Source organism: Nesoenas mayeri, assembly GCF_963082525.1.
Source record: "Nesoenas mayeri genome assembly, chromosome: 29".
NCBI lineage: Eukaryota > Metazoa > Chordata > Aves > Columbiformes > Columbidae > Nesoenas > Nesoenas mayeri.
This window is the reverse complement of record NC_137561.1, coordinates 853,782-924,042: the sequence shown is the minus strand read 5'-3', so window position 1 is coordinate 924,042 and position 70,261 is coordinate 853,782. Positions and strand designations below refer to the sequence as shown.

Below are 70,261 nucleotides of genomic sequence, written 5' to 3'. Positions count from 1 at the left end.
ATCCGTCTCCACCAGAAAATTCTCCAGCCACTCTTCCCCGAGCCTGTAGCGCTGCCTGGGGCTGTTGTGACACAAGTGCAGGACCTGGCACTTGCTCTGGTTAAACCTCAGACAACTGGCCTCAGCCCAATGATCCAGTTGGTCCTGATCCCTCTGCATGGCCGTCCCACCCTCCAGCAGATCTACACTCCCACCCAACGTAGTGTCATCTGCAAACTTACTAAGGGTGCCCTCGATCACCTCACCCAGGTTATTGATAGAGATTAAACAGAACTGGCCCTGATACTGAGTCCTGGGGACACCACTCATGACCGGCCACCAATTGGGTTTGGCTCCATTCACCATGAATCTTTGGGCCCGTCCCTCCAGCCAGTTCTTGATCCATCACAGATACACCATCCAGGCCATGAGCTGCAGCTTCTCCAGGAGATGCTGTGGGACACGGCGTCAAAGGCTTTACTGCAGTCTAAGTGCACAACATCCACAGCCTTTCCCTCATCTACTAGGGGGGTCACCTTGTCATAGAAGGAGACCACATTGGTTAAAAAACACCTGTCTTTCATAAACTCATGTTAACTGAGCCTGATCCCATGGTTCTCTTGTAAGTGCAATGTGATGTTACTCAAGATCATCTGCTCCATGACCTTGCCCAGCACAGAACTTAGACTGACAGTAGTTCCCCAGATCCTCCTTTTTGGCCATTCCTGTAGATGGGCATCACATTTGCCAACTGTGGAAAAGCTGTAACAACCAGGCACAAACTTCAGTGGAGAATCTGATGTAAAGAAAAGTGATGTAACTCCCAAGGGGAGTTTGCTTGGTTTGCTTTCTGAAGCAGAAAGGAGGAGCCATGAGCTCCAGGCAATGGGAAGGGGGATCCTGTCCCTCACACACGGCTCAGGGCTCTTCCTGGGACCGTGGGATGTGGGTGTGCAAGGCCCAGGGAAGGACAACACTGAGACAACAACCTCCAGCTTCCCCATGGGGCTGCAAGGAGGCAGCGAGGCCCCAGTGCCATGAGGACAACATGTCTGCTCCTGGGGTCAGTGGCAGAGACAACTGCCCTGGCCAAGGGGACACAGACCTGGGTTCTGTGGGTCCCTTCCAGCCTTACAGCGCCCTTTGCCATCTCCACCACAGGCTGTTCCACACGGTGCTGCCCCTGCCCCTCTTTCCCTGCAGGCTGCAGACACCCATCTCGCTTCCCCACCTGCTCTCACCCAGCATTTCTGCACCTTCACTGCTGTGTCTGCACCCTCACCGGCTGCTCTTTGGAACACAAACCATGGGCTGATCCAGCTCCTCTGGGTCACCTCTTGCACCACAGCACTGCCCTTCAGTGACATTTCTTCCTCCCAATATTCATTCCTCAACTTCAAGGTATACTCCTTTTTTCTCTTTCCTGCTTGTTCCCACTATCAAGAAAAGCTCGACCATCTCATAAACTGCCCTTCATGCAGGGAACCCAACCCGTTAGGCTTCTTGTGGTCTTTTACCTGACCAGAGAGAAGTCACCTCACCATGATCTTCTAAATCCCATGAGTGCTGCTGGCCTTTCAGCTTCTCTGACAGACACGACCATGTCCCTGCCCATGTCCCGTCATGTTCTCAGGTGGGATGGACATGACAACCCGTCTCTCTTCCTGGGCAAGACCTGTGGGCCCTTGGGCAGAGGTTCTTTCCCAGCCATGTCCCTGCTGCTGGGCTGTCACCTCCAGACACAGAACTGACCCCACTGTCCCCTTCACAGCCACATGATTTCGCCTGGATTATGAGTGTCTGAGACTCAGCTGACCTCATAATACCGAACCCATCCATTCACCTCCCCATAGCCCAGGGCCTGACCAGATATTATTATGCTTGTTGTATCAAATTAAATAAATGTATTTCCCTCTAAATGTTTGAGTGCAAAAACTTTCTTTGCAGCAACTGTTGTTTTTATGTTGACATCATTTCTATCTCCTCTTCTGCCTCTTTTTTTTTTTTTTTTTTCTTTTCTGCAGATATTCTATATTCAAAAACATGTCCAGGGGAAAGATTCATTGAATCATAGAGTCAGTCACGTTTGAAGAGAGCCCTGAACATCTTCTTGCTTAAATCTCCGTCCCAAAGCAGGTGACCAGCTGAGGTTCTTCAAGGTCTTCGCTGAGCTTTGCATCATCTCCATCACAGCACAGAAGGGAGAATAAAGACCTTCATCACTTTTGGCCCAAGTGCTGGTCACTGGGGGATGACACACTAACTGCACAGAGGACACTGCATCGCAGATGATATTTGGGCTTGATGTTTCAGCGAACTTCCCACCAAGCATCCACTTCTTCAGCCCACACAGCACCAATCCGTATATGGACACCACAAGAGACCATGTCCAAGGCCTGACACAATTTCATACACACCACGTTCCTGTCTTTCCCCTGCCCATTTTGGTTAACAAGTCTCTTTCTTGTCCTCCAAGTGCCTGCAGATGGCTGCAGGAGGACTTGTCCCATCACCTTCCCAGGGACAGAGACACGCTGAGCAGCCTGTGATTTCCCCATTCTCCTTCCAGCCTTTCTTGAAGATGGGTTTGACGGATGCCAGGACCTCCTCGATTGCACTGTCATTTTGAAAACACAATCCAGAATCACAGGGCAACTGAGGTGAATCTCACTGGGTCAGTGGGGTTTGTTCCCAGAGTCACGCACACAAATGTCAGGGTTGTGCCAGGTGTCCATAAATGAGTTGGCTCTGTGGACTCTCATCTGAGGCAGAATCATAGAATCATAGAATCCTCTTATTGGAAGAGAGTCTTGGGATCATTGAGTCCAACCACAGCCCAGCTCTCTCACTAAACCATGTCCCTGAGAACCTCGTCTAAACACCTTTAAACCCCTCCAGGAATGGTTACTCCCCCACTGCCCTGGGCAGCCTGTTCCAATGCCTGACAACCCTTTCCAGGAAATACTTTTTGCCTAATATCCAATCTAAACCTCCCCTGGTGCAAATTAGGGCCATTTCCTCCAGTCCTATCACTTGCTACGTGTGAGAAGAGACCAAGACTCGCCGTATTGCAACCTCCTGTCAGGCAGTTGTGGACAGTGAGAAGGTCTCCCCTCAATCTCCTGTTCTCCAGGCTAAACAGCCCCAGCTCCCTCAACCGCTCCTCATCACACTTGTGCTCCGGACACTCAGCAGCTTTGTCGCCTCCTCTGCACTCTTACTGGTACCTCAATGTCCTTCTTGAGATGAGGGGCCCAAAACTGAACACAGGATTCAAGGTGCGGCCTCACCAGTGCCGAGCACAGTGGCACAATCGCTCCTCTAGTCCTGCTGGCCACACTATTCCTGATACAAGCCAGGATGCTGGTGGCCTTTTTGGCCACCTGGAAACATTCTGGCTCATATTCAGCCAGCTATCGATGAACACCCGCACATCCCTTTCCTCCAGGCAGCTTTACAGCCACTCCTCCCTGAGCCTCTAGCGCTGCCTGGGGTTGTTGTGACCCAAGTGTAGGACCCAGCACTTGGCTTTGTTAAGCCTCAGACAATAGGCCTCAGCCCCATGGTCCAGCATGTCCAGATCCTTAGGCATGGCCATCCTCATGTCCCACGTCATGAGGAATGGACAGGGGACCTCAGTTCAAGGCAGCACATCCTAGGGCTGCATTCAGGCCTTCATGGAACCTGCAGGAACAGCTGATGGTGTTTGTACTGAGTCGGGTTCATCTTATGTCCATGATATGCATGCTCATATCTCATCCATACAGTGGAAACGTTGGCTTCTGACTTACTCATTCAGTGTCCTTGTGTTGAGGGATGAACAACCTCTCTCAGCTGGGGTGAAGGGCCAGTGCTGGAAATGGTGGTTTTGAGGGGCTGGTCTGTGGTGACTGTGCTGGGCCAGTTTCCCCAGATTGTCCCATGAACATGGGCACACAGCAGCCCCTGCTCTGCTGGTGCTTCAGGGCTCTCCCAGGAGGCCTGGCTGGGAGAGGACCCTGCTGTGTGCCAGCCCTGCACACTCACACACTTCAGCCCTTCACGGGTATTTTCTTCTCTGGGGCATTTGCCAGTTCAGCCCTCCCACCCCCTCCTGAATTGTGCCACCCCCTGCCCTCTCCCCAGTCGAGCCCGCAGAGCAGCCACACTGGGACTGGAACTGGTCCCACAGCAGTGGGGACCAGTGAGAATGAAGGACAGTGAGAATGTCCATCCAGCCGGCAAGCTGAGTGGGTCTCCAGCACAGGCAGCTTGCAGACCCAGGTTCAGACTGGCTGCCCAGGACAGCATGAGGATTTGCCCTAGGGGATCCTCAGGAAGGTCCTGTGGCCACAGTGCCAGGGCCACCTGCCCCAAGCTGCCACCTGCAGCAAAGGGTTTCTCTTTCCATGTCTTTCCTGCACACATACAGTGCCCCACTCTTCTCCTGGAACATCCCGTCTCCCCATAGAGCCCTTTCCCAAGAGAGCTGAGCTATGCTGACCTGGCCAGCTGTTCCTGCCCCTCTTCCCACGCTCCATACAGCTCCGATGTGGCGGTGCTGCTCTGCAGAGCAAGTGGGCTGTGGTGCCCAGGGCCATGGGGTGAGTCCGCAGGCTCATGCTGGTCAGGGTGGGAGGAAGACCCAGCTCAGGGTGGCTCCTGCTCACTCCCCCTCAGCACACAGACATGGCTCCAGCAGTCCCAGAGATCCCAGAGAGAGGATTCTGGGCAAACAAGTCAGTGAAGGGCCCTTTATTTCATTAATACACACAGAGAGTACAGCTCCTTATTTACACAAAGACTATGGGACACACCAGACAGGGAGATATGGACACAGCCATAAGAAGACAAATAATTTTGCTTGTCGATTAATATAACCAAGAAAAGCAAACACCGAACAGAAAAAATAAATCAACAACAACAAAAAAAACCACCACAAACAAACAAACAAACAAAAAATAAACACCACAAAAGCTACAGAACTCAGGTTGAACTAGTAATGCATTACATTATGAGTGACATGCAGAAGCAGGAGGTCACTTCATGACAGCTTTTGAAAAGAGAACAATCATCACTTTCCTTATGGACTCCATGAGTTCCCTGTTCCTCATGCTGTAGATGAGGGGGTTCACTGCTGGAGGCACCACTGAGTAAAGAACAGACACCAACATATCCAGCCATGGGGAGGAAATGGACGGGGGCTTCAGATTGGCAAACATGATAGTCCTGACAAACAGGGAGACCACGGCCAGGTGAGGGAGGCAGGTGGAAAAGGCTTTGTGCCGTCCCTGCTCAGAGGGAATCCTCAGCACGGCCCTCAAGATCTCCAAATAGGATACCACGATGAACACAAAACGTCCCTCAAAAAAAAAAGCACTAAACATGAGAAGTCCAAGTTCCCTGAGGTAGGAGTGTGAGCAGGAGAGCTTGAGGACCTGGGGGATTTCACAGAAGAACTGGCCCAGGGCATTGCCCTTGCACAGGGGCAGTGAAAATGTATTGGCCGTGAGCAGCAGAGCAGTGAGAAACCCAGCGGCCCAGGCAGCTGCTGCCATGTGGACACAAGCTCTGCTGCCCAGGAGGGTCCCGTAGTGCAGGGGTTTGCAGATGGCAACGTAGCAGTCGTACGACATGACTGTGAGCATAGAATACTCTGCTTCTATCAAGAATGCAAATGAAAAGTGCTGTGCAGTACAACCCAAGTATGATATGGCCCTGGTGTTGCAGAGGGAGTTGGCCATGGACTTGGGAACCGTTGTGGAGATGAAGCCCATGTCGAAGAGGGCGAGGTTGAGCAGTAAGAAGTACATGGGGGTGTGCAGTTGCTGGTCCCAGGCTATGGTGGTGATAATGAGGCCGTTGCCCAGGAGAGCAGCCAGGTAGATGCCCAGGAAGAGCCAGAAGTGCAAGAGCTGCAGCTCCCGAGTGTCTGTGAACGGCAGGAGGAGGAAACGGGTGATGGAGCTGATGTTGGACATTTGCTGAATGTGGGCATGAGGATCTGTGCAAGGAGGAAAAGGCAGTGACAAATTAGGGGAAAATACCATGTTGTTTCTCATGGAAACCCCCCTCCCTGATGGAGGGATGTTTCAACTCATTCTCTCTTTCTACCAAGTGAGAAAAATCTGTTCATCACAGCTTAAAAGACAGCTTGGGCATCTGGTTTCCATGAACACATCTTCGGGGCAAGACTCCTTGAGTTGATGTCAGAACAAGAAGTGACTGACACTCGCACCCCAGCCCCAGAGAGCAAGAGTACCAGGGACAGGTGAAGAAACAGGGAAAGACACTGTAGTGCTACCAGAAAATAAAGCAAGGACAGAAAGGCAGACGGGTATGCTCTGGAACCTTCTCCTGACCCGGCTGTGCGGCTGCCACTCATATAATGACACTGTAGAGCAAGTACTTTTAAAACATTATTTGTGTACCACGATGCAGGAACCCTTCACCTGGAGGTCCAGCTGCTGAGGTGGAGACTCGTGACCTGGACCCCATGGCTTTGGGGCAGAGGGTCTGCTGGGGAGGAGAGGAGACCAGGGGTTGCACTGGGAAATGTGTCTGCACTGCAGGGGATTGCAGGGGGGTCCTAAATCCCATCCCTGGCATATCTGGTAGGAGCTCCCTCTCCCTGCCCATGTCTGTGCTGCCTGCAGCTGTGTGTCTGTCCCTGGTCTGCTCCCTGTCAGTGTCACAGACCCCGTCCCACCCGCTGTGTGCTCAGCTCTGTCCTGCTCACACCTCCTGGCACTGCCCAGGGGCAGCTCTGTGTGTGCAGGGGCTCAGGAGCAGCTCACACAAGTCCTAACGAGAACTGAGGTCTCAGTGTCTTGTCCAAAGAGAGAAATAAATCCCCATTTCCCACTGCACACCCTGACGAGCAAGAGTGGGAAACTGAAAGCACAGACTCCTTCCCTGGCAGCTGTTGCTGTCTTGTTGTCTGCACTGCAGGGGGTCACAGGGAATTTTCTCTCTTCTCCCTCCCATAACAATTCCGGGTTCAGTTTCTTCTCATTTCTGATCATTTCCCTGCTGCCTGGAGATTCTCCCCTGGGAGGTGTTTCCCTCTCCATGTCTGTTCCCTGTCAGTGCTCACAGACCATCCCACCCTCTGTGCCCTCCCCCTGGCCCTACAGATCCTGCCTGTTCACAGGCACTGCCTGGGGGCATCTTCCTGTTTGCAGGCTGGAAAACAGGACAGGCGAGACTAAGGCTGACAGATCCAGCCAAGGTGATGCAGGTGCTGTGCACAGGCAGAGGGGTGGGGAAGGGATGTCATGAACCTTCTGACAGATGTACTGATCACTCACAGTTACAGTTCAGCAGTGTCAGTGACTTGTTAAAGCATGAGAGCTCATTTTGCATTTATCCTTTCACACATGCCCCTCTCCCCACCAAAAACTCCAGTCTTGGAATAGGAAACTGAAGGGACAGTCTCAGGTAACGTTCTTATCTTTAAAGTAATGCCTGTACAGAAGCAGCAGAAGGACCCTTCCCTGCTGGGGGTCACTCCGTCCCCACAGTTTCTCCCCTCCTTGTTGTTGGGATCTCCCAGGCAGGCTGAGAGCTGACCCTGGCAGGCCGCAGAGTCCCTGCCCGGCACAGCCCTGGGGTGCAGGGACCCTGCTCTGCAGGACAGCCCTGGGCACCCCTGGGTGCTCACCCTGCAATCACCCTCAGCAGAAGCTGCCATCATGCCCTGTCCCTCTGACAGTGCAGCAGGGAAGCGCTGGTCTGGACCAAGTTCTTGTCCTTTACATGAGAAATACTTTGAGAGAGACCTGACAGCTCCTGTAAATTGTGGGATGTATCATCTTCAGGAGATCCCTCCAGGAAATGCAGCTGCATTGTCCTACAGCCAGGGACTTACCGTGTTAGAACTGTGAAGATTTGTCTCTCAATGAGCCCTCAGCAACCAACCTCCTACATTGCCTTTCCCCTCTCTGTGCCTGTGTCCTGTGCCCTCGGTGCTGCAGGCAGAGCCCTCAGCCCTGCTGCGTGTGCAGAGGAGCTGCTCCTGGGCAGAGCTGTCTCTCTGCAGCGCTGCCGCTGCCATGAGCTCCCTGTGTCCCAGGAGCCCAGCCCAGCTCAGCAGCACAGGAGCAGCCCATGATGTCCCTTGCTCTGTCCCCTCTGGGCTCCTCCAGGTGTCCCTGGGGCTCCAGGGGCACAACTTTGAAGCTGAAGTAATCAGTGATGTTGATTCTCTCTCCTCTTCAGAGACACTTCTTTCCAGCATTGTATTTTTCATTCTAAAAAATGAATCGGTATGAGAATCATCTTTTCCCATCATTAGCAAGAACACCAGGAATGTTACAGCAAACATTGTGGGGAGAACAACGAAGGCCCGTTACCTGGAAGTCAGCAAGGCATTCAGCATCATCCCCCACAACATTCTTGTGCCCAAGACAATAAATTCTGGTCTGTGTCAGTGTGTAAGTAGATGGGTAAAAACAATCTGGATGGTTGGGCTTGGAAAGGTGCTGTAGAAAGGGAGAAACTTTCCAGTCCTGAGGACAGTACAGCACTGGAAGCTGTTTCCCAGGAGTGCGCACTCACTCGTCCCAGAAAGTGACCAAGATGTGTTTGGATAAAGCCCTGAGCAATCTGGTCTGACCCTGCTGTGAGCAGGAGGTTGGTCAAGACACCTCCTGAGGTCCCATCCAGCCTGAATGATGCTATCCTTCCTTCTCCTTTATGTTTTCAATTTAGGAACAGCTCTCAGGTGCTCCCTGAGCACAGGAATAATTCACATGAGGTGCAGGGCTGCTTTACAAGTGCCCCTAAACAGCCCTGACACACATTTATTGCATCCCTTTTCATTTGACCCCACCCAGGTTCTTCTTTTTCGCTCAGTTCATTCCCATCTTTTAGAACAGGTTACTGAAGAGGTGTCAGCATCCATGTACAGTGTCTGCACATCAGCCAGGCAGCAAAGTCACCGTTACAGAAATGGAGACGAGGCTCTTGACCAGCTCCTTGCACCCAGATATCAGCGTGACATGTCTCCTGAGATGCCAGGGAACACCTAAAATCTACGTGAAGCGTATGTGAATCCTGGTTGGGTATCCTGGCTTGTCTCCTGACCCATGTGGTGCTTCAGGCTCTGAAGAGAATCAAAACCAGCCATTGGACTGGGGTAGTTCCATTTTACACGTGTAACACAGGGCAGATGAGGGAGCTCAGAACTCCAGACTCTGCGGCACTGTTGGGACTGCAGAGACTGGAAATGCAGGTGACAGTGTGTGTCAGTGCACACACATAAAGATTCTGGCTTCCTTTGGGCCTTTGCACTGACCTGGGATCTGTTCCTTGGCCTTCTTTGTCTCAAAAAGAAACTATTCTCCTATGCAAACTCCACATCACAACACATAAGAAATAATTAAAAGGCAGAAAAATAATGAAAGAAGCACAGTTTAGGGGTAATTCTGTCCAAGAGGTTTTAAATGATTAAAACAAAAAAGAAGTGAGAGAAAAAGCATTGTTCTAAGAATTCTTTCAAGACACAACTGCTGAGGTGTAGGAGATGCTTGGAAAAGCAAGAATGACTGTTAGGACTGAAATTAAAGAGATTTAAATCATCATGATCATCAGTGAGAATGAGAAGTTCCCTGTTACTGTTACTAGTGACAGCACCACTGTTGACAAACATTCTTCAGAGCATCTCCATTTTTCCTGGGCTCCAAAGCTCATCCTGCTCAGAGTTTGACAGGATTGCTGCAAACCCCTGTGACCCAAATCTCTGCAACTGTCTCTGCTCAACAGCCTTTTACCCCAGGAAGGGGAAAACTGCCAATGCAGACACCAACCCAGTGCCCAACCTGCCTGGAGAGCCAGGACAGTTGTGCCACACAACAGCCGCCTCTGAGGGAAGCTGGAGGTGATGGAACTGAAATGGTTTCAACCCATATCATAGAATCAGAGAATCATGGAATCATTGAGGCTGGAAAAGACCCTTAAGAACATGGAGTCCAACCGTAAATCAAACACTGCCCAATCCACCACTAAGCCATGTACCATAGCGCCACATCTCCACATCTTTTAAACACCTCCAGTAATGGAAGCTCCAATCCTGAGCTGGCAGGACACCATTGGCTGCAGTTGGACATAAGATACTGGTCATGGCTGTGAGTTCAGCCCTGGCTGGCAGAATGTCTCACACCCTCACTGAGGAGGGCAGGGGGCTGGGAGATGGGAGCACGTTTCAGTTTCCAGATCCCAGCACAGAGCCCAAACCATCCTGCCCTTGGATTCAGGACCCCATTTCCTGAGATAATCATGTTAAAAGGCATCAATAATCCTTCAAGTGTTTGTGTAATTTGTCTAGGAATGTCAATTTTATATGCTTATATTTAAATATCTGTAAAATTGTATTGTGCATCTGTGGTAGCCCCTCTGGCAATGACAATTAAATAGGTATTTGCACCATAAGGCTCCATACCCCATCCACAAGCACACATGTAAGTGGTTCAGATGACGGGTGGTCTGGCAAACGTCACCCTTTGTGTCCCCAGATGATGGACACTGCTCATGTGCCTCTGCAGAGAGTGGCAGGAGCTGGATCCCCTTCTCGGGACAGACTCCTTCCAGGAGAGACACAGACACAGGGGAACTCATCGGGGCTTTACGGCATTTCACTCGGCATCAGTTTTGACATATTGGGTGCTGTCCTGTGACTGCCCTTTCTGCACAAATGATCATACAAACACAACCATTTAGTGAGACATGGTCATAAAGGGCTGTTATGGACAAGAAATGTAACCGTGAACTCTGGAGAGAGCGAGGAAGTTCATAATAAGCACCAGGAAGAACCAAGAAGCTCGAGGCCTCTTCTGAAGAGCGGGAGGCCTGAGCAGCCGTGATTGGCCATTGTAGGTGTGGGGGAGGGTCATGTCAGGGAGAAGCAATGAGATGGCTGATGGCTTCAGTGAACCCTTCCAGCCATGTCTGAGCCCAGCAATGGAAAGCAGTTGATGTCTGCAGGTAGAGGAGGAACAGAGGAAGATTTTCCTGGGAATATGGAAGGAAGAAAGGCCTCTCTTGCGCTAATCATGTATGGCAGTGCCATTTGCATGCTGTGGGCATGGCTGTGCCTGGGAGATGGGGAACGGCTGCTGCTGGGGTGGCTGTGCTCAGTCATGGCCCATGAGCTGACCCTGCTCTGCTCCTCTCTTACACTGCCCACACTTGGATGGTCCTCAGGAATCATCCATGAGCCTGGTGGATCCATGAATCTCATGGAGTGATGGGTGTGGATCCAAATAGGGGATTCGAGCAAGTTTTGGAGTGGGACATTGAGGTGAGTGGTGACCATTGCCAGGTGTATGAAAAAAGCTGGATGAGTTGTGAGGAGCTCACAGGCATTTCCAACTCCACAGAAAACCAGAGCCTTGCAGTTAAAGCAACAGCACTTGACATAAACACCAACCCCCAAAACACGAAACACTCTCACTGACCACAGGATAAGCCTTGAAAAACAGTTCAGAAAGATCTCCCAGGTCCCAGGGGTCAGGGCTCAGCCATTCTGGTGATGAACAAGCATCAAGGGCTGTCATGGCATCAGAGCCACCTCCACATGGCCCTCACCACCTGGAACCAGTGTCTGCAAGTCTTTCCTTCACCAGCCTCCAGGGACAGGGACCTGCACTGGTTGTTTCCTTCACAGCTGTGTCAGTGATGGCCCTTCATGGGGTCCAAACACCCTCAGAAACTTGGGATTTGCTTCTGCCTTTCACTTCATTAGAGGTTTGTTCATTCTTTCAGTAGCTGCAATTCAGGATCACAGCAGCAGAGGGCTCATTGACATACAAAATGCTCTTACAAGCCAAGGCTCTGTGCATCATTTTCCTAAAAGCCTCAAGTCTGGTGTGTATGATTTTAGGAATAGGCAGAAACCATTTCCATCATAAATATCAATAAAGCCAAATTTCTTCTATTTCCTTCCCTGCTCGCCCTTCCCTGCCTTTCCAGAACAGGTGGCATCAGCAGCCTCCAGTTCATATTGATGTGGAATGTCTCCTAGTAGAGACTGAAGATGTCAGAAAAGTGGGTACCTAAATCCCCATGTGAGTGAGGAGACAGGTCAGGACACCTCAAGAGGAGTCACACTCCTGTGGACCAAGAGGTGGGTGTCCCTGGCAATCTCAGGTGCCACAGCACAGTGATACTTGCGTTCAGGGAGCTGGTCAAGTGACCCATCTCCTGTTCTGTAACGGTGTCTGAGTTTGTTCAGGTCACCCCTGACTTGAGCCCCATCCACTGCTGGGTGTTCTCCAGACTCCTGCCTTCAGGAACCAAGTCCCAGGAGACCTTGCTGGTGAAGATGGAGGCAAAGAAGCCATGAGGTATCTCAGTCCTGTCTGATTCTACTCTAAAAAAGTTCAGCACCAGGCCCACATTCACCCTGTCTATTCTTTCACTGCAACTGAAGCTACGTCAGATCATCTTGCTGCCTTCAGCCTCCACTGCATGTATCAATGCAGGAAAGCTTTGTCATCATCCCCACATCCATGGACAATGTTTCTAAACTCCTCCTTTGCAGCTTCCCCTGCTCCCACCTCCTGTGTGCTGCCTTTGTGCCCTGCAGCTCCATCAGTGCAGAGGAGCAGCCTCATGAGATAAATGCTTCTGTTCATGGGTACTTGGAGAGATCGTTCTTGTACTTGGAGCAGTCTGTCCTGTAAGGATTATAATATTTCCTGAGCTCCTTCACCCTTCAGATCTACTTTCATTTCACTGTCTTATTGGCTGCCACCTTCCAGTATGTCAGAGTCTTCCCCTCTGGATTCCACCAGCCTGTGCTCTGCTGCTGGCCTTCCTCCCTCCCTTCTGGTACCTGGAACCCTACTGTGTCCTGGTCACAACAAACAAGGTGGACACTGATGATCACATCCCTCACCAGGGTTCCATTTTTTTCCAGTTCCAGATCCAGGTGAGCATCAGCCTTGTTGGCCAAACAGTCAGACATGTTAAGCAGTTGTCCCAAGATCCTCTGGAATGTTGGTACCTCCAGCTTTGCCTGGCCAGTGAATGTCAGGGCAATTACATTTCCCCATAGGAACGTACTCATTCACTGGAGACTTCCTCAGGTTACTGACAGAAGATCTTTTTCATTTCTTCTCCATGATCAAGTAGTTTGTAACAGTCAACATGTTGTCACCCTGTACTGGGCTTACAGGACAGTCTTGGGACTGGGGGTGAGTGTGGGTGTGCTACAGTTGTCACCTCTCTGACAATACAACAGGAGTTTGACCAATGTCAGACAGAGCCGATTTCAGCTGCTCCAGGATGGACCCACTCCTTGCCCAATCTGAGCCACTCAGTGATGCTGGCAGCACCTCTGGGATATTGTATTTGAGAAAGGGTAAAAAACGCTGCACAACAGCAGGTGGGAGAGAGGAGGGAGGAGATGGGAGAGAAAAGCTCTGCAGACACCAAGGTCATATCCCATAGGACCCAAGCAGGTCCCTCAGCAGGCCAAATCCTGCTCTCCTGAAATCCTGCTCTTGGCCTTGTTCTCATCTCCCAGGAGCCTCAGCTCCACTTTCCCATCCCTGACTGTTCCATCCTGACCAACTCTTTCTGGTTTGTAAGTGTGAAGTCCCACAGGGCACCTCACCCCACTGACTCCTCAGTCACCTGTGTCAGAAAAATGTTGTCAATGGGCTCCAACACCCTCCTTGTCCCCAGCCAGGAACCTGTGAGATGTGGGACCATAGTCCTGCCCTTGGCCTTGCACAGTCCCACATCACACTGTCCCAGGAAGGGCCCTGGGCAACGTGGGAGGGACAGGATCTGCCTTTCCAGGGCTGGGGGTCAGGACTGGGCCCTTTGGTTATTGAAATACATCCAGGTTTACTCAGCATCAGAGCCACCTTTACTGTGCTTTTCCTGAACTTTCATCACTGTCTCCAATTTTTTTCTATACCTGACCCTGGGGTCAGCTCCTCATAGTGTTCCTCAGTGGACCCATTAACATTACAAAAAACTTTGGAGTTTGCATCTGACTGCTTGAGAGGTTTCATCACTTTCCTCCAGGGTCTGAGGTCCATGGACTCAGCACCAAACCCACCAGAGCGGTCATTAAAGCGCCTTAGGCTGCTCCTGTGTTGCTGAGCTGGGCTGGGCTCCTGGGACACAGGGAGCTCATGGCAGCGGCAGCGCTGCAGAGAGACAGCTCTGCCCAGGAGCAGCTCCTCTGCACACGCAGCAGGGCTGAGGGCTCTACCTGCAGCACCAAGGGCACAGGAGCCAGACACAGAGAGATTAAAGGCAATGTGGGGTGGGAGGATGCTGAGAGGTCACTGGAAATGAAATCATCTCAGATATGAAGCCTGTGGCTGCAGGACATTGCATGTTGAAATCTTCGTAATATCTCAGAAAGCTGTCACACTGCAGAGCCTGCGAGAGATGTAAGTACAGCTCTCAGAGGTTCTCTGATCAGATGGGAGGATGTGCTGCAGAGCAGGGATTGCCTTCTGCACTGTCAGTGACAAGACGTGAATGCTGCGTTCTCCCCAGGGTGGCTGTGGGGTGTAAAGGTCAATGTGCAGGCAGGGGTGCCCAGGGCTGTCCTGCAGAGCAGGGTCCCTGCACCCCAGGGCTGTGCCGGGCAGGGACTCTGCCGCCTGCCAGGATCAGTGCTCAGCCTGCCCGGGAGATCCCAGCAACACTGAGGGGAGAATATGTGGGGGGAAGGAGCAAACCCTATTGTGCAGGAAAGGTGCTTCTGCTGTGGAGAGGGTGTTGTGTGGGTCAGTGCTGCTCACACATCCAGATCACCCCTAGCATTTTTCCAAGGGGATGCCTCAAGGAGAAGATCAATGCAAGGATTATCAAACAGATAAGGAGCTTTCCTGAGCCTGTCTTTTTAGTTTCCTCTCCCAAGGGGTGGGGGGTGCAGGAAAGGATAAAATCAAAATGAGCTCTCATGCTGAAACAAGTCACTGAGACTCCTAAACTGCAACTCTGAGTGATCAGTACATCTGCCAGAAGGCTCATGACACCCCTTCCCCACCCCTCTGCCTGTGCACAGCACCTGCATCACCTTGGCTGGATCCGTCAGCCTTAGTCTGACCTGTCCTGTTTTCCAGCCTGCAAACAGGAAGATGCCCCCAGGCAGTGTCTGTGAACAGGCAGGATCTGTAGGGCCAGGGGGAGGGCACAGAGGGTGGGATGGTCTGTGAGCACTGACAGGGAACAGACATGGACAGGGAAACACCTCCCAGGGGAGAATCTCCAGGCAGCAGGGAAATGATCAGAAATGAGAGGAAACTGAACCCGGAATTGTTATGGGAGGGAGATCAGAGAAGAGTTCCTGTGACCCCCTGCAGGTCAGATCCCTCCTGTGAGCAGCCCCCTGGCCTCCTGTCCCACCCAGCAAAGCCTCTGCCCTCAGGGCCGGGGGCTCCAAGGCATGAAGCAGCTCCTGTGCAGCCAGAGCTCCAGTTCCTCTGCAGAGCACAGGGGCTGAGAGCAGCTGCAGTGAATATGGGGTAGATGTAAAAATATCTCGAACTCTTAAATTGCCTTCACCATCTCTTGTTCGTTATCACCGGGAAAGCAAGTGCTGACAGCCCTTCTGTGTTAGCAGAACCAGGACAGTCCCCACTGTTCCTGTGGCCCCACTTCTGCCGAGCTGGGCTGACTTATCGACAGCCCATGGGCAGAGCCCCTGCTCTTGGTTGCACATTTTCCAGCACTCAACAGAGCTCCAAGCACAGTGCTGAAGAATTTTGTCCTAGAAAAACAAAAAGGTGTCTGTGTGTGACAGGAGAGGGTCTATGGGAGTTGGTTTGATTTTTGTCAGAGAACTCTGCCCTGGATTCTCACTGTCTTTTTTTTTTTTTTTTTCTCATGACAGCGCCCCGTGCTCAGGAAAAGCAAATGTCCAACAGCAGCTCCATTAACCAGTTCCTCCTCCTGCCGTTCACAGACACACGGGAGCTGCAGCTCTTGCACTTCTGGCTCTTCCTGGGCATCTACCTGGCTGCCCTCCTGGGCAACGGCCTCATCATCACCACCATAGCCTGGGACCAGCATCTCCACAGCCCCATGTACTTCTTCCTGCTCAACCTCGCCCTCCTTGACCTGGGCACCATCTCCACCATTCTCCCCAAGTCCATGGCCAATTCCGTCTGGGACACCAGGGCCATCTCATACTCAGGATGTGCTACCCAGGTCTTTCTTTTGTTTTTCTGTGCTACAGCAGAGTATTGTCTCCTTACCATCATGTCCTACGACCGCTACGTTGCCATCTGCAAACCCCTGCACTACGGGACCCTCCTGGGCAGCAGAGCTTGTGTCCACATGGCAGCAGCTGCCTGGGCCACTGGGTTTCTCAATGCTCTGCTGCACACGGCCAATACGTTTTCACTGCCCCTGTGCAAGGGCAATGCCCTGGGCCAGTTCTTCTGTGAAATCCCCCACATCCTCAAGCTCTCCTGCTCACACTCCTACCTCAGGGAACTTGGGCTTCTTGTAGTCAGTGCCTGTTTAACTTTTGGCTGTTTTGTGTTCATTGTTGTGTCCTATGTGCAGATCTTGAGGGCCGTGCTGAGGATCCCCTCTGAGCAGGGACGGCACAAAGCCTTTTCCACCTGCCTCCCTCACCTGGCCGTGGTCTCCCTGTTCCTCAGCACTGCCTTGTTTGCCCATCTGAAGCCTTCCTCCATCTCTTCTCCATCCCTGCACCTGGTGGTGTCTGTTCTGTACTCGGTGGTTCCTCCAGCAGTGAATCCCCTCATCTACAGCATGAGGAACCAGGAGCTCGAGGATGCCCTGTGGAAACTCATATCTCAGTGTGTTCGGAAAAAATAAACTGTCCATCTGCTTCTACATGGCAGTTTTAAGGTATCTAGTTACAGATCCAGCCTCTCATCTCTATTTTCTGTTGTTATTGGCATTTTTTAAATCGTGATAATATTGTCATGCCCTTTCTAAATCACTGTCTGCTTTTCTTTTATAACCACTGGTTGTGTCAATGAGGAGCCATGATCTTTCTGTATTTAAACAAAATAAATTGTCCTGTAGAGACTTGATTTTCACTATACCCTTCCTGCAAGCCCCTTTTAGAGCTGCAGGGACAGTTCCTGTTCATGGGAGGAAGGTAAAACAGTCCATCGTGGCAGCCCTGCCAGGGAGCAGCAGCGCTTGTTCTTCCAGAGCTGTTCTGGTTCCACTCCACACTCTCCTTCTCATCCCTGGTGTTGGTGCAAGGCCTGAGTGCTCTGGCAGCTTGGTCACCGTCCTGCTGTGTGTCAGTGCTGTGGGCGCAGGCAGGGACAGGCAATGGGCACTTGTGTCACAAAGCTGGGCTCACAACAGCCTTTCCACAGAGAAAGGTGACCTCCTCAGAGCAATATATGATGGTTTATATCTTCAAGCAAATGTTTACGATAGTGTCCCACAGATGAAACATCAGTGTGCAGCTGAACAGTGTGTGTGTGCAGGGCTGGCACACAGCAGTGTCCTCTCACAGCCAGGCTCCTGCCAGAGACCTGCAGGACCAGCAGAGCAGGGCTGGGCTGTGCCCCTGTGCACTGGACACCCCGTGGAAGGAGCCCCAGGTCAATCACCATGGACTGGCCCCTCACAACCACCATTTCCAGCACTGGCCTCTCACCCACAGAGGTTGTTCTTCCCTCTGTGGATGGACACTCAATGAATAGTTCAGCAGTCCATGTTTGCTTTGTACAGATGAGATGTGAGCACGCACATCATGGATGTGAGGTGACTTGAACATGAGCGTGCACAAACACCATCAACTGTTCCTTGGGGTTCCATGAAGAACTGTGGCACACACAAGGTCCTGAGGTCACTTCCTGTTGAAAGTAACACCCCATGGGAAACTGCCTGAATGCAGCACTGGGTTGTGCTTCCTCAACTGAGCTCCCCGTGTCCATTCCTCATGATGTGGGACATCTCAGATGAGTGCAGAGCAGGTGACACACCATAGCTGAGGTGTCTCCCACCTCTTTGGAGTGGCACCAGGAGGCCAGAGGGACACTGAGACTCCTGCCTCTGTGTGTTAAAGGGACAGACTGTCTCTGAGCATCCCTGGGTGCAGGAGTCCTGAGACCAACTCAGATATGGATGCCTGATGGAACCCTGGCATTTCTGTGTGTGACTCCAGGAACAAACCTCAGTGTCCCAGTGAGATTCATCTCAGCTGCTGGGACAGGGTCATTGCAAGTGCTCCTGTCTGCTCTGTCACCCTCACCTGTGATTCTGGTTTGTGCCCGCAAAAGTGAGACAAAGTGGTAAGAGGGTTTCCAAGGTCTTTGGAAAAGGCAGATATCGAACCCATCTGCATGAAAAGCATGAAGGAGAAATAACAGTTGGTCAACCTGGAATTTTGCAGGGTCACAGACATGGTGTTCCTTGGCGTCCTAGTAGTCAGATCAGTGATCTCTGGACTGGAGAATCGGCAGCTGGGTGGGAAGTTGGCTGGATAATCAAGCCAGATGTCATCAGCGGTACAAAGCCCTCTGTGCAGCCAGTTACTAGTAGCATCCCTCAGTGACCAGCGCTTGGACCAACACTGTTAAACGTCTTTATTCTCCCTCTGTATGCTGTGACGAGTGCACTTTCTGCTTCTCTGTGGATGATGCATAGTTGTGAGGAACCCATGGACAACCTCGCCTGGTTCACCCTGCCTGGAGCAGGACAGTGACACAAGTGGGACAAGGGCTCTCTTCAAACCTGAAGTTATTCTGCGATTCAATGAATCTTTCCCTTGGAGAGGATTTTGAAGGCAGAATAGGCAGAAAAAGAATGAAAAGAATAAAAAACAGAAAAGGAGTTCTAAATGTTGTCAATAAAAATACAGCAGTTCCTCTGAAGAGTGTTTTTCAACTCAAATCTCTAGTAGGGAATATATTTGATAAATTTGATAAAACAAGTATACCTTTATCTGATTGGGTCCTGGGCCATAAAAAAGGTGATGGATAGTTATGGTATTATGAGTACAGTTGTGTCTCAGACACTCACAATCCAGTCAGAATCCTGTGGCTGTGAAGGGGACAGTGAGGCCAGTTCTGTCTCTAGAGGTGACAGCCCAGCAGCAGGGACATGGCTGGGAAAGAACCTCAGCCTAAGTCTGACAGATCCTACCCAGGAAGAGGCCTTGGAGACAGGTTGTCACATCCATCCCACCTGAGAACATGACGGGACAGCAGCAGGGACATGGTCGTGTCTGTCAGAGAAGCTGAAAGGCCAGTGGCACTCATGGGATTTAGGAGATCATGGTGAGGTGACTTCTCTCTGGTCAAGTGCAAGATGACTAGAAGAATAACAGGTTGGAGCTCTGCTTGATGGGCAGTTTCTGAGGTGGTAAAGCTTCCAAAGTAGTGGGAAAAAGCAGCAGAGAAAAAAAAGCAAAGCCACCAAGTGCAGATGAGGAAGTGGAGAATGGATATCAGGAGTAAGAAATGTCACTGGAAGGACAGTGCTGTGGGGCAAGAGGTGACCCAGAGGGAGCTGGATCAGCCCATGGTTTGTGTTCCAAAGAGCAGCCGGTGAGGGTGCAGACACAGCAGTGAAGGTGCAGAAATGCTGGGTGAGAGCAGGTGGGAAGCGAGATGGGTGTCTGCAGCCTGCAGGGAAAGAGGGGCAGGGGCAGCACCGTGTGGAACAGCCTGTGGTGGACATGGCCAAGGGCACTGGCAAGGCTGGACGTCCCTGAAAGAGCCACGGTCTTTGTCCCCTTGGCTATGGCTGATGTCCCTGACAAAGAGGTCTAAGAGGAGACACATGGTTGTCATCGCCATGGCACCCATTGCCTCCTTGCACCCCCAGGGAGTGTCACACCATTGTCCTGCACTGGGCATCGCACTCCCCACAGCCCCAGGAAGAGCCCTGAGCCACACGTGAGGGACAGGATCTCCCTTCCAGGGGCAGGGGCTCAAGGCTTGGCCATTGTCCTTCATCAGACAAACCAAGGGCTTTCTCAGCATCAGAGCTGCTGCACTTTGCCTTTGCCTGATGCAATCACTGCCTCCAATTATCTGCTCTAACGAGTCCCTGGGAGGCTTTGTCAGTAACAGCCCTCAGTGGGGCCCATTAAAGCTTCAAGGTACTTTGGTGTTTGCTTCTGCCTTGGACTTATTATATTATTATATTCTTATTATATTCTGTATTCAAAAACATGTCCAGGGGAAAGATTCGTTGAATCACAGAGTCAGTCAGGTTTGAAGACAGCCCTGAACATCTTACTTCAGTCTCCTTCCCTAAGTAGGGTGACCAGGTGAGGTTCTTCAAGGTCTTTGCTCAGCTTTGCATCATCTCCATCACAGCACAGAAGGGAGAATAAAGACCTTCAGCAGTTTTGGCCCAAGTGCTGGTCACTGGGGGATGACACACTAACTGCACAGAGGACACTGCATCGCAGATGATATTTGGGCTTGATGTTTCAGTGAACTTCCCACCAAGCATCCACTTCTTCAGCCCAAATAGCATCAATCGGGCTATAAGGACACAACAAGAGACCATGTCCAAGGCCTGACACAATTTCATACACACAACATGCCTGTCTTTCCCCTGCCCATTTTGGTTCACAAGTCTCTTTCTTGTCCTCCAAGTGCCTGCAGATGGCTGCAGGAGGACTTGTCCCATCACCTTCCCAGGGACAGAGACACGCTGAGCAGCCTGAGATTCTCCCCATTCTCCTTCCTGCCTTTCTTGAAGATGGGTTTGACAGATGCCAGGACCTCCTTGATTGCACTGTCATTTTGAAAACACAATCCAGAATCACAGGGCAACTGAGGTGAATCTCACTGGGTCAGTGGGGTTTGTTCCCAGAGTCACACACACAAACGTCAGGGTTGTGCCAGGTGTCCATAACTGAGTTGGCTCTGTGGACTCTCGAATGAGACAGAATCATAGAATCATAGAATACTCTGATTGGAACAGAGCCTTGGGATCATTGAGTCCAACTGCAGCCCAGCTCTCGCACTAAACCATGTCCCTGAGAACCTCGTCTAAGCTCCGTTAAAGCCCTCTAGGGTGCTGACTCGCCCACTGCCCTGGGCAGCCTGTTCCAATGCCTGACAACCCTTTCTGGGAAATACTTTTTTCCTAATATCCAATCTAAACCTCCCCTGGTGCAAATTGCAGCCAATTTCACTTGTCCTATCACTTGCTACTTGGGAGAGGACACCAAGACTCGCAAAATTGCAACCTCCTGTCAGGCAGTTGTGGACAGTGAGAAGGTCTCCACTCAATCTCCTGTTCTCCAGGCTGAACAGCCCCAGCTCCCTCAACCGCTCCTCATCACACTTGCGCTCTGGACACTCAGCAGCTTTGTCGCCTGCTCTGCACTCTCTCTACTACCTCAATGTCCTTCTTGAGATGAGGGGCCCAAAACTGAACACAGGATTCAAGGTGTGGCCTCACCAGTGCCGAGCACAGTGGCACAGTCACTTCTCTAGTCCTGCTGGCCACACCATTCCTGATACAAGCCAGGATGCTGGTGGCCTTTTTGGCCACCTGGAAACATTCTGGCTCATATTCAGCCAGCTATTGATCAACACTCGCACGTCCCTTTCCACCAGGCAGCTTTACAGCCACTCCTCCCTGAGCCTCTAGTGCTGCCTGGGGTTGTTGTGACCCAAGTGCAGGACCCAGCACTTGGCTTTGTTAAGCCTCAGACGATAGGCCTCAGCCCCATGGTCCAGCATGTCCAGATCCTTAGGCATGGCCATCCTCATGTCCCACATCATGAGGAATGGACATAGGGACCTCAGTTCAAGGCAGCACATCCTAGTGCTGTATTCAGGGCTTCATAGAACATGCAAGAATAGCTGATGGGGTTTGTACTTAGTCGAGTTCATCTCATTTCATGTCCATGATGTCCATACCCATATCCTATCCATACAGTGGAAACATTGACTTCTGACCTACTCATTCAGTGTCCTTGTGTTGAGGGATGAACAACCTCTCTCAGCTGGGGTGAAGGGCCAGTGCTGGAAATGGTGGTTTTGAGGGGCTGGTCTGTGGTGACTGTGCTGGGTCAGTTTCCCCAGGTTGTCCCATGAACATGGGCACACAGCAGCCCCTGCTCTGCTGGTGCTTCAGGGCTCTCCCAGGAGGCCTGGCTGGGAGAGGACCCTGCTGTGTGCCAGCCCTGCACACTCACACACTTCAGCCCTTCACTGGTATTTTCTTCTCTGGGGCATTTGCCAGTTCAGCCCTCCCACCCCCTCCTGAATTGTGCCACCCGCTGCCCTCTCCCCAGCCCAGCCCGACAGAGCAGCCACACTGGAACTGGAACTGGTCCCACAGCAGTGGGGACCAGTGAGAATGAAGGACAGTGAGAATGTCCATCCAGCCGGCAAGCTGAGTGGGTCTCCAGCACAGGCAGCTGACAGAGCCAGGTCCAGACTGGCTCCCCAGGACAGCATGAGGCATTTGGCCTAGGGGATCCTCAGGAAGGTCCTGTGGCCACAGTGCCAGGGCCACCTGCCCCAAGCTGACATCTGCAGCAAAGGGTTTCTCTTTACATGTCTTTCCTGTACACATACAGTGCCCCACTCTTCTCCTGGAACATCCCGTCTCCCCACAGAGCCCTTTCCCAAGAGAGCTGAGCTATGCTGACCTGCCCAGCTGTTCCTGCCCCCCTTCCCACGCTCCATACAGCTGCGACCTGGCGGTGCTGCTCTGCAGAGCAAGTGGGCTGTGGTGCCCTGGGCCATGGGGTGAGTCCACAGGCTCCTGCTGGTCAGGGTGGGAGGAAGACCCAGCTCAGGGTGGCTCCTGCTCACTCCCCCTCAGCACACAGCCATGGCTCCAGCAGCCCCAGAGATCCCAGAGAGAGGATTCTGGGCAAACAAGGCAGTGCAGGGTCCTTCATTTCATTTAAACACACAGGGAGTTCAGCTCTGCATTTACACAAAGATTATGGGACACATAAGACAGGTAGATATGGACACAGACATAAGATGATAAATGATTTTGCTTGTGGACAGCATTAATAAAACCAAGAAAAGCGAAAACCAAAGGAAACAAAAAAAAATTACAAAATTCAGGCTGAGCTGTTTATGAGTTATATTAGAAGTAACATGCAGAAGAAAGAGGTCAGCTCATGACTGCTTTTGGAAAGCAAACAGTCATCAGTTTCCACAGGGCATCCTTGAGCTCCTGGTTCCTCATGCTGTAGATGAGGGGGTTCACTGCTGGAGGCATCACCGAGTACAGAACAGACACCACCAAGTCCAGCCATGGGGAGGAGATGGAGGGGGGCTTCAGGTAGGCAAACATGGCGGTGCTGAGGAACAGGGAGAGCACGGCCAGGTGAGGGAGGCAGGTGGAAAAGGCTTTGTGCCGTCCCTGCTCAGAGGGGATCCTCAGCACGGCCCTCAAGATCTGCACATAGGACACCACAATGAACACAAAACAGCCAAATCCTAAACAGACACTGACTACAATAAGCCCAAGTTCCCTGAGATAGGAGTGTGAGCAGGAGAGCTTGAGGATGTGGGGGATTTCACAGAAGAACTGGCCCAGGGCATTGCGCTTGCACAGGGGCAGTGAAAATGTATTGGCCGTGTGCAGCAGAGCATTGAGAAACCCAGTGGCCCAGGCAGCTGCTGCCATGTGGACACAAGCTCTGCTGCCCAGGAGGGTCCCGTAGTGCAGGGGTTTGCAGATGGCAATGTAGCGGTCATAGGACATGACTATGAGGAGACAATACTCCGCTGTGATCAAGAAGAGAAACAAAAAGAGCTGTGTCGCACATCCCAAGTATGAGATGCCCCTGGAATCCCACAGAGAGTTGGCCATGGACTTGGGGAGAATGGTGGAGATGGAGCCCAGGTCGAGGAGGGCGAGGTTGAGCAGGAAGAAGTACATGGGGGTGTGGAGGTGCTGGTCCCAGGCTATGGTGGTGATGATGAGGCCGTTGCCCAGGAGGGCAGCCAGGTAGATGCCCAGGAAGAGCCAGAAGTGCAAGAGCTGCAGCTCCCGTGTGTCTGTGAATGGCAGGAGGAGGAACTGGGTGATGGAGCTGCTGTTGGACATTTGCTGCCTGTGGGCATGAGGACCTGTCATAGGAGGAAAGGACAGTGAAAAGTTAGGGGAGAATTCTCTGGGGAAAATAAACATGCTGTTTCTCATGGAAAACCCCCTTCCTGATGGAGGGATGTTTCAGCTCATTCTCTCTTTCTACTAAGTTTGAATAACAGTTCATCACAGCTTAAAATGCAGCTTAGGCATCTATTTTCCATGAACACACCTCTGGGTCAAGACCCCCTGTGTTGGTGTCAGAACAAAAACTGATCGTTACTCCCACCCCAACCCCAGACAGCACAAGCACCAGGGATAGGTGGAGAAACAGTGAAGGACACTGCAGTGCTACCAGAAAATAAAGCAAGGACAGAAAGGCAGACGGGCATGCTGTGGAACCTTCTCCTTACCCGTCTGTGCTGCTGCCACTCACATAATGACACTGGAGAGCAAGTACTTGTAGCACCTTTTTCGTGTACCACATTCCAGGAACCCTTCACCTGGAGGTCCAGCTGCTGAGGTGGAGACTCGTGACCTGGAGCCCATGGCTTTGGGGCAGAGGGTCTGCTGGGGAGGAAAGGAGACCAGGAGTTGCACTGGGAAATGTGTCTGCACTGCAGGGGATTGCAGGGGGGTTCCTCAATTCAGTCCCTGGCATATATATTAGGAGCTCCTTCCTCCTGCCCATGTCTGTGCTGCCTGCAGCTGTGTCTCTGTCCCTGGGTCTGCTCCCTGTCAGTGTCACAGACCCCGTCCCACGCGCTGTGTGCTGAGCTCTGTCCTGCTCACACCTCCTGGCAGTGCCCAGGGGCAGCTCTGTGTGTGCAGGGGCTCAGGAGCAGCTCAGACACGTCCTAACGAGAACTGGGGTCTCAGTGTCTTCTCCAAAGACAGAAATAAATCCCCATCTCCCACTGCACACCCAGACGAGCAAGAGTGGAAAACTGAAAGCACAGACTCCTTCCCTGGTAAATGTTGATGTATCAATGTTGTTGTTCAGAAGGACCCACTGCCATGTCTGTGGGGGGATCTGGAGCTCTGAGCAGCCCTGACCCACACAGCCCCCTTCAAGCCCACAAGCTCCCTGCCTGCCCTGCCAGGGGTCACTCCTTCCCCCCACAGCTGCTGCCATGGGATCTCCCGGGCAGGCTGAGCGCTGACCCTGGCAGGCGGCAGAGTCCCTGCCCGGCACAGCCCTGGGGTGCAGGGACCCTGCTCTGCAGGACAGCCCTGGGCACCCCTGGGTGCTCCCCCTGCACTCATGTTTAGCAGAAATTGTCGTCATTCCCTGTCCCTCTGACAGTGCAGCAGGGAAGAGCTGCTCTGGACCATGTTCTCGTCCTCTACTTGAGAAATACAGTGAGAGACCCCTGACAGATCCTGTAAATTGTGGGATGTATCATCTTTAGATCCCTCCAGAAAATACAGCTGCATTGTCCTACAGCCAGAGACTTACCTTGTTAGAACTGTGAAGATTTGTCTCTCAATGAGCCCTCAGCTCATTGCTTTTCCCCTCTCTGTGCCTGTGTCCTGTGCCCTCGGTGCTGCAGGCAGAGCCCTCAGCCCTGCTGCGTGTGCAGAGGAGCTGCTCCTGGGCAGAGCTGTCTCTCTGCAGCGCTGCCGCTGCCATGAGCTCCCTGTGTCCCAGGAGCCCAGCCCAGCTCAGCAGCACAGGAGCAGCCCATGGTGTCCCTTTCTCTGTCCCCTCTGGGCTCCTCCAGGTGTCCCTGGGGCTCCAGGGGCACAACTTTGAAGTTGAAGTAATCAGTGATTTTGATTCTTTCTCCTCTTCAGGGACACTTCTTTCCAGCAATGTATTTTTCATTTTAAAAAATAAATTGGTATGACAATCATCTTTCTTGTCCCATCATTAGACAGGACACCAACAATGTTACAGAAAAGGATTTAATTTCTCTAACTTAGGGAAGGAACATCTTCAGTTGAATGACTTTAGGCATTTTATTCTGGTTTTATACTCCTAGGTCTAGAGAGACATTCATCAGTCTCTGGCCATGTCATGTCTGTGCTCTGATTCAAAGCCTTTGCACACATGGGCTCTTGGACACTTGGTACCAGGTTTCTCGTGCAGGTCAGAGCTGGGCTGGTGCCACAGCTGGGGTGGCTCAGCCCAGATGTGAGGCCATGTCCTCAGCCAGGGACCTGACTGGGGAGCTGGAGCTGTCAGTGCTGCAGACAGAGCTGTGACACGGATGGAATGAACTGCCAGGCAGGGTGGCAGGAGTGAGTTCATCTGGTCTCAAGGACAGCAGCCTCCAAGCACAGCAACAGTCCAGATCAGAACTCAGTCCAGACCTGGAAGGCAATTCAAGGGCCCATAATGAGCTGTTACTACTGCAGGAGCAGTTAAAGGAGAAACAAAGACACTTTGTAGCTACTGATGAATTTAATAAGAGAAAGAGGTGAGAATCCCTGTGTCCTCTTGTCCTTCCTCTTCACCAGTCATGTGTTCCAGGCCTCTGTGACTGGAGACAGAATAACCAACAGTGGATGGGGCTCAAGTCAGGGTCACTGGTACTAACACAATCCTTTCCAGTCTATGGGACAGCAGGGACAGCATCCCAGGAGCTGGGACAGCAGGACTATGTCACAGTGAGGCCACTCTCCACCATCTGTGAAAGCTCATGGAGAATGGGGGGACTCCCTGACCACTGGCAGCTCTCACACAGTGTGTGCACTTTTCAAAATGGCCCATGGGTGAGCAGGGGAACTAAGGGCTGTGCCCCAGAGCATGGCCACTGGGACCCCATTTCTGGTGTCTGGGAGAGAAGGTGACGGGGGTTGCCCAGGACAGGTTGTGCCTGTCCATCCTCTTTGCTTTCTGTGAGGAAAGGACAGGGTTGTGGACCTGGGGAGAACATTGGTGGTCTGTTACCAGTGATGGTCTGTTACCTGGAGGTCAGCAAGGCATTCAGCATCATCCCCCACAAAAATCTTGTGCCCAAGGTAGTAAATTCTGGTCTATGTCAGTGTGCAAGTAGATGGGTAAAAGCCATCTGGCTGGTTGGGCTTGGAAAGGTGCTGTAGAAAGGGAGAAACTTTCCAGTCCTGAGGACAGTCCAGCACTGGAAGCTGTTTCCCAGGAGTGCGCACTCACTCTGTCCCAGAAAGTGCCCAAGATGTGTTTGGATAAAGCCCTGAGTAATGTGATCTGACCCTGCTGTGAGTAGGAGGTTGGTCAGGATGTCTCCTGAGGTCCCTTGGAGCCTGAATGTTACTGTCCTTCCTTCCCCTTCACGTTGTTAATTTAGGGAGAACTCTCAGGTTCTCCCAGACCACAGAAGTAATTCACATGAGGTGCAGGGCTGCTTTACACGTGCCCCCAAACAGTTCTGACCACATCTTTTCCATTCTTTTGCCCGGAGCCAAGATCTTATTTTTTGCTATCCTAATGCCTCTCCAGAAAGAACAGCCTGTGTTGTTAACCCTTTCAGAGCAGGTTGTTCAAGAGGTGTCAGCACCCATGCACAGAGTCTGCACAGCAGCCAGACACAAATCCATCATTATAGAAATGGAGACGAGGCACTTGACCAGCTCCTTGCACCCAGATATCACCGTGACATGTCTGCTGAGATGCCAGGGAACACCTAAAATCTACGTGAAGGGTATGTGAGTCCTGGTTGGGTATCGTGGCTTGTCTCCTGACCCATGTGGTGCTTCAGGCTGTGAAGAGAATCAAAACCAGCCATTGGACTGGGGTAGTTCCATTTTACACGTGTCACACAGGGCAGATGAGGGAGCTCAGAACTCCAGACTCTGCGGCACTGTTGGGACTGCACAGACTGGAAATGCAGGTGACATCTCAGCAGCGCCACATCTCCACGTCTTTAAAACACCTCCAGCAATGGAAGCTCCAATCCTGAGGTGGCAGGACACCATTGGCTGCAGTTGGACATAAGATACTGATCACGGCTGTGAGTTCAGCCCTGGCTGGCAGAATGTCTCACACCCTCACTGAGGAGGGCAGGGGGCTGGGAGATGGGAGCACGTTTCAGTTTCCAGATCCCAGCACAGAGCCCAAACCATCCTGCCCTTGGACTCTGGATCCCATTTCCTGAGATGCAAAGCTGGTGGCCTTCTGTGGATAATCATGTTAAAAGGCATGAATAATCCTTCAAGTGTTTGTGTAATTTGTCTAAGAATGTCAGTTTTATATGCTTATATGTAAATATCTATAAAGTAGTACACTGCATCAGTGGTAGCCAATCTGGCAATGACAATTAAATAGGTATTTGCACTATAAGGCTCCATACCCCATCCACAAGCACACATCTAAGTGGTTCAGATGACGGGTGGTCTGGCAAACGTCACCCTTTGTGTCCCCAGGTGATGGACACTGCTCATGTGCCTCTGCAGAGAGTGGCAGGAGCTGGATCCCCTTCTCGAGACAGACTCCTTCCAGGAGAGACACAGACACAGGGGAACTCATCGGGGCTTTACGGCATTTCACTCGGCATCAGTTTTGACATATTGGGTGCTGTCCTGTGACTGCCCTTTCTGCACAAATGATCATACAAACACAACCATTTAGTGAGACATGGGCATAAAGGGGCTGTTATGGACAAGACATGTAACCATGAACTCTGGAGAGAGCGAGAAAGTTTATAATAAGCACCAGGAAGAACCAAGAAGCTCGAGGCCTCTTCTGAAGAGCGGGAGGCCTGAGCAGCCGTGATTGGCCATTGTAGGTGTGGGAGAGGGTCAGGGCATGTCAGGGAGAAGCAATGAGATGGCTGATGGCTTCAGTGAACCCTTCCAGCCATGTCTGAGCCCAGCAATGGAAAGCAGTTGATGTCTGCAGGTGGAGGAGGAACAGGAGGAAGATTTTCCTGGGAATACGGAAGGCAGAAAGGCCTCTCTTGGGCTAATCATGTCTGGCAGTGCCATTTGCATGCTATGGGCATGGCTGTGCCTGGGAGATGGGGAACGGCTGCTGCTGGGGTGGCTGTGCTCAGTCATGGCCCATGAGCTGACCCTGCTCTGCTCCCCTCTGACACTGCCCACACTTGGATGGTCCTCAGGAATCATCTATGAACCTGGTGGATCCATGAACCTCCTGGAGTGATGGGTATGGATCCAAATAGAGGATTCAAGCAAGTTTGGGACTGGGACACTGAGGTGAATGGTGACCATTGCCAGGTATATGGAAGAAGCTGGATGAGTTGTGAGGAATTCACGGGCATTTCCAACTCCACAGAAAACCAGAGCCTTGCAGTTAAAGCAACAGCACTTGACATAAATACCACCTGCAAAACACAAAACACTCACACTGACCACAGGAAAAGTGTTGAAAAACATTGGAGAAAAATCTACCAGGTCCCAGGGGTCAGGGCTCAGCCATTCTGGTGATGAACAAGCATCAAGGGCTGACATGGCACCACAGCCACCTCCACATGGCCCTCACCACCTGGAACCAGTGTCTCCAAGTCTTCCCTTCACCAGCCACCAGGGACAGGGACCTCCTGTGGTTGTTTCCTTCAAAGCTGTGTCAGAGATGGCCCTTCATGGGGTCCAAACACCCTCAGAAACTTGGGGTTCGCTTCTGCCTTTCACTTCATTAGAGGTTTGTTCATTCTTTCAGTAGCTGCAGCTCAGGATTACGACACCAGAGGGCTCACTAACATCGAAAATGAGCTTACAAGACAAGGTTCTGTGCATCATTTTCCTAAAGGCCTCAAGTCTGGTGTGGATGATTAGAGAAATTTTAGGAACAGCCACACAGAGAGCATTTCCATAATAAATAGCAATAAAGCCAAATTTCTTCTATTTACTTCCCTGCTCGCACCTTCCCTCCCTTTCCAGAACAGGTGACATCAGCAATGACCACTTCATATTAATGTGGAGTGGCTCCTGACAGACATTGAATATGTCAGAAAACTGGGTTGCTAAATCATCATATGAGCGAGGAGAAAGGCCAGAACACCTCAAGAGGAGTCACATTCCTCTGGACCAAGAGATGGGTGTTCCTGGCAATCTCAGGTGGCACAGCACAGCGATACTTGTGTTCAGGAGCTGGTCAAGTGACCCATCTCCTGTTCTGTAACAGTGTCTGAGTTTGCTCAGGTCACCCCTGACTTGAGCCCCATCCACTGCTGGGTGTTCTCCAGACTCCTGCCTTCAGGAACCAAGTCCCAGGAGACCTTGCTGGTGAAGATGGAGGCAAAGAAGCCATGAAGAACCTCAATCCCGTCTGATACTACTCTTATGAAGTTCAGCAGCAGGCCCATGATCACCATGTGTATTCTATTACTGCAAGTGAAGCTCTGTCAGCTCATCTTGCTGCCCTTCCCGTGCAGGTATCAAGTCCAGAGGAGCTTTGTCATCATCCCCACATCCATGGACAAGGTTTCTAAATTCCCCCTGTGCAACTTCCCCTGCTCCCACCTCCTGTGTGCTGCCTTTTTGCCCTTCAGCTCCATCAGTGCAGAGGAGCAGCCTCACGAGATAAATGCTTCTGTTCATGCATACTTGGAGAGATCATTCTTGTGCTTGGAGCAGCCTGTCCTGTAAGGATTATCAGATTTCCTGAGCTCCTTCACCCTTCATATCTACTTCCATGTCACAATCTTATTGGCTGCCACCTTTGAGTATTTCAGAGTCTTCTCCTCTCGAGCCTACCAGCCTGTGCTGTGCTGCTGGCCTTCCTCCCTCCCCTCTGGTACCTGAGACCACACTGTGTCCTGGTCACGACAGTCAACGTGGACACTGATGTTCACAACCCTCACCAGCTACTCCTTGTTTTCCAGTTCCAGATCTAGGTGAGCATCACCCTTGTTGGCCAACCAGTCAGACATGTAAGGACCAAGGTCATATCCCATAGGGCCCAAGCAGGTCCCTCAGCAGGCCAAATCCTGCTCTCCTGAAATCCTGCTCTTGGCCTTGTTCTCATCTCCCAGGAGCCTCAGCTCCACTTTCCCATCCCTGACTGTTCCATCCTGACCAACTCTTTCTGGTTTGTAAGTGTGAAGTCCCACAGGGCACCTCACCCCACTGACTCCTCAGTCACTCGTGTCAGGAAGATGTTGTCAATGGGTTCCAAACCCTCCTGGATGGCTGGTACCTTGCAGATATTGGGATATCTCAGGTCTGCCATGAGGACACGGCCTGGAAACATGAGGCTTCTTTCATTTGTCTGAAGGAGGCCTCATCTCATTCCTCTTCCTCATCAGTGAGTAAGTAGCTGATATCCAGTCACCACAACATTGCCCATGTTGTTCTGCCCTCTCTTGCTGACTCCTCAACGTTCAGCTGACATTGTCTGTCCCCAGACAGAGCTCCACACATTCCTGCTGCTCTCCCACATGAAGGGAAACCATACCTTTGACTCCAGACCTCTGGCATTATGAGCACCAGACACACAAGTCCCCACAGTTTCTCCAGGAGATGGCATTTATAGTGTCCTATAAGTTCTCATGCTGTTATGTTGAGAGATACACCCCCATCAGGATAAACAATCTGCATGCAAACTTTAACAGCTCAGCAAATGGAGATTCAGTCCAGTGAGAGTCCAGATCTTGAGAAAATCTGGCATTTACCCAACAGAAAACTCTTAATTTGTAGAAAGAGAAATGGGCAGTGATGTATCAGAGGGGACAATAAACCCGTCCATCAGGACAGGGCAGGACCTGACATGCTGAACAGTGACCCTGAGGAGAAGGGCCTGGGCACTACAAGGTCCCCACAGCAGCCCGTGGTGCACGCTCACCATGAACAAGGCAGCTGCACACGGGGCTGCATGAGGAGGAACGTGGGGACCCAGACACCTGCAGTTCTCATCCCATTCGGTTCAGCACTGGTGTGACCCACACACACGGGTGTGTGTCAGTCTGCGGCTTCCCAGTCTGGAGCAGCAGGGAGGAACTGCAGAGTGCAGGGCTGTGCCAAGGCAGGTTCAGCACCTTGTGCACATGGTGTGGGGTGCTGAGGGACCTGGGCTGCTTTGGCCCAGCAGTGCTGGGGAGGCTGCAGCAGTGCAGGAGTAGCCTGAGAGTGCTTGAAGGGCGGTTTCAGAGGTGGTGGAGGTTTCTGCATAGTGGGAAAGAGCTTGAGAAAGAAATAATGGCCCAAAGTGCAGCTGGGGAGGTCCAGGCTGGCCATGAGCAGAAAGGAATGTGATGGAAGGGCAGTGCTGTGGTGGAGCAGGTCAGCAGAGGGAGTCTGCATCAGCCCAAGGCTTTGTGCTTCAAGGAGCAGCTGGGGAGGATGGAGAGATCTCAGCAAAGGAAGGAAGATGCTCAGACAAGAGCAAGGTGGGGCAGCAGGGGGGATGTCTGCAGCCTGCAGGGACAGAGGTGCAGGGGATGCCACAGCACAGGACAGGCTGTCGTGGAGATGATCACGGGATGGAAAGAGGCTGAAAGCCCCACCAGACATGAGCTCCTTCTCCCCTTGGCTATGGCTGTTGTCTGCACCTCTGATGGCTGTGAGGAGACACCTTGTCCTTGCAGCACAGGGGCCTCATGGCCTCCTTGTCCCCAGCCAGGAACCTGGGAGGTGTGGGACCACAGTCCTGCCCTTGGCCTTGCACAGCCCCACATCACACTGTCCCAGGAAGGGCCCTGGGCAACGTGGGAGGGACAGGATCTGAATTCCAAAGTGGGTTCTGGGCTTGACCCTTTGGTTAATGAAACACAACCAGGTTTACTCTGTGTCACAGCCACCTTTTCTTCGTTTTTCCTGACCTTTCATCTCTGCCTCCAGTTTTTTTCTCTAACAAACTTGGATGTTCTTTCTCAGTAGGATCCCTCAGTGGGACCCATTAACAGTACAAGAAACTTTGGAGTTTGCATCTGACTTTGACTTCTTGAGAAGATTCTTCAGCTTCCCCTCAGAGCCTGAGGTTCATGGACTCAGCACAAAACTCACCAGAGGGGTCATTAAAGCGCCTTGTGCTGCTCCTGTGCTGCTGAGCTGGGCTGGGTTCCTGGGACACAGGGAGCTCATGGCAGCGGCAGCGCTGCAGAGAGACAGCTCTGCCCAGGAGCAGCTCCTCTGCACACGCAGCAGGGCTGAGGGCTCTGCCTGGGGATCTCAGCAGACGAGCAAGGCAGAGAGAGATTAAAGGTGCTCAGGACTGGAGGATGACTGAGAGCTCACTGGAGGAGAAACCTTTGCAGCCCTTGCCATGGTAAGTCTCTGGTGCAGGGCAGTGCAGCTGCAGCTCCTGGAGGCATCTCCTGAAACTGGCACAGGCACAGCTGGTGGGACCTGTAAGGACGGGGCTCTTGTCAGGCCATGTTGAACAGCTGTGAAGCTGGGAGAGCACCCAGGGGTGCCCAGGGCTGTCCTGCAGAGCAGGGTCCCTGCACCCCAGGGCTGTGCCGGGCAGGGACTCTGCCGCCTGCCAGGGTCAGCGCTCAGCCTGCCCGGGAGATCCCATGGCAGCAGCTGTGGGGGGAAGGAGCGACCCCCGGCAGGGCAGGCAGGGAGCTTGTGGGGTTGAAGGGGGCTGTGTGGGTCAGGGCTGCTCAGAGCTCCAGATCCCCCCATGGCACAGGGTCCTTCTGAACAAGGACATCAATACAGCAACAGCTGCCAGGGAAGGAGTCTGTGCTTTCAGTTTTCCACTCTTGCTCGTCTGGGTGTGCAGTGGGAGATGGGGATTTATTTGTCTCTTTGGAGAAGACACTGAGACCCCAGTTCTCGTTAGGACGTGTCTGACCTGCTCCTGAGCCCCTGCACACACAGAGCTGCCCCTGGGCAGTGCCAGGAGGTGTGAGCAGGACAGAGCTGAGCACACAGCGGGTGGGACGGGGTCTGTGACACTGACAGGGAGCAGACCAGGGACAGACACACAGCTGCAGGCAGCACAGACATGGGCAGGGAGAGTTAACTGCTACCAGATATGCCATGGATGGGATTTAGGCACCCCCCTGTAATCCCTTTCAGTGCAGACACACTTCTCAGCGCAACCCCTGGTCTCCTCTCCTCCCCAGCACACCCTCTGCCCCAAAGCCATGAGGTCCAGGTCACGAGTCTCCACCTCAGCAGCTGGACCTCCAGGTGAAGGGTTCCTGCAACGTGGTACACAAAAAGGTGCTAGAAGTACTTGCTCTCTAGTGTCATTATGTGAGTGGCAGAGGCACAGGCGGGTCAGGAGAAGGTTCCACAGCATGCTCGTCTGCCTTTCTGTCCTTGCTTTATTTTCTGGTAGCACTGCAGTGTCCTTCCCTGTTTCTCTACCTGTCCCTGGTGCTCGTGCTCTCTAGGTTTGGGGTGCAAGTGTGGGTCACTTCTTGTTCTGACACGAACTCAAGGGATCTTGTCCCTGAGGTGTATTCATGGAAACCAGATGCCCAAGCTGCATTTTAAACTCTGATGAACAGTTTTTTCTCACTTGGTAGAAAGAGAGAATGAGCTGAAACATCCCTCCATCAGGGCGGGGGTTTTCCATGAGAAGCAGCATGATATTTTCCCCAGAGAAGTCTCCCCTAACTTGTCACTGTCCTTTCCTCCTTGCACAGGTCCTCATGCCCACAGGCAGCAAATGTCCAACAGCAGCTCCATCACCCAGTTCCTCCTCCTGCCCTTCACAGACACACGGGAGCTGCAGCTCTTGCACTTCTGGCTCTTCCTGGGCATCTACCTGGCTGCCCTCCTGGGCAACGGCCTCATCATCACCACCATAGCCCGGGACCAGCACCTCCACACCCCCATGTACTTCTTCCTGCTCAACCTCGCCCTCCTCGACATGGGCTCCGTCTCCACCATTCTCCCCAAGTCCATGGCAAACTCTCTGTGGGATACCAGGGTCATTTCCTATGCAGGGTGTGCTACACAACTCTTTCTGTTTGTCTTTTTGGCTTCAGCAGAGTATTTTCTTCTCACCATCATGTTGTACGACTGCTACGTTGCCATCTGCAAACCCCTGCACTACGGGACCCTCCTGGGCAGCAGAGCTTGTGTCCACATGGCAGCAGCTGCCTGGGCCACTGGGTTTCTCAATGCTCTGCTGCACACGGCCAATACATTTTCACTGCCCCTGTGCAAGGGCAATGCCCTGGGCCAGTTCTTCTGTGAAATCCCCCACATCCTCAAGCTCTCCTGCTCACACTCCTACCTCAGGGAACTTGGGGTTATTGTCTTTAGTCTCTTAGTATTATTTGGTTGTTTTACTTTCATTCTTTTTTCCTACGTGCAGATCTTGAGGGCCGTGCTGAGGATCCCCTCTGAGCAAGGTCGGCACAAAGCCTTTTCCACCTGCCTCCCTCACCTGGCCGTGGTCTCCCTGTTTGTCAGCACTGCCATGTTTGCCAAACTGAAGCCCCCCTCCATCTCCTCCCCATCCCTGGACCTGGTGGTGTCTGTTCTGTACTCGGTGGTTCCTCCAGCAGTGAACCCCCTCATCTACAGCATGAGGAACCAGGAGCTCAAGGGTTTAGTGTGGAAACTGGTAACTGGACATTTTCAATAACAAACAGCAACAAACTCTCATTTTGTGGTGTTGTTTTGTGATAATGTTGTAATCCCTTTCCTAATTCACTGTCTGCCTTTCTTTTCTGCCCAATTGTTTATGTAAACGAGGAGCCATTTTGTTTGTGTTAAAAAAAAAAAAAAAAAAAAAATATAGGGCCCTAAACTGTCCTGTCTTGGTTTGTTTTTCTCCTGAGATCCTCTTTTAAGTCCCTTTTGAAGACACAGGGAGTTTCTGTCTGCATTAGTGGAGGGCAAGAGAGTCTATCATGGCAATTCTGCCAGGGAGCAGCAGCCCTTGGATTTTTAGAGCTGTTCTGGTTCCACTCCACACTCTCGTTCTCATCCCTGGTGTTGGTGCAAGGCCTGAGTGCTCTGGCAGCTTGGTCACCGTCCTGCTGTGTGTCAGTCCTGTGGTTGCAGGCAGGGACAAGCTATGGATGCTTGTGTCACAGAGCTGGCTTCCATAACAGTACTTTTATAAAGAAATGTGATTTTCGTAGGGCAGTGCCTGAAGGCTTAGATATTCTTCAAGTTTCTCTCAAGAACATGTACAAGAAAGTGTCCCACCGATTCAAACCCCAGTGTACAGCTGAACAGTGTGTGTGTGCAGGGCTGGCACACAGCAGTGTCCTCTCACAGCCAGGCTCCTGCCAGAGACCTGCAGGACCAGCAGAGCAGGGCTGGGCTGTGCCCAGGTTTACTGGACACCCTGGGCAAGTTGCACCAAGGGCATCACCATGGACTGGCCCCTCACAACCACCATTTCCAGCCCTGGCCTCAAACACCAGCTCAGAGCTCTTTGTCCCTCCACAGACAGACACTGAAATAGTAGTCCAGCAGACCATGTTTGCATAGTCCAGCAAACCAAGGGGTTTCTGAGCATCAGAGCTGAAGAAAAGACTCAAAGGAGACCTCATGGTGGCTACAGCTTCCTCACAAGGGGAGAAGGAATGGAAGGTAATGATCTGTTCTCTGTGGTGACCAATGATAGAACCCGAGGGAATGGAAGAAGGTTGTGCCAGGGGAGGTTTAGATTGGACATTCAGAAAAGGTTCTTCCCCCAGAGGTGCTGGACACTGAACAGGCTCCCCAGGGAGGTGTCACGGCCCCAACCTGACAGTGTTCAAGAAGAGACCGGACAACGTCCTCAGACACACGGGGTGACCTGTGGGGTGTCCTGTGCAGGGACAGCAGTTGGACTCCATGATCCTTGTGGGTCCTTCCAACTCAGGACATTCCATGATTCTATGAACCACTAGGTCAAAAGTCCCTGTTTTCATTGTTGAGATGAGATGTAAACACACACATCATGTGCATGTCCAGTGTGTGCATGTGGTGAGATGAACCCAAGGGAGCACAAACGCCATCAGCTGTTCCTTGGGGTGCCATAAAGGTCAGTGGGACAGAGATGGTGTTCAGGCATCTCTTCCAATCTGTGTTATTGTAGGATTCCATGAATCTTTTCCTTGGAGATATAAAATGCCCCAGAGTAAAAACAGCAGCTCCTCTGAGGAACGTTTCTCCACTCAAACCCTTGATAGGAAATCTATCAGATACATTTGATGAAAGCAGCTCAGTTTGATCTGCTCACACACTGGACCACAAGGAGGGTGACGGTGGGTACGATGTCATGTGGTCACTTGTGTCTCAGGAACTCATTGTCCAGTAGGAACCAATGGGTGTGGAGGGCGCTGTGAGGTCACTTCTTCCTCTGCAGGGGATTGGCCAACAGCAGGAACACGGCTGGGAAAGGACTGTGAGGTCACACACACAGACGAGCAATGGGGCCCAATCAGCATGGCTTGATGAAAGGCAGGTCCTGCTTGACCAGCCTGATCTCCTTCTGTGACAAGGTGACCGCTGAGCAGATGAGGGAAAGTCTGTCGTGGGCAGTGAATGCGCCACACGGGCTGTGGGTGTTGTGTCCTTAGACTGCAGTGAAGCCTTTGACACCGTGTCCCACAGCATCTCCTGGAGAAGCGGCAGCTCGTGGCCTGGATGGTGTATGTGCCATGGAGGGATGGACCAAAAGAATTGTGGTGAACAGAGGCAAATCCAGTTGGCATCCGGTCACAAGTGCTGTCCCCAGGGCTCAGTATTTGACTCAGTTCTATTTAAGCTTTATCAATGATGTGGATGAGGGGATCGAGTGCACCCTCATTAAGTTTGCAGGTGACACCAAGTTGGGTGGGAGTGTTGATTTGCTGGAGGGTGGGAAGGCCATGCAGAGGGACCTGGACCCGCTGGATCATTGGGCTGAGCCCATTTGTATGAGGTTTGACCAACAAGTGCCAGGTTCTGCACTTGGGTGACCACAGCCCCAGGCTCAGGGAAGAGTGGCTGGAAAATTGCCTGGTGGAAAGGGATCAGGGGGTGTTGATCGACAGCAGCTGAACATGAGCCTGTGTGTGCCCAGATGGCCAAAAGGGCCACCAGCATCCTGGCTTGTATCAGGAATGGTGTGGCCACCAGGAGCAGCGTGATTGTGCCACTGTTCTCAGCGCTGATGAGGTCGCATCTTGAATCCTGTGTTCAGGTTTGTGGTTCCTCATCATAAGAAGGACATTGAGGCACTAGAGAGAGTGCAGAGGAGGCGAGGAAGCTGCTCAGTGCCTGGAGCACAAGTGTGATGAGGAGCAGCTGAGGGAACAGGCGATGATGGGGCAGGACCCACCTGTGCTGTAGGTGACCATCTAAACCAACATCCCAGCCAGGGAACCAGCCAACACCTCAGTGTGACTCGCTCTGGGCAACGTGTGAGGAGTCCTGGGCAGGGCAGGTTCAGAGGGCATGGGGCGCTGTGCAAGACACAACGTGATCTTGGCTTCATGCCTGCAGGCCCATCAGATGTCAGTTGATGTCAATGACAATTAAAATAAGAGGAACTGAAGACAAAGATCCAAAGCAGAGGCAAGTGTCAACATACTTTTTTTTTTGTTTCTTTGGTGTGGTGTCTTTTCTTTGAAAAGGAAAGAGTTTTCCACAGCTGGGGATGGATTTAGGACACAAATGTCTTCAGCTCCAGGGACACAAACACCTGGTGCCAGTGGAGATGCCCCGGGAACCCCTGCCCAGGCTCCACCTGCACTGCACGGTGCTCTGGTCTCCCCAGGTCCTGTGTGAGAGATGCCAATCCCAGGCCAGCACCTCAGGTACACTGGGCCCTAAAATGGCCCTGGCTGTTTATGGTGAGACAGCTGATGACTGATGTACTAAGGGTAGGAGAAGAAATACTGGTATTCCCCTGTACTTCTATTACCAACACTCTATTATTTCATCTCCCTCGTCATTCAGGAGTTCCCACCTCTCCTGATTAAATGTCCCTGTCCAAGGACAACTTTCCAGCACTGTCTGGATGTTTGCCCTTCCCAGTGCTCTCAGGTTTCTCCTCCACTTGCTCTTTGGTCATTCAGTGGCCTCTCAACTGTCTGGTTTCTGCTTTGAGCTTCAGGGAGTTACAAATTTGCCCCGTGCTTCAGAGCTCTAATTGACATGGCAGTCAACACGTTCATTGTGTTTATTTCTATCCTCTCCTGTCTCTCTGTCTAAAGCAGTTCTTGTGCGGGTGTCCCTTGTGGATGCTGGACCTCACCAGATCCACTTATACACACAGCTGAGGAAAGTGTTTTGCTGTTGATTGAACTGTGCAGTGTTTGCACAGGAGAGCAGGTGGAGCTGGTGCACAGGAGCTGCAGCATCTCCTGCAGAGCTCAGTGGAGAAGTCTGATGGAGGAAAAGTGATGCAATCTCTGGTGGCCAATGAGGGAAGCGGCAGACTGGGGGTGGGGGTGAGGAGCCAGGTTGTCCATACAGTGTCCAGCCTCAAGGACTGTTCTCCTGCCTGTCCAGATGTCTCCAGGAGACCCTCGGGATCAATGTCCAGTGTAGAATGCTGCTGTCACTTCTTCCATACACTGAAAAAATGAGAGAAAATACCCTGGAAAGAAATAACCCTCCCTTCTAAAATCTTCTTTGAAACCTTCATCAGCAAGTGTCCCATTGAAACCTCTACAGTTAGTTCTACAAGTCTAGAAGGTTTAAAGAAAATTACAGAAAGAAACATTGCTCATTAGGGCTTTCTGTGTTTTAATGAGCCCCATGGTGTATTTGGTGCTGAGTCCATGAACCTCAGATACCAAGCACAGACTGAAGAATCTGCTCAAGAAGTCCAAGGCAGAAGCAAACTCCAAAGTACCTTGAAGCATTAATGAGCCCCACTGAGGGCTGTTACTGACAAAGCCTCCCAGGGACTCGTTAGAGCAGATAATTGGAGGCAGTGATTGCATCAGGCACAGGCAAAGTGCAGCAGCTCTGATGCTGAGAAAGCCCTTGGTTTGTCTGATGAAGGACAATGGCCAAGCCTTGAGCCCCTGCCCCTGGAAGGGAGATCCTGTCCCTCACGTGTGGCTCAGGGCTCTTCCTGGGGCTGTGGGGAGTGCGATGCCCAGTGCAGGACAATGGTGTGACACTCCCTGGGGGTGCAAGGAGGCAATGGGGTGCCATGGCCATGACAACCATGTGTCTCCTCTTAGGCCTCGCTGGCAGGGACATCAGCCAGAGCCAAGGGGACAAAGACCTTGGCTCTTGCAGGGACATCCAGCCTTGCCAGCGCCCTTTGCCATCTCCACCATGGTCCATCCTGCACTGTCCCAGGCCTGTGGCTGTTTCCCCACAGGCTGCAGACACCCCATGCGCTTCCCTGACTTGTTCCCACCCCAGTGTGTCCCCACCTGTGCTGCTGTCTCTCCATCCTCACCAGCTGTTCCTGGAAACACAAAGCCATGGCTGATCCAGAGTCCGTCTGAATGACCACAGCATTGTGCTCAGAATGGCATTTCTTTATCCTGAGCTCCACTCTGGACCTCCAGAGCTGCAGTTTCTGATGATTTTCCTTTCTTAAGCTGTTCCCTCTACTAAAAATACTAAAATAAAATAAAATAAAAGGCGTCATCTTGTAAAGTGATTTTCAAGATTTCTGAAGCTACTACTGCCCTTTCTTGTGATGGTTTTACCACAGCCACCAACTAAGACCATGAGAGCTGCTCGCATCCTGCTCCCAGTCCCCAGGTGGGATAAGGGAGAGAACTGAATGGGAAGGGAGAAACTTGTGGGTTTAGAGAAAAAATTAATAAGACAATAAAAATAATACACTACTACTAATAATATACTAAGATATACATAAAGTAAAATATATGACACTCAGTGGAATCCCCCACATAACTTTCATTGTGCTGAACAGGCAGCCCAAAAGAGGAGAGCACCCTGGTCCTGAACAGCTGATCCCAGCAAGAGAAAGTACAAGTGCAAAAGGCAGAGAGGCCCAAGGGCCAACTGAAAACCAGCAAAACATCATAAAACTGAACTAACACTGAACTCCCAATAGAATGGAACTTCTGAACAGAGCTAAGCAAAGTAGCCGGAAAACCAAAACTAATGGGCTGGAAAAGGCACCTCCAGCTTTATACTGAGCATGACGCTAATTGTAGAGAATAGCTTGTTGATTGACCTGGATGTCAATCAAGGTGGTGTTGTGTCTGTGCCCCCTCCTAAAAATTTGCACCTGCAACTGCACTCCAGAGAAGTCCTTGGTTTCACTGACAATAGTCAAGGTAAATTAAATAGAAATAGATAAATTAAATTAAGAAAATACGCTCAGTGCCATCCCCCGTGTAACTCCAGTCACATGGAGCAGCCAGTCCTGCAGAAGGGAGCACCTTGGTCCTGAACAGCCCATCCCAGCGAGAGAGAGCAAAAGGGCAACAGGCAGAAAGGCCCAAAGGCCAACGGCAAAATGGCAGAACGGCAAAAGGCCGAACTGACATCGAACTCCTGACAGGATGAAACTTCTGAATGAACTGACCAAACCAGCTGGAAAACCCAAAGTAACGGATGTAACAAGCCCAAAAGCCGGCTCCAGCTTTAGACTGAGCATGGCGCTAATCACAGGGAATATGTCATTTATCAGCCTGCATGTCAATCCAGGTGCTGTCCTGTCTCTGTCCCCTCCTGCCAATCTGCATCCACAGCTGGATGGCCAAAGAAGTCCTTGGTTTCCCTGACAACAGCTAAGATACCAGTGAGTTCTGACATTCCTTTCATAGCAAATGGCAAACACTGTAAAGCTGCTAAAAAAAAATGAACTCTATCCCAGGGAAGAAACAGCGTTACCTCATTATTCTCATAGTAAATGTAAATAAAAGACTGCACTGGCTGTGAAGGAGAGAGGTTCAAAATGCATGAAGAAAATTGACCCAATTTCAGTAAAACCAGCACGTTTCCTCAGGGTCCCCTGCACCAGGCTAAAGAAGTTTGGGTCTCTCAACATCTCCACACGTGACCCAGACTTTCTCTGGCCACACGACAGCTCCTCCCGTTCCTCCAGAATGGGGAACCTCACACTGGGACACACGGCTCCAGATGTGACCACACCAGTGCTGAGTCACGATGGGCAATAACTGCCCTTGTCTGAGTGGCCACGCTCCTCCCAGTGCAGCCCAATGTGCTCGTGGGCATGTTCCTGCTCAGCACCACTGAGAACTGGCTGAACATCCAGGCTCAGAGGGTTGTGACCAGTGGCACAAAGCCCAGCAGGAGGCACCATGAGGAGCACTGAAGGACACCATATCCCCACCCAACATCTCCTCCTACAGGTGTCTTTTGGGTCCCTGGAACCACCTCAGTGCCAAGGGGGAGAGCACGGCCTGTATGTGGTGGAGGAGATGGGGTCTGGAATGAGGGTCCAGGGGCAGTTTCTCCTGGTTGTTCATGCAGCAACAAGCTGGGCTGGATATTTGGAGAGAGGAACTCTTACTAAGGGCCTCCAATGGGCTTGGGGATGGTCTAGATGCATTCAAGGACCTTTACGTCCTTGTTGTAAATATATGTGGGGCCAGGAACTGCATATAGCTCTCAAGGTGAGGCCCCACTAATGCTGAATACAGCAGCATAGTCAGCTCTTTTGACCACATGGCCATGCTGTGTTTGATGCACCCCAGGATGGGGGTTACTGTCTTGACTGCTGGGGGACAGTGTTGCCTCCTGTTGACCCTGTGGCCAACCATCACGCCAGATCCCTTTCTGCAGGGCTGCTCTCCAGCCGCTCTCTCCCAATCTACACTTGCACTCAGTGTTACTCTATCCCAGGTGAACAATCCAACTCTTGGACTTGTTCAATTTCATGCCCAGTGCTGGGTCCTGCACTTGGGTCACAACAACCCCAGGCAGCACTACGGGCTCAGGGAAGAGCGGCTGGAAATCTGCCCAATGGAAAAGGCCCTGGGGGTGTTGATGCACAGTGACTGAACATGAGCCAGCATGCATCAGGAATAGTGTGGCCAGCAGGACCTGGCAAGTGATCATCCCTCTCTTCTTGGCACTGGTGAGGATGCACCTCACATCCTGTGTTCAGTTTTGGGCCCCTCACTACAAGAAAGACCTTGGGGTGCTGGAGTGAGTTCAGAGAAGGGCAACAAAGCTGGTGAGGGGTCTGGAGAACAAGTCAGATGGGGAGCAGTGGAGGTAACTGGGGCTGTTTAGCCTGGAGAAAAGAAGGCTGAGGGGAGACCTTATTGCTGTCTACAGCTACCTGAAAGGAGGTTGGAACATGGAGGCTGTTGGTCTGTTCTCCCATATGGCAATTGGAGAAGGAGAGGAAACAGCCTGAAGTGGCACTTGGGAAGGTTCAGTTTGGATATTAGGAAAAATTTCTTCATGGAAGAGTTTTCGAGGCATCGGGACAGGCTGCCCAAGGAGTGGTTGAGTGACCATCCCTGGAGGTGTTTAAAAGACATATAGATGAGGTTCTTAGGGACATGGTTTAGTGCCAGAGGTAGGTTAATAATTGGACTCAATGATCTTGAGAGTCTCTCCCAACTTAAATTATTATATGATCTCTTTGGGATGAGAAACGAGATGGGGCAGCTCACCCAGATGGAGTACTGGGATGGATGGATGGACAAATGGGTGGAGAGATAGATGGACTGGGACAGAGAGGGGGATCAGCCTATCAGCCTAAGGGCTGGGGCCAGCCATGGCATGATGGAAGCAAGGCCAGCCCCTCTTTGTCCCCTGCTCTGGTTTCCTCCTGTGCCAGCCCCTCTCATCAGCACACGACTCCTGGCCAGGAGCTCTTCATGCTGCTCCTGCTACCGCAGTGACAGAGCAGCCTGCCCTGAGCTGGGAAATGCAGAAACAGGGTTCTGTGGGTCATTCATTCCCCTGTTGAAGCACAGAGCACAGGGAGCAGGCTGTGGTGCCTGGAAACCACAGCGAGACAGTCCAAGGCAGATCACGGAAGGTCCTTCACCATCTCCAGGAACACTGGGCACCCACAGATGGACACTCAGACCAGCACCATGACGTAACATGGTGCCCCATGTCCTCCCCTGAGCCATGAAAAACACAAGCACAGCAGCATGGCCTTGTGGGGGAAATTTATTCAGGCTGACCACAGCCTTGGAAGAAGAGCCCAAGCCCCAAAGACTGAGACTGAGGAAATCCCCTTTTGTGGGGTGTTTCAAAAAGATGGCTGCAATTTCAGAAATACAGTGATTTCAAAATGGGTCCACACCTGTATTACAGAGATGTGACACAGGACACCAGCTGTACCAGGGCCCCAGAAACAAGTAGACAGGCCTCTGAGTCACTGCTCTGGAGAAGTGTCGTGGGTGAAGAAATTCCTTGACAAACATGGTTATCACAGATGAAATGCTCAATGCACAGGAGGTTCCTGAGATGAACTGGAAATCACTTCTGAAGAGACATGAGTAACTCATTGCTGCTGAAAGAAAAATGACTGAATCAGCTTCTTCAGTGCCACTTTCAGCTCCTGGTTCCTCATGCTGTAGATGAGGGGGTTCACTGCTGGAGGCACCACCGAGTACAAAACAGACACCACCAGGTCCAGGGATGGGGAGGAATTGGAAGGGGGCTTCAGGTAGGCAAACATGCCAGTGCTGATGAACAGGGAGATCACGGCCAGGTGAGGGAGGCAAGTAGAAAAGGCTTTGTGCCGTCCCTGCTCAGAGGGGATCCTCAGCACGGCCCTCAAGATCTGCACATACGACACCACAATGAACACAAAACATCCCTCAAAAAAAGAAGCGCTAAACATGATAACCTCAAGTTTCCTGAGGTAGCAATGTGAGCAGGAGAGCTTGAGAATCTGGGGGATTTCACAGAAAAACTGGCCCAGGACATTGCCTTTGCACAGGGACAGTGAAAATGTATTGGCCGTGTGCAGCAGAGCAGTGAGAAACCCAGTGGCCCAGGCAGCTGCTGCCATGTGGACACAAGCTCTGCTGCCCAGGAGGGTCCCGTAGTGCAGGGGTTTGCAGATGGCAACGTAGCGGTCATACGACATGATGGTGAGAAGATATAGCTCTGCTGAAACTAAAAAGGCAAACAGAAAGATCTGTGCAACACACCCTGCATAGGAAATGGCCCTGGTGTCCCACAGAGAGTTGGCCATGGATTTGGGGACAATGGTGGAGATGCAGCCCATGTCGAGGAGGGCGAGGTTGAGCAGGAAGAAGTACATGGGGGTGTGCAGGTGCTGGTCCCAGGCTATGGTGGTGATGATGAGGCCGTTGCCCAGGAGGGCAGCCAGGTAGATGCCCAGGAAGAGCCAGAAGTGCAAGAGCTGCAGCTCCCGAGTGTCTGTGAAGGGCAGGAGGAGGAACTGGGTGATGGAGCTGCTGTTGGACATTTGCTTTTCCTGAGCACGGGGCGCTGTCATGAGAAAAAATAAGACAGTGAGAATACAGGGCAGAGTTCTCTGACAAAAATCAAACCAACTCCCTTAGACCTTCGCCTGTCACACACAGACACTCTTGTGTTTTTCTAGGAGTACCTTTTTCAGCACTGTGGCTGCAGCCCTGCTTGGGGCTGGAAAATGTGCAACCAAGTGCAGGGCGTCTGCCCATGGGCGGTCGATAAGTCAGCCCAGCTCTGCAGAAGTGGGGCCAGGGAACGGTGGGGACTGTCCTGGTTCTGCTAACACAGAAGGGCTGTCAGCACTTGCTTTCCCAGTGATAGGGAACAGAGATGGTGAAGGCAGTTTAGGAGTTCCAGGCTTTTTACATAACCCCCATATTCACTGCAGAGTGTTGTTGGGTGTCAGAAACCCTCAGCATTTCTGCTGCACTCAGGGAGAACAGAGTGAGTCCTGCGAGACCAGAGGGTGCCTGTGGGTCAGTGCAGAGTGAGGGCAGCTGCTCTGTCCCTCTGTCCTGCTCCAGCTGCCCTGGGCTGGCACCTTTCTGAGATGGGGGCTGATCACACTCCCATGTTACCCTGAAAAGCCACCAGGCACTGCTGAGAGCAGAGGGACCCACCTCAGATCATGACAGGTCTCACCCTTTCCTAAGGTCTCAGCACCCAACGTTTAGCCCAGGACACACACAGCTCATTCCCCAGCTCACAGACTGCATTGCCCACAGCCCACAGGTGAGAGCAAAGCTGGGACACCTGTGCCCATGGACACACCTGCAGAAAAGGACCCACAAGATCAGGCTGTGACTCTGCAGCTGAAACTGCCATCCCCAGAGAGCCTGACAGCAAGAACAAGATCCCAACAGCAGTGACCCAGAGCAGGGGAGCAAGAAGGAAAATGCGGTGAGGGTGGGGGTGAGAGAGGCCAGGGCAGAGGCAGCCGGGCACTCAGACAGCGTCCCTCTTCCCCAGCTGTGCAGCCACCTCCCAGACACCAACAGTGCCGGGCAGCTGCTCTCAGCCCCTGTGCTCTGCAGAGGAACTGCAGCTCTGGCTGCACAGGAGCTGCTTCATGCCTTGGAGCCCCCGGCCCTGAGGGCAGAGGCTTTGCTGGGTGGGACAGGAGGCCAGGGGGCTGCTCACAGGAGGGATCTGACCTGCAGGGGATCATATTGAATTGTCTCTGTTCTCCCTCCCACAATATATCTGGATTAGATTTCCTCTCCTTCCCAGATTATATCCCTGCTACCTGGAGATTCTCCCCCTGGGAGGTGTTTCCCTGTCCATGTCTGTTCCCTGTCAGTGCTCACAGACCATCCCACCCTCTGTGCCCTCCCCCTGGCCCTACAGATCCTGCCTGTTCACAGGCACTGCCTGGGGGCATCTTCCTGTCTGCAGGCTGGAAAACAGGACAGGTCAGACTAAGGCTGCTGGGCCCAGCAAAGGGGACCCTGCTGTGCACAGGCAGAGGGGTGGGGAAGGGATGTCATGAGCCTTCTAGCAGATGTGCTGATCACTGAGAGTTGCAGTTCAGGAGTCTCAGTGACTTGTTTCAGCATGAGGGCTCATTTTTATTTTATCCTTTCCTGCACCCCCCACCCCTTGGGAGAGGAAACTAAAAAGACAGACTCAGCAAAGCTCCTTATCTGTCTGGTAATCCTTGCATTGATCATCTTGTTGAGGCATCCCCTTGGAAAAATCCTGGGTGTGATCTGGATATGTGGATGTGTGAGAAGCCCTGACCCACACAGCACCCTCTCCACAGCAGAAGGATCTTTCCTGCCCAATAGGGTTTGCTCCTTCCACCACAGCTTCTCCCCTCAGTGTTGCTGGGATCTCCCGGGCAGGCTGAGCACTGACCCTGGCAGGCGGCAGAGTCTCTGCCCAGCACAGCCCTGGGGTGCAGGGACCCTGCTCTGCAGGACAGCCCTGGGCACCCCTGCCTGCACATTGACATTTACACCCCACAGCCACCCTGGGGAGAACGCAGCATTCACGTCTTGTCACTGACAGTGCAGAAGGCAATCCCTGCTCTGCAGCACATCCTCCCCTCTGATCAGAGAACCTCTGAGAGCTCTACTTACATCTCTCGCAGGCTCTGCAATGTGACAGCTTTCTGAGATCCTACCAAGATTTGCAGATGCAATGCCCTGCAGCCACAGGCTTCATATCTGAGAAGATTTCATTTCCAGTGACCTCTCAGCATCCTCCCAGCCCAGACTGCGTTTCCCTCTCTGTGCCTGGCTCCTGTGCCCTCGGTGCTGCAGGCAGAGCCCTCAGCCCTGCTGCGTGTGCAGAGGAGCTGCTCCTGGGCAGAGCTGTCTCTCTGCAGCGCTGCCGCTGCCATGAGCTCCCTGTGTCCCAGGAGCCCAGCCCAGCTCAGCAGCACAGGAGCAGCCCATGATGTCCCTTTCTCTGTCCCCTCTGGGCTCCTCCAGGTGTCCCTGGGGCTCTAGAGGCACATCCTTTGAGACAACCTCAATTAATCAGTGATGTTGATTTTTCTCTCCTCTGAAGAGACACGTCATTGTGTTCTTTGTATTAAACAATGAATTAGTATGAGAAGCAACTTTTCTTGTCCCATCATTAGACAGGGCACCGGCAATATTACAGCAAAGCATCTAATAACTCCAAACAAGGGAGGAATATCTTCAGTTGAATAAATTCAGGTATTCAGGCATTTTTTTTCTGGTTTTATACTCCTAGGTCTAGAGAGACTTTAATCAGTCTTTGGACGTCATGTCTGTACTCTGCAGCAAAGCCTTTGCACACAAGGGCTCTTGGACACTTGGTACCAGGTTTCTTGTGGCAGGTCAGAGCTGGGCTGGTGCCACAGCTGGAGCGTTTCAGCCCAGATGTGAGGCCATGTCCTCATCCAGGGACCTGACTGGGGAGCTGGAGCTGTCAGTGCTGCAGACAGAGCTGTGACACGGATGGAATGAACTGCCAGGCAGGGTGGCAGCAGTGAGTTCATCTGGTCTCAAGGACAGCAGCCTCCAAGCACAGCAACAGTCCGGATCAGAACTAAGTCTGGACCTGTAAGGCAATTCAAGGCCCCATAAAGAGCTGTTACTACTGCAGGAACAGTTAAAGGAGAAACAAAGACACTGTACAGACACTGACGAATTTAATAAGAGGTGAGAATCCCTCTGTCCTCTCATTCTCCCTCTTCACCAGCAAGGTCTCCCAGGCCTCTGTGGCTGGAGGCAGAACAAGCAGCAGTGGATGGGGATCAAATCAGGGGTCACTGGAACTAACATAATCCTCTCCAGTCTATGGGACAGCAGGGGCAGCATCCCAGGAGCTGGGACAGCAGGACCATGTCACAGTGAGGCCACTATCCACCATCTTGGAAAGCTCATGGAGACTGGGGGGACTCCCTGAGCACTGGCAGCTCTCACACAGTGTGTGCACTTTTCAAAATAGCCAATGGGTGAGCAGGGGAACTAAGGGCTGTGCCCCAGACCATGTCCACTGGGACCCCATTTCTGGGTGTCTGGAAGAGAAGGTGACGTGGTTCGCCCAAGGCAGGTTGTGCCTGTCCATCCTCTTTGCTTTCTGTGAGGAAAGGACAGGGTTGTAGATGTGGGGAAAATATTGATGGTCTGTTACCTGGAAGTCAGCAAGGCATTCAGTGTCATCACCTGCAATATCCTTGTGTCCAAGGTAGGATATTATGGTGTGTGTTAGTGTGCAACTAGATGGCTAAAAAGCAATCTGGATGGTTGGGCTTGGAAAGGTGCTGTAGAAAGGGAGACACGGATGGAATAAACTGCCAGGCAGGGTGGCAGGAGTTAGTTCATCTGGTCCTCAAGGACAGTAGCAACAGTCCAGATCAAAACCCAGTCTAAACATGTAAAGAGATTTATGCAGGGTGCATTGTGCCTGTCCATCCTCTTTGCTTTCTGTGAGGACAGGACAGGATTGCTGGATGTGGGGACAATACTTGTGGTATTTTACTTGCAAGTCAGCAAGCCATCCATCATCATCCCCTGCAATATTCATGTGTCCAAGGCAGGATATTATGGTCTGCTTTGCTGTTCAAGTAAATGGCTATAAAGCAAGCTGGATCTTTGGGCTTAGAAGGACAGTAGGTAAAAGGAGAAACTTTCCAGTCCTGAGGACAGTCCAGCACTGGAAGCTGTTTCCCAGGAGTGCGCACTCACTCTGTCCCAGAAAGTGACCAAGATGTGTTTGGATAAAGCCCTGAGCAATCTGGTCTGACTCTGCTGTGAGCAGGAGGTCGGTCAAGACACCTCCTGAGCTCCCTTTGAGCCTGAATGACGCTGTCCTTCCTTCTTCTTCATGTTTTCCATTTAGGGACAGCTCTCAGGTTCTCCCTGAGCACAGGAATAATTCAGAGAAGGTCTAGGGCTGCATTACAAGTGCCCCCAAACAGCCCTAACCACAACTTTTGCATCCTTTTTCTGTTGCCCTGACCCAAAATCTTCTTTTTTGTTGTCCTAATGCCTTTCCAGAAAGAACTGCTCATCTTGTTAACCCTTTCAGAGCAGGTTGTTCAAGAGGTGTCAGCATCCATGTAGAGTCTGCACATCAGCCAGACACAAATCCATCATTACAGAAATGGAGACGAGGCTCTTGACCAGCTCCTTGCACCGAGCAATTGGCACAACTTGTCCGCTGAGATTCCAGGGAACATCTGAACTTTAGGAAAGCGAGAATTTTTAGTCCTCTCTGAGCATCCTGGTTCATCTCCTGACCCATGTGGTGCTTCAGGCTGTGAAGAGAATCAAAACCAACTTCTTGACTGTGGTAGTTCCATTTTACATGGTGCCAAATAGGGCAAATGAAGGGGGCTTATAACTCCAATCTCTGCTGCACAGTTGGGACTTCAGAGATTAGAAATATAGGGAATGATGTTGTGTCAGTGCACACCACATGAAGATTCTGGCTTCCTTTGTGCCTTTTCACTAAGCTGGGATCTGTTCCTTGGCTTTCTATGGCTACAAAGGAAACAACTCCCCTATGCCACCTGGCCCTCACACCAGAAAAAGAAAGGAGAAAATGTATGGAAGAGGGATGAACTGGGATAAATTCTGACCAACAGGGGTATTCTTTCAATAATAAAAAAGGTAGAAGTGAGAGAAAGCACTGTTCTAAGAAGTTCATACAGGAGGCCAACTACTGAAACACAATATGTGTTTTGAGAAGTGAGAACGACTGCTGGGAGCTTTAGTTCCTCACCATAACCAAGAATACTGAGTGTTATGTTGCTGTTATTAGTGATAGTACCACTATTCAAAAACATCCTTGAGAACGTCGCTGTCATCCCTTGGCTCCAAAGCTCAGCCTGCTCAGTGTTTGACAGGACTGCTTCAAACATCTGTGACCCAAGTCTTTTACCCAAGGAAGGGAAAAACTTCCAGTGCAGGCACCAAACCAGTGCCCAACCTGCCTGGAGAGCCAGGACCGTTGTGCCACACAAGAGCCACCCTGGACAGAAGCTACGGTTAGTGAGAATTGACATTATTTAAACTACAATCATAGAATCACAGTGTTATAGAATCATTTAGTTTGGAAAAGACACATAAGAACATGGAACTCCAACATAAGAACTCCACATAAGAACTCCAACAATAAACCATGTCCCAAAGTGCCACATCTCCACATCTTTTAAACACCTCCTGCAATAGAAGCTCCAATCCTGAGCTGACAGGACACCACTGGCTGCAGTTGGACATAAGATACTGGTCATGGCTGTGAGTTCAGCCCTGGCTGGCAGAATGTCTCACACCCTCACTGAGGAGGGCAGGGGGCTGGGAGATGGGAGCACGTTTCAGTTTCCAGATCCCAGCACAGAGCCCAAACCATCCTGCCCTTGGACTCTGGATCCCATTTCCTGAGATGCAAAGCTGGTGGGACTTCTGTGGATAATCATGTTAAAAGCATGAAAAGTCCTTCAGGTGTTTGTATAATTTGTCTAGGAATGTCAGTTTTTAAAGAAAAATAAAAGTTTAACATGCTTACATTTAAATATCTATAAAATAGTACTCTGCATCTGTGGCTGCCCCTCTGGCAATGACAATTAAATAGGTATTTGCACTATAAGGCTCCATACCCCATCCACAAGCACACATGTAAGTGGTTCAGATGAAGGGTGGTCTGGCAAACGTCACCCTTTGTGTCCCCAGGTGATGGACACTGCTCATGTGCCTCTGCAGAGAGTGGCAGGAGCTGGATCCCCTTCTCGGGACAGACTCCTTCCAGGAGAGACACAGACACAGGGGAACTCATCGGGGCTTTACGGCATTTCACTCAGCATCAGTTTTGACATATTGGGTGCTGTCCTGTGACTGCCCTTTCTGCACAAATGATCATACAAACACAACCATTTAGTGAGACATGGTCATAAAGGGCTGTTATGGACAAGAAATGTAACCATGAACTCTGGAGAGAGCGAGGAAGTTCATAATCAGCACCAGGAAGAACCAAGAAGCTCGAGGCCTCTTCTGAAGAGCAGGAGGCCTGAGCAGCCGTGATTGGCCATTGTAGGTGTGGGAGAGGGTCAGGGCATGTCAGGGAGAAGCAATGAGATGGCTGATGGCTTCAGTGAACCCTTCCAGCCATGTCTGAGCCCAGCAATGGAAAGCAGTTGATGTCTGCAGGTGGAGGAGGAACAGGAGGAAGATTTTCCTGGGAATACGGAAGGAAGAAAGGCCTCTCTTGGGCTAATCATGTATGGCAGTGCCATTTGCATGCTGTGGGCATGGCTGTGCCTGGGAGATGGGGAACGGCTGCTGCTGGAGTGGCTATGCTCAGTCATGGCCCATGAGCTGACCCTGCTCTGCTCCTCTCTTACACTGTCCGCACTTGGATGGTCCTCAGGAATCATCCATGAGCCTGGTGGATCCATGAGCCTCTTGGACTGATGGGTATGGATCCAAACAGAGGATTCGAGCAAGTTTGGGACTGGTACATTAAGGTGACTGGTGACCATTGCCAGGTGAATGAAAGAAGCAGGATGAGTATGAGGAGCTCACAGGCATTTCCAACTCCACAGAAAACCAGAGCCTTGCAGTTAAAGCAACAGCACTTGACATAAACACCACCCCCAAAACACAAAACACTCACACTGACCACAGGAAAAGCCTTGGAAAACACTGGAGAAAGATCTCCCAGGTCCCAGGGGTCAGGGCTCAGCCATTCTGGTGATGAACAAGCATCAAGGGCTGTCATGGCATCAGAGCCACCTCCACATGGCCCTCATCACCTGGAACCAGTTTCTCCTAGTCTTTCCTTCACCAGCCTCCAGGGACAGAGACCTGCTCTGGTTGTTTCCTTCTCAGCTGTGTCAGCGATGGCCCTTCATGGGGTCCAAACACCCTCAGAAACTTGGGGTTTGTTTCTGCCTTTCACTTCATTAGAGGTTTGTTCATTCTCTCAGTATCTGCAGTTCAGGATCATGGCAGCAGAGGGCTCACTGACATACAAAATGCTCCTACAAGCCAATGCTCTGTTCATCATCTTCCTAAAGGCTTCAAGTCCGATGTGGATGATTAGAGAGATTTCAGCAATAGCCAAACAGAGAGAATTTCCATAATAAATAGCAATAAAGCCACATTTCTTCTGTTTCCTTCCCTGTTCGCCCTTCCCTCCCTTTCCAGAACAGGTGGCATCAGCAGCCTCCAGTCCATATTGATGTGTTGCGTCTCCTGATAAAGACTGAATATGTCAGAAAACTGGGTACCTAAATCACCATATGAGTGAGGAGACAGGCCAGGACACCCCATGATGAGTCACACTTTTCTGGACCAAGAGGTGGATGTTCCTGGGAATCTCAGGTGCCACAGCACAGTGATACTTGTGTTCAGGAGCTGGTCAAGTGACCCATCTCCTGTTCTGTAATGGTGTCTGAGGGACTCTGCCGCCTGCCAGGGTCAGCGCTCAGCCTGCCCGGGAGATCCCATGGCAGCAGCTGTGGGGGGAAGGAGCGACCCCCGGCAAGGCAGGCAGGAAGCTTGTGGGGTTGAAGGGGGCTGTGTGGGTCAGGACTGCTCAGAGCTCCAGATCCCCCCACACACATGGCAGAGGGTCCTTCTGAACAAGGATATCAAGACAGAAACAGCTGCAAGGGAAGGAGTCTGTGCTTTCAGTTTTCCTCTCTTGGTCGTCTGGGTGTGCAGTGGAGATGGGGATTTATTTCTGTCTTTGGAGAAGACACTGAGACCCCAGGTCTCGTTAGGACGTGTCTGAGCTGCTCGTGAGCCCCTGCACACACAGAGCTGCCCCTGGGCAGTGCCAGGAGGCGTGAGCAGGACAGAGCTGAGCACACAGCGGGTGGGACGATGTCTGTGACACTGACAGGGAGCAGACCAGGGACAGACACACAGCTGCAGGCAGCACAGACATGGGCAGGGAGAGGGAGCTCCTACCAGATATGCCTACGGACGGGATTTAGGAACCCCTCTGTAATCCCTTTTAGTGCAGACACATTTCTCAGTGCAACCCCTGGTCTCCTCTCCTCCCCAGCAGACCCTCTGCCCCAAAGCCATGGGGTCCAGGTCATGAGTCTCCACCTCAGCAGTTGGACCTCCAGGTGAAGGTTTCCTGGAACGGGGTACTCAAAAAAGGTACTAAAAGTACTTGCTCTCCATTTTCATTATGTGAGTGGCAGCAGCCACTTCTCCCGGGTCAGGAGAAGGTTCCACAGCATGTCCGTCTGCCTTTCTGTCCTTGCTTTATTTTCTGGTAGCACTGCAGTGTCCTTCCCTGTTTCTCCACCTGTCCCTGGTGCTCTTGTCCTCTGGTGTTGGGGTGTGAGTGTGGGTCACTTTTTGTTCTGATACCAACACATGGGGTCTTGACCCATTGGTGTGTTCATGGAAACCAGATGCCCAAGCTGCATTGTAAACTGTGATGAACTGTTTTTTTCAGTTGGTAGAAACAGAATGAGCGGAAACATCCCTCCATCAGGTAGGGGGTTTTCCATGAGAAATAGCATGTTTATTTTCATCAGAGAAGTCTCCCCTAACAGGTAACTGTCTTTCCTCCTTGCACAGGTCCTCATGCCCACAGGCAGCCAATGTCCAACAGCAGCTCCATCACCCAGTTCCTCCTCCTGCCGTTCACAGACACACGGGAGCTGCAGCTCTTGCACTTCTGGCTCTTCCTGGGCATCTACCTGGCTGCCCTCCTGGACAACGGCCTCATCATCACCACCATAGCCTGGGACCAGCACCTCCACACCCCCATGTACTTCTTCCTGCTCAACCTCGCCATCCCCGACCTGGGCTCCATCTCTATCACTGTCCCTAAGTCCTTGGCTAACTCTTTGTGGGATACCAGGGTCATTTCCTACACAGGATGTGCTACACAACTCTTTGTGTTTGGCTTTTTAGCTTCAGCAGAGTTTTACCTTCTCACCATCATGTCATACGACCGCTACATTGCCATCTGCAAACCCCTGCACTACGGGACCCTCCTGGGCAGCAGAGCTTGTGTCCACATGGCAGCAGCTGCCTGGGCCACTGGGTTTCTCTATTCTCTGCTGCACACGGCCAATACATTTTCACTGCCCCTGTGCAAGGGCAATGCCCTGGGCCAGTTCTTCTGTGAAATCCTCCAGATCCTCAAGCTCTCCTGCTCACACTCCTACCTCAGGGAACTTGGGCTTCTCATGTTTAGTGCTTTTTTTTGGGGAGGATGTTTTGTGTTCATCGTGGTATCCTATGTGCAGATCTTGAGGGCTGTGCTGAGGATCCCCTCTGAGCAGGGATGGCACAAAGCCTTTTCCACCTGCCTCCCTCACCTGGCCGTGGTCTCTCTGTTCCTCAGCACTGCCATGTTTGCCTACTTGAAACCGTCATCCATTTCCTTCCCATCCCTGGACCTGTTGGTGTCTGTTCTGTACTCAGTGGTGCCTCCAGCAGTGAACCCCCTCATCTACAGCATGAGGAACAGGGAACTCAAGGAGTCTATAAGGAAAGTGATGACTGTTCTCTTTTCAAAAGCTGTCATGAAGTGACCTCCTGCTTCTGCATGTCACTCATAATGTAATGCATTACTAGTTCAACCTGAGTTTTGTAGCTTTTGTGTTTGTTTTATTTCTTTTTGTTTTCTTTTTTTGTTTTGTTTTGGTTTTTTTCTCTTCAGTATTTGCTTTTCTTGCTTTTATTAATGCTATCCACAAGCAAAATTATTTGTCTTCTTATGGCTGTGTCCATATCTACCTGTCTATTGTGTCCCATAGTCTTTGTGTAAATAAGGCGCTGTACTCTCTGTGTGTATAAATGAAATAAAGGACCCGGCACTGCCTTGTTTGCCCAGAATCCTCTCTCTGGGATCTCTGGGGCTGCAGGAACCATGTCTGTGTGCTGAGGGGGAGTGAGCAGGAGACACCCTGAGCTGGGTCTTCCTCCCATCCTGACCAGCATGAGCCTGCAGACTCACCCCATGGCCCTGGGCACCACAGCCCACTTGCTCTGCAGAGCAGCACTGCCAGCTCGCAGCTGTATGGAGCGTGGGAAGGGGGGCAGGAACAGCTGGCCAGGTCAGCATAGCTCAGCTCTCTTGGGAAAGGGCTCTGTGGGGAGACGGGATGTTCCAGGAGAAGAGTGGGGCACTATATGTGTGCAGGAAAGACATGGAAAGAGAAACCCTTTGCTGCAGGTGGCAGCTTGGGGCAGGTGGCCCTGGCACTGTGGCCGCAGGACCTTCCTGAGGATCCCCTAGGGCAAATGCCTCATGCTGTCCTGGGGAGCCAGTCTGGACCTGGGTCTGCGAGCTGCCTGTGCTGGAGACCCACTCAGCTTGCTGGCTGGATGAACATTCTCACTGTTCTTCATTCTCACTCGTCCCCACTGCTGTGGGACCAGTTCCAGTTCCAGTGTGGCTGCTCTGTCGGGCTGGGCTGGGGAGAGGGCAGCGGGTGGCACAATTCAGGAGGGGGTGGGAGGGCTGAACTGGCAAATGCCCCAGAGAAGAAAATACCAGTGAAGGGCTGAAGTGTGTGAGTGTGCAGGGCTGGCACACAGCAGGGTCCTCTCCCAGCCAGGCCTCCTGGGAGAGCCCTGAAGCACCAGCAGAGCAGGGGCTGCTGTGTGCCCATGTTCATGGGACAACCTGGGGAAACTGGCCCAGCACAGTCACCACAGACCAGCCCCTCAAAACCACCATTTCCAGCACTGGCCCTTCACCCCAGCTGAGAGAGGTTGTTCATCCCTCAACACAAGGACACTGAATCAGTACGTCAGAAGTAAATGTTTCCATTGTATGGATGAGATATGAGCACGCATATCACGGACATAAGATGAACCTGATTCAGTACAAACACCATGAGCTATTCCTGCAGGTTCCATGAAGACCCGAATGCAGCCCTAGGATGTGCTGCTTGAACTGAGGTCCCCATGTCCATTCCTCATGACGTGGGACATGAGGATGGCCATGCCTAAGGATCTGGAGCAGCTGGATCGTTGGGCTGAGGCCTATTGTCTGAGGCTTAACAAAGCCAAGTGCTGGGTCCTACACTTGGGTCACAACAACCCCAGGCAGCGCTAGAGGCTCAGGGAGGAGTGGCTGTAAAGGTGCCTGATGGAAAGGGACGTGCGAGTGTTGATCAATAGCTGACTGAATATGAGCCAGAATGTTTCCAGGTGGCCAAAGAGGCCACCAGCATCCTGGCGTGTATCAGGAATAGTGTGGCCAGCAGGTCTAGAGAAGTGACTGTGTCACTGTGTTCAGCACTGGTGAGGCCACACCTTGAATTCTGTGTTCAGTTTTGGGCCCCTCATCTCAAGAAGGACTTTGAGGTACTAGAGAGAGTGCAGAGGAGGCGACAAAGCTGCTGAGGGGCTGGAGCACAAGTGTGATGAGCAGCGGTTGAGGGAGCTGGGGCTATTCAGCCTGGAGAACAGGAGATTGAGGGGAGACCTTCTCACTATCTACAACTGCCTGACAGCAGGTTGCAATATGGCGAGTCTTGGTCTCTTCTCCCAAGTAGCAAGTGATAGGACAAGAGGAATTGGCCGCAATTTGCCCCAGGGGAGGTTTAGATTGGATATTAGGAAAAAAGTATTTCCTGGAAAGGGTTGTCAACATTGGAACAGGCTGCCCAGGGCAGTGGGGGAGTCACCAGCCCTGGAGGGGTTTAAAGGTGTTTAGACGAGGTTCTCAGGGACATGGTTTAGTGCGAGAGCTGGGCTGTGGTTGGACTCAATGATCCTAAGGCTCTCTTCCAATCACAGTATTCTATGGTTCTATGATTCTGCCTCAGATGAGAGTCCACAAAGCCAACTCAGTTATGGTCACCTGGCACAACCCTGACATTTGTGTGTGTGACTCCGGGAACAAACCCCACTGACCCAGTGAGATTCACCTCAGTTGCCCTGTGATTCTGGATTGTGTTTTCAAAATGACAGTGCAATCAAGGAGGTCCTGGCATCCGTCAGACCCATCTTCAAGAAAGGCAGGAAGGAGAATGGGGGGAATCACAGGCTGCTCAGCGTGTCTCTGTCCCTGGGAAGGTGATGGGACAAGTCCTCCTGCAGCCATCTGCAGGCACTTGGAGGACAAGAAAGAGACTTGTGAACCAAAATGGGCAGGGGAAAGAAAGGCATGTTGTGTGTATGAAATTGTGCCAGGCCTTGGACATGGTCTCCAGTGGTGTCCTTATATATGGATTGATGCTGTTTGGGCTGAAGAAGTGGATGCTTGGTGGGAAGTTCACTGAAACATCAAGCCCAAATATCATCTGCGATGCAGTGTCCTCTGTGCAGTTAGTGTGTCATCCCCCAGTGACCAGCACTTGGGCCAAAACTGCTGAAGGTCTTTATTCTCCCTTCTGTGCTGTGATGGAGATGATGCAAAGCTGAGCAAAGACCTTGAAGAACCTCACCTGGTCACCTGCTTTGGGAAGGAGAGTGAAGCAAGAAGATGTTCAGGGCTCTCTTCAAACCTGACTGACTCTATGATTGAACGAATCTTTCCCCTGGACACGTTTTTGAATAGAGAATATTTGCAGAAAAAAAAAAAAAAAAAAAAAAAAAAAAAAAAAAAAAAAAGAGGCAGAAGAGGAGATAAAATTGATGTCAACATAAAAACAACAGTTACTGCAAAGAAAGTATCTCCACTAAAACATTTAGAGGGAAATACATTTGTTTAAATTAATAAAAAAAGCATACTATTATCTGGTCAGGCCCTGGGCTATGGGGAGGGGGATGGATGGGTTCGGTGTTATGAGGTCAGCTGAGTCTCAGGCACTCATAATCCAGTCAGAATCCTGTGGCTGTGAAGGGACAGTGGAGTCAGTTCTGTGTCTGGAGGTGATAGCCCAGCAGCAGGGACATGGCTGGGAAAGAACCTCTGCCCAAGGGCCCACAGGTCTTACCCAGGAAGAGAGACGGGTTGTCATGTCCATCCCACCTGAGAACATGACGGGACATGGGCAGGGACATGGTCGTGTCTGTCAGAGAAGCTGAAAGGCCAGCAGCACTCATGGGATTTAGAAGATCATGGCGAGGTGACTTCTCTCTGGTCAGGTAAAAGACCACAAGAAGCCTAACGGGTTGGGTTCCCTGCATGAAGGGCAGTTTATGAGATGGTCGAGCTTTTCTTGATAGTGGGAAGAAGCAGGAAAGAGAAAAATGAAGTCTACTTGGAAGGTGAGGATTGGATATCAGGAGGAAGAAATGTCACTGGAAGGGCAGTGCTGTGGTGCAAGAGGTGACCCAGAGGGAGCTGGATCAGCCCATGGTTTGTGTTCCAAAGAGCAGCCGGTGAGGGTGCAGACACAGCAGTGAAGGTGCAGAGATGCTGGGTGAGAGCAGGTGGGAAGCGAGATGGGTGTCTGCAGCCTGCAGGGAAAGAGGGGCAGGGGCAGCACCGTGTGGAACAGCCTGTGGTGGAGATGGCAAAGGGCGCTGTAAGGCTGGAAGGGACCCACAGAAGCCAGGTCTGTGTCCCCTTGGCCAGGGCAGTTGTCTCTGCCACTGACCCCAGGAGCAGACATGTTGTCCTCATGGCACTGGGGCCTCGCTGCCTCCTTGCAGCCCCATGGGGAAGCTGGAAGTTGTTGTCCCAGTGTTGTCCTTCCCTGGGCCTTGCACACCCACATCCCACGGTCGCAGGAAGAGCCCTGAGCCGTGTGTGAGGGACAGGATCCCCCTTCCCATTGTCTGGAGCTCATGGCTCCTCCTTTCTGCTGCAGAAAGCAAACCAAGGGGTTTCTGAGCATCAGAGCTGAAGAAAAGACTCAAAGGAGACCTCATGGTGGCTACAGCTTCCTCATAAGGGGACAAGGAGAGGAAGGTACTGATCTCTTCTCTCTGATGACCAATGACAGTCCCCGAGGGAATGGAAGAAGGGTGCGCAAGGGGAGGTTCAGGTTGGACATGAGGAAAAGGTTCTTCCCCCAGAGGTGCTGGACACTGAACAGGCTCCCCAGGGAGGTGTCACGGCCCCAACCTGACAGTGTTCAAGAAGAGACTGGACAACGTCCTCAGACACACGAGGTGACCTGTGGGGTGTCCTGTGTAGGGACAGGAGTTGGACTCCATGATCCTTTGGATCCTTCCAACTCAGAACATTCCATGATTCTATGAAACACTAGGTCAAAAGTCCATGTTTTCATTGTCCAGATGAGATGTAAACACACACATCATGTGCATGTCCAGTGTGTGCATGTGGTGAGATGAACCCAAGGGAGCACAAATGCCATCAGCTGTTCCTTGGGGTGCCATAAAGGTCAGTGGGACAGAGATGGTGTTCAGGGGTCTCTTCCAACCTGTGTTATTGTAGGATTCCATGAATCTTTTCCTTGGAGATATAAAATGCCCCAGAGTAAATACAGCAGCTCTTCTGAGGAACGTTTCTCCACTCAAACCTTGATAGGGAATCTATCAGATATATTTGATGAAAGCAGCTCAGTTTGATCTGCTCACACACTGGACCACAAGGAGGGTGATGGTGGGTACGATGCTCTCTCTGAACAGGCCCAGAGGACCTGTTTGCTGTGTCCCAGAAACTCGCCTGGAAGGTCGGGATATGGAGAAGAGGTTTGGTCTGGGAAGGGACAGACAGGGGCTGGTGGAACTGGCTGGTGTGACCGTGAGACGTCTCTCCAACACCTCAGAAAAGTCCTGGCTCTCAGGGAGGCTGCATGGTCCTCTGAGAAAGAAAATAGCAAACATGACTTATCATGGAATCATAGAACAATTGTGGTTGGAAGAGACCCTCAAGATCTTCGAGTCCAACCATAACCTAAATCTGGCACTAAACCGTGTCCCTAAGAGCCCCATCTGTCTGTGTTTTGAACACTTTCAGGGATGGGGACTCCACAACCTCACTGGGCAGTCTGCTCCATTGCTTCAAAACCCTTTCTCTGAAGAATTTCTTCCTAATATCCAATCTAAACGTCCCCATGTGCAACTTGAGGCCATTTCCTCTTGTCCTATGACTTGCTACTTGGGAGAAGAGACCAACTCCCTCCGTGATAAAACCTCCTTCCTGGTAGTTGGAGACAGTGACAAGGTCTCTCCTCAGCCTCCTGTTTTCAAGGCTGAACAGCCCCAGCTCCCTCAACTGCTCCTCGTGAGACTGGTGCTCCAGACCCTTCACCAGCCTTGTCACCCTCCTCTGAACTCTCTCCAGCACCTCAATGTCTTCCTTGCCATGAGGGGCCTCAAACTGACCCCAGGATTCAAGGTGCAGCCTCACCAGTGCCCAGTACAAAGGGATGATCACTTCTCTAGTCCTGCTAAAGCTCTGATTGAATCAAGGCTTGAACACCTTGGTGTGACCCAGTTGGTGACAGGTTGGACTGCAGACTCCTGAGGTCCCTTCAGCCTCAGTTCTCTCATGATCCCATTGTGATGTTGGGCTCTGTTTCAGACTGGAGCAGAGCAGGCGATGATGGGGCAGGACCCACCTGTGCTGTAGGTGACCATCTAAACCAACATCCCAGCCAGGGAACCAGCCAACACCTCAGTGTGACTCGCTCTGGGCAACGTGTGAGGAGTCCTGGGCAGGGCAGGTTCAGAGGGCATGGGGCGCTGTGCAAGACACAACATGATCTTGGCTTCATGCCTGCAGGCCCATCAGATGTCAGTTAATGTCAATGACAATTAAAATAAGAGGAATTGAAGACAAAGATCCAAAGCAGAGGCAGGTGTCAACATACTTTTTTTTTGTTTCTTTGGTATGATGTCTTTTCTTTGAAAAGGAAAGAGTTTTCCAGAGCTGGGCATGGATTCAGGACACAAATGTCTTCAGCTCCAGGGACACAAACACCTGGTGCCAGTGTAGATGCCCCAGGAACCCCTGCCCAGGCTCCACCTGCACTGCACGGTGCTCTGGTCTCCCCAGGTCCTGTGTGACAGATGCCAATCCCAGGCCAGCACCTCAGGTACACTGGGGCCCTAAGATGGCCCTGGCTGTTTATGGTGAGAGAGCTGATGACTGATGTACTAAGGGTAGGAGAAGAAATATTGGTCTTCCCCTGTACTTCTATTACCAACATTCTATGATTTTATCTCCCTCGTCATTCAGGAGTTCCCACCTCTCCTGATTAAATGTCCCTGTCCAAGGACAACTTTCCAGCCCTGTCTGGACGTTTGCCCTTCCCAGTGCTCTCAGGTTTCTCCTCCACTTGCTCTTTGGTCATTCAGTGGCCTCTCAACTGCCTGGTTTCTGCTTTGAGCTTCAGGGAGTTACAAACTTGCCCCGTTCTTCAGAGCTCTAATTGACATGGCAGCCAACACGTTCATTGTGTTTATTTCTATCCTCTCCTGTCTCTCTGTCTAAAGCAGTTCTTGTGTGGGTGTCCCTTGTGGATGCTGGACCTCATCAGATCCACTTACACACACAGCTGAGGAGAGTGTTTTGCTGTTGATTGAACTGTGCAGTGTTTGCACAGGAGAGCAGGTGGAGCTGGTGCACAGGAGCTGCAGCATCTCCTGCAGAGCTCAGCGGAGAAGTCTGATGGAGGAAAAGTGATGCAATCTCTGGTGGCCAATGAGGGAACCGGCAGACTGGGGGTGGGGGTGAGGAGCCAGGTTGTCCATACAGTGTCCAGCCTCAAGGACTGTTCTCCTGCCTGTCCAGATGTCTTCAGGAGACCCTCGGGATCAATGTCCGGTGTAGAATGCTGCTGTCACTTCTTCTATACACTGGAAAATGATTGAAAATACCCTTGAAATAAAAAAACCCTCCTTTATGAAATCTTCCTTGAAACCTTCAGCAGCAAGTGTCCCATTGAAACCTGTACAGTTAGTTCCACAATTCTGGAAGATTTGAAGAAAATTAAGGAAAGAAACATCGCTCCTTAGGGCTTTCTGTGTTTTAATGAGCCTCATGGTGTATTTGGTGCTGAGTCCATGAAGCTCAGATACCAAGCACAGACTGAAGAATCTGCTCAAGAACTCCAAGCCAGAAGCAAACTCCAAAGTACCTTGAAGCATTAATGAGCCCCACTGAGGGCTGTTACTGACAAAGCCTCCCAGGGACTCGTTAGAGCAGATAATTGGAGGCAGTGATTGCATCAGGCAAAGGCAAAGAGCAGCAGCTCTGATGCTGAGAAAGCCCTTGGTTTGTCTGATGAAGGACAATGGCCAAGCCTTGAGCCCCTGTCCCTGGAAGGGAGATCCTGTCCCTCACGTGTGGCTCAGGGCTCTTCCTGGGGCTGTAGGGAGTGCAATGCCCAGTGCAGGACAATGGTGTGACACTCCCTGGGGGTGCAAGGAGGCAATGGGGTGCCATGGCCATGACAACCATGTGTCTCCTCTTAGGCCTCGCTGGCAGGGACATCAGCCATAGCCAAGGGGACAAAGACCTTGGCTCTTTCAGGGACATCTAGCCTTGCCAGCGCCCTTGGCCATGTCCACCATGGTCCATCCTGAACTGTCCCAGGCCTGTGGCTGTTTCCCCACAGGCTGCAGACACCCCATGCGCTTCCCTGACTTGTTCCCACCCCAGTGTGTCCCCACCTGTGCTGCTGTCTCTCCATCCTCACCAGCTGTTGCTGGAAACACAAAGCCATGGCTGATCCAGAGTCCATCTGAATGACCACAGCATTGTGCTCAGAATGGCATTTCTTGATCCTGAGCTCCACTCTGGACCTCCAGAGCTGCAGTTTCTGGTGGTTTTCCTTTCTCTTGCTGTTCCCTCTACCAAAAATACTAAAATAAAATAAAATAAAAGGCGTCATCTTGTAAAGTGATTTTCAAGATTTCTGAAGCTACTACTGCCCTTTCTTGTGATGGTTTTACCACAGCCACCAACTAAGACCATGAGAGCTGCTCGCATCCTGCTCCCAGTCCCCAGGTGGGATAAGGGAGAGAACTGAATGGGAAGGGAGAAACTTGTGGGTTTAGAGAAAAAATTAATAAGACAATAAAAATAATACACTACTACTAATAATATACTAAGATATACATAAAGTAAAATATATGACACTCAGTGCAATCCCCCACATAACTTTCATTGTGCTGAACAGGCAGCCCAAAAGAGGAGAGCACCCTGGTCCTGAACAGCTGATCCCAGCAAGAGAAAGTACAAGTGCAAAAGGCAGAGAGGCCCAAGGGCCAACTGAAAACCAGCAAAACATCATAAAACTGAACTAACACTGAACTCCCAATGGAATGGAACTTCTGAACAGAGCTAAGCAATGTAGCCAGAAAACCAAAACTAACGGGATGGAAAAGGCACCTCCAGCTTTATACTGAGCATGACGCTAATTGTAGAGAATAGCTTGTTGATTGACCTGGATGTCAATCAAGGTGGTGTTGTGTCTGTGCCCCCTCCTAAAAATTTGCACCTGCAACTGCACTCCAGAGAAGTCCTTGGTTTCACTGACAATAGTCAAGGTAAATTAAAGAGAAATAGATAAATTAAATTAAAAAAATACACTCAGTGCTATCCGCCGTGTAACTCCAGTCACACGGAGCAGCCAGTCCTGCAGAAGGGAGCACCTTGGTCCTGAACAGCCCATCCCAGCCAGAGAGAGCAAAAGGGCAACAGGCAGAAAGGCCCAAAGGCCAACGGCAAAATGGCAGAACGGCAAAAGGCCGAACTGACATCGAACTCCTGACAGGATGAAACTTCTGAATGAACTGACCAAACCAGCTGCAAAACCCAAAGTAACGGATGTAACAAGCCCTAAAAACCGGCTCCAGCTTTAGACTGAGCATGGCGCTAATCATAGGGAATATGTCATTGATCAGCCTGCATGTCAGTCCAGGTGCTGTCCTGTCTGTGTCCCCTCCTGCCAATCTGCATCCACAGCTGGATGGCCAAAGAAGTCCTTGGTTTCCCTGACAACAGCCAAGATCTCAGTGAGTTCTGACATTCCTTTCATAGCAAATGGCAAACACTGTAAAGCTGCTAAAAAAAAATGAACTCTATCCCAGGGAAGAAACAGCGTTACCTCATTATTCTCATAGTAAATGTAAATAAAAGACTGTACTGACTGTGAAGGAGAGAGGTTCAAAATGCATGAAGAAAATTGACCCAATTTCAGTAAAACCAGCACGTTTCCTCAGGCTCCCCTGCACCAGGCTAAAGAAGTTTGGGTCTCTCAACATCTCCACACGTGACCCAGAATTTCTCTGGCCACACGGCAGCTCCTCCCGTTCCTCCAGAATGGGGAACCTCACACTGGGACACACGGCTCCAGATGTGACCACACCAGTGCTGAGTCACGATGGGCAATAACTGCCCTTGTCTGGGTGGCCACGCTCCTCCCAGTGCAGCCCAATGTGCTCGTGGGCATGTTCCTGCTCAGCACCACTGAGAACTGGCTGAACATCCAGGCTCAGAGGGTTGTGACCAGTGGCACAAAGCCCAGCAGGAGGTACCATGAGGAGCACTGAAGGACACCATATCCCCACCCAACATCTCCTCCTACAGGTGTCTCTTGGGTCCCTGGAACCACCTCAGTGCCAAGGGGGAGAGCACTGCCTGTGTGGGGTGGAGGAGATGGGGTCTGGAATGAGGGTCCAGGGGCAGTTTCTCCTGGTTGTTCATGCAGCAACAAGCTGGGCTGGATATTTGGAGAGAGGAACTCTTACTAAGGGCCTCCAATGGGCTTAGGGATGGTCTAGATGCATTCAGGGACCTTTACATCCTGGTTGTAATTATATGTGGGTCGCAGAACTGCAGACAGCTCTCAAGGTGAGGCCGCACTAATGCTGAATACAGCAGCATAGTCAGCTCTTTTGACCACATGGCCATGCTGTGTTTGATGCACCCCAGGATGCCGTTTACCATCTTGACTGCTGTTGGACAGTGTTGCCTCCTGTTGACCCTGTGGCCAACCATCACGCCAGATCCCTTTCTGCAGGGCTGCTCTCCAGCCGCTCTCTCCCAATCTACACTTACACTCAGTGTTACTCTCTCCCAGGTGAACAATCCAACTCTTGGACTTGTTCAATTTCATGCCCAGTGCTGGGTCCTGCACTTGGGTCACAACAACCCCAGGCAGCACTACGGGCTCAGGGAAGAGCGGCTGGAAATCTGCCCAATGGAAAAGGCCCTGGGGGTGTTGATGGACAGTGACAGAACATGAGCCAGCGTGTGCCCGGGTGGCCAAGAAGGCCCCCAGCATCCCAGCAAGCATCAGGAATAGTGTGGCCTGCAGGACCAGGCAAGTGATCATCCCTCTGTTCTTGGCACTGGTGAGGCAGCACCTCAAATCCTGTGTTCAGTTTTGGGCCCCTCACTACAAGAAAGACCTTGGGGTGCTGGGGTGAGTTCAGAGAAGGGCAACAAAGCTGGTGAGGGGTCTGGAGAACAAGTCAGATGGGGAGCAGTGGAGGTAACTGGGGCTGTTTAGCCTGGAGAAAAGAAGGCTGTGGGGAGACCTTATAGCTGTCTATAGCTACCTGAAAGGAGGTTGGAACATGGAGGGTCTTGGTCTATTCTCCAATGTAGCAAGTGATAAAAGGAGAGGAAAAGGCCTCAGGTTGCACCTGGGAATATTCAGTTCATATATTAGGAAAAGTTTCTTCATGGAAGAGTTTGTCAGGCATTGGAACAGGCTGCCCAAGGAGTGGTTGAGTGACCATCCCTGGAGGTGTTTAAAAGACATATAGATGAGGTTCTTAGGGACATGGTTTAGTGCCAGAGTTAGGTTAATAATTGGACTCAATGATCTTGAGAGTCTCTCCCAACTTAAATTATTATATGATCTCTTTGGGATGAGAAACGTGATGGGGCAGGGGGCAGCTCTCCCAGATGGAGTACTGGGATGGATGGATGGACAGATGGGTGGATAGATAGATGGAGTGGGACAGAGAAGGGGATGAGCCTATCAGCCTAAGTGCTGGGGCCAGCCATGGCATGATGGAAGCAAGGCCAGCCTCACTTTGTCCTCTGCTCTGGTTTCCTCCTGTGCCAGCCCCTCTCATCAGCACACGACTCCTGGCCAGGAGCTCTTCATGCTGCTCCCGCTACCGCAGTGACAGAGCAGCCTGCCCTGAGCTGGGAAATGCAGAAACAGGGTTCTGTGGGTCATTCATTCCCCTGTTGAAGCACAGAGCACAGGGAGCAGGCTGTGGTGCCTGGAAACCACAGCGAGACAGTCCAAGGCAGATCACGGAAGGTCCTTCACCATCTCCAGGAACACTGGGCACCCACAGATGGACACTCAGACCAGCACCATGACGTAACATGGTGCCCCATGTCCTCCCCTGAGCCATGAAAAACACAAGCACAGCAGCATGGCCTTGTGGGGGAAATTTATTCAGGCTGACCACAGCCTTGGAAGAAGAGCCCAAGCCCCAAAGACTGAGACTGAGGAAATCCCCTTTTGTGGGGTGTTTCAAAAAGATGGCTGCAATTTCAGAAATACAGTGATTTCAAAATGGGTCCACACCTGTATTACAGAGATGTGACACAGGACACCAGCTGTACCAGGGCCCCAGAAACAAGTAGACAGGCCTCTGAGTCACTGCTCTGGAGAAGTGTCGTGGGTGAAGAAATTCCTTGACAAACATGGTTATCACAGATGAAATGCTCAATGCACAGGAGGTTCCTGAGATGAACTGGAAATCACTTCTGAAGAGACATGAGTAACTCATTGCTGCTGAAAGAAAAATGACTGAACCAGCTTCTTCAGTGCCACTTTCAGCTCCTGGTTCCTCATGCTGTAGATGAGGGGGTTCACTGCTGGAGGCACCACCGAGTACAAAACAGACACCACCAGGTCCAGGGATGGGGAGGAATTGGAAGGGGGTTTCACATGGGCAAATATGACAGTGCTGATGAACAGGGAGATCACGGCCAGGTGAGGGAGGCAAGTAGAAAAGGCTTTGTGCCGTCCCTGCTCAGAGGGGATCCTCAGCACGGCCCTCAAAATCTGCACATACGACACCACAATGAACACAAAACATCCCTCAAAAAAAGAAGCACTAAACATGATAACCTCAAGTTTCCTGAGGTAGCAATGTGAGCAGGAGAGCTTGAGGATCTGGGGGATTTCACAGAAGAACTGGCCCAGGGCATTGCCCTTGCACAGGGGCAGTGAAAATGTATTGGCCGTGTGCAGCAGAGCAGTGAGAAACCCAGTGGCCCAGGCAGCTGCTGCCATGTGGACACAAGCTCTGCTGCCCAGGAGGGTCCCGTAGTGCAGGGGTTTGCAGATGGCAACGTAGCGGTCATACGACATGATGGTGAGAAGATATAGCTCTGCTGAAACTAAAAAGGCAAACAGAAAGATCTGTGCAACACACCCTGCATAGGAAATGGCCCTGGTGTCCCACAGAGAGTTGGCCATGGATTTGGGGACAATGGTGGAGATGCAGCCCATGTCGAGGAGGGCGAGGTTGAGCAGGAAGAAGTACATGGGGGTGTGCAGGTGCTGGTCCCAGGCTATGGTGGTGATGATGAGGCCGTTGCCCAGGAGGGCAGCCAGGTAGATGCCCAGGAAGAGCCAGAAGTGCAAGAGCTGCAGCTCCCGAGTGTCTGTGAACAGCAGGAGGAGGAACTGGGTGATGGAGCTGCTGTTGGACATTTGCTTTTCCTGAGCACGGGGCGCTGTCATGAGAAAAAATAAGACAGTGAGAATACAGGGCAGAGTTCTCTGACAAAAATCAAACCAACTCCCTTAGACCTTCGCCTGTCACACACAGACACTCTTGTGTTTTTCTAGGAGTACCTTTTTCAGCACTGTGGCTGCAGCCCTGCTTGGGGCTGGAAAATGTGCAACCAAGTGCAGGGCGTCTGCCCATGGGCGGTCGATAAGTCAGCCCAGCTCTGCAGAAGTGGGGCCATGGAATGGTGGGGACTGTCCTGTTTCTGCTAACACAGAAGGGCTGTCAGCACTTGCTTTCCCAGTGATAGGGAACAGAGATGGTGAAGGCAGTTTAGGAGTTCCAGGCTTTTTACATAACCCCCATATTCACTGCAGAGTGTTGTTGGGTGTCAGAAACCCTCAGCATTTCTGCTGCACTCAGGGAGAACAGAGTGAGTCCTGCGAGACCAGAGGGTGCCTGTGGGTCAGTGCAGAGTGAGGGCAGCTGCTCTGTCCCTCTGTCCTGCTCCAGCTGCCCTGGGCTGGCACCTTTCTGAGATGGGGGCTGATCACACTCCCATGTTACCCTGAAAAGCCACCAGGCACTGCTGAGAGCAGAGGGACCCACCTCAGACCATGACAGGTCTCACCCTTTCCTAAGGTCTCAGCACCCAACGTTTAGGCCAGGACACACACAGCTCATTCCCCAGCTCACAGACTGCATTACCCACAGCCCACAGGTCAGAGCAAAGCTGGGACACCTGTGCCCATGGACACACCTGCAGAAAAGGACCCACAAGATCAGGCTGTGACTCTGCAGCTGAAACTGCCATCCCCAGAGAGCCTGACAGCAAGAACAAGATCCCAACAGCAGTGACCCAGAGCAGGGGAGCAAGAAGGAAAATGCGGTGAGGGTGGGGGTGAGAGAGGCCAGGGCAGAGGCAGCCGGGCACTCAGACAGCGTCCCCCTTCCCCAGCTGTGCAGCCACCTCCCAGACACCAACAGTGCCGGGCAGCTGCTCTCAGCCCCTGTGCTCTGCAGAGGAACTGCAGCTCTGGCTGCACAGGAGCTGCTTCATGCCTTGGAGCCCCCGGCCCTGAGGGCAGAGGCTTTGCTGGGTGGGACAGGAGGCCAGGGGGCTGCTCACAGCAGGGATCTGACCTGCAGGGGATCATATTGAATTGTCTCTGTTCTCCCTCCCACAATATATCTGGATTAGATTTCCTCTCCTTCCCAGATTATATCCCTGCTACCTGGAGATTCTCCCCCTGGGAGGTGTATCCCTGTCCATGTCTGTTCCCTGTCAGTGCTCACAGACCATCCCACCCTCTGTGCCCTCCCCCTGGCCCTACAGATCCTGCCTGTTCACAGGGCACTGCCTGGGGGCATCTTCCTGTCTGCAGGCTGGAAAACAGGACAGGTCAGACTAAGGCTGATGGGCCCAGCAAAGGGGACCCTGCTGTGCACAGGCAGAGGGGTGGGGAAGGGATGTCATGAGCCTTCTAGCAGATGTGCTGATCACTCAGAGTTGCAGTTCAGGAGTCTCAGTGACTTGTTTCAGCATGAGGGCTCATTTTTATTTTATCCTTTCCTGCACCCCCCACCCCTTGGGAGAGGAAACTAAAAAGACAGACTCAGCAAAGCTCCTTATCTGTCTGGTAATCCTTGCATTGATCATCTTGTTGAGGCATCCCCTTGGAAAAATCCTGGGTGTGATCTGGATGTGTGGATGTGTGAGAAGCCCTGACCCACACAGCACCCTCTCCACAGCAGAAGGATCTTTCCTGCCCAATAGGGTTTGCTCCTTCCACCACAGCTTCTCCCCTCAGTGTTGCTGGGATCTCCCGGGTAGGCTGAGCGCTGACCCTGGCAGGCGGCAGAGTCCCTGCCCGGCACAGCCCTGGGGTGCAGGGACCCTGCTCTGCAGGACAGCCCTGGGCACCCCTGCCTGCACATTGACATTTACACCCCACAGCCACCCTGGGGAGAACGCAGCATTCACGTCTTGTCACTGACAGTGCAGAAGGCAATCCCTGCTCTGCAGCACATCCTCCCCTCTGATCAGAGAACCTCTGAGAGCTCTACTTACATCTCTCGCAGGCTCTGCAATGTGACAGCTTTCTGAGATCCTACCAAGATTTGCAGATGCAATGCCCTGCAGCCACAGGCTTCATATCTGAGAAGATTTCATTTCC

The 70,261-nt window shown here is 51.7% G+C and overlaps 6 protein-coding genes across 6 annotated transcripts; 3 read left to right on the top strand and 3 right to left on the bottom strand.

The window, feature by feature from the left end:
* Positions 1 to 15,738: 15,738 nt before the first annotated feature.
* LOC308050692 (olfactory receptor 14A16-like) lies at positions 15,739 to 16,776 on the top strand (the record flags this gene model as incomplete). The annotated part of the gene is made up of 1 exon (XM_080360843.1): positions 15,739 to 16,776. Exon 1 carries the CDS (start codon positions 15,814 to 15,816, stop codon positions 16,774 to 16,776), a length of 963 nt encoding a protein of 320 aa, XP_080216969.1. The 5' UTR covers positions 15,739 to 15,813.
* Positions 16,777 to 23,031: 6,255 nt separating this feature from the next.
* Positions 23,032 to 23,973, bottom strand: LOC308050690 (olfactory receptor 14A16-like; the record flags this gene model as incomplete). The annotated part of the gene is made up of 1 exon (XM_080360841.1): positions 23,032 to 23,973. The coding sequence occupies one exon, from the start codon at positions 23,971 to 23,973 to the stop codon at positions 23,032 to 23,034; it is 942 nt and encodes a 313-aa protein (XP_080216967.1).
* A 10,489-nt stretch (positions 23,974 to 34,462) lies between these two features.
* LOC308050689 (olfactory receptor 14J1-like) lies at positions 34,463 to 35,389 on the top strand (the record flags this gene model as incomplete). Its single annotated transcript, XM_080360840.1, has 1 exon — positions 34,463 to 35,389. One exon carries the CDS (start codon positions 34,463 to 34,465, stop codon positions 35,387 to 35,389), a length of 927 nt encoding a protein of 308 aa, XP_080216966.1.
* Positions 35,390 to 44,161: 8,772 nt separating this feature from the next.
* On the bottom strand, positions 44,162 to 45,097 carry LOC308050590 (olfactory receptor 14A16-like; the record flags this gene model as incomplete). Its single annotated transcript, XM_080360752.1, has 1 exon — positions 44,162 to 45,097. The coding sequence occupies one exon, from the start codon at positions 45,095 to 45,097 to the stop codon at positions 44,162 to 44,164; it is 936 nt and encodes a 311-aa protein (XP_080216878.1).
* Positions 45,098 to 54,011: 8,914 nt separating this feature from the next.
* LOC308050688 (olfactory receptor 14J1-like) lies at positions 54,012 to 55,604 on the top strand (the record flags this gene model as incomplete). Its single annotated transcript, XM_080360839.1, has 2 exons — positions 54,012 to 54,036; positions 54,195 to 55,604. 2 exons carry the CDS (start codon positions 54,012 to 54,014, stop codon positions 55,085 to 55,087), a joined length of 918 nt encoding a protein of 305 aa, XP_080216965.1. The 3' UTR covers positions 55,088 to 55,604.
* Positions 55,605 to 67,129: 11,525 nt separating this feature from the next.
* On the bottom strand, positions 67,130 to 68,065 carry LOC308050687 (olfactory receptor 14J1-like; the record flags this gene model as incomplete). Its single annotated transcript, XM_080360838.1, has 1 exon — positions 67,130 to 68,065. The coding sequence occupies one exon, from the start codon at positions 68,063 to 68,065 to the stop codon at positions 67,130 to 67,132; it is 936 nt and encodes a 311-aa protein (XP_080216964.1).
* Positions 68,066 to 70,261: the final 2,196 nt, after the last annotated feature.